Raw genomic sequence first — 72,089 nt, 5'->3', positions numbered from 1 at the left:
TGTGGTTCACCCAGTTTGGGCTACATCTACAGAGAAATAGCCAGTCCTTCTTTTATTATATTATCTAGCAAACTGAAGAGATGCAACCTATAATAGATCCACTGTAACACCCTCTTCGCTCTCAATCTCCTCTCTCTTCCTCACTTAGAATACAGATATACATAGATGCAATACAATTCCCTCATATATAGTGAGGGGTTGCCTTCTAGGGCAAAACATCCTAAATTAAACATAACTTCTACCATCAGATCATCCGCCTAATGAATGGCCCAGATTGACTAGAAATTACTAGACTTTTACAAGGTAATTTTACCTCTATTTTTAGCTTCGGGGCGCTACCCTTGAACCCCCACCGGGGGACCGCTGGCCCCTGGACCCCCCAGCCAGGGGGGATTTACCCCTATAGGGGGGAAAGTCCCCCCTGCGTGGAGGGGTGTACATTCTTCCTAGGGTATACATTCGGCTGAAACCTTTGAATACAGAAGATAATCAGGCTCCACACCCAACACTCCGCCCAAGGAAAATAATCCCCTTCCAAGGCACCTATCACATATGAAAGGGGGACTCCTAGATCTCCCACATGGAAAGAAAAGGTAGAACTACAGGACCCAAAAACAGTCCTATAGGAGGCTTAGACAGTTCTACAGGAGACACTGTCAAAACTACAGGAGACCCAAAAGCTTGAGAAAGAAATGGAAGGACAGCCATAGGTAAAGGAGGAAGAAACAGAGCTACAAGAACCTAATCCCTAGCCTAGTCTTGCCTCCTACTACAATATATTTGAGGGAGGAAGAATAATTCCACAAAAAATTGCAATTCCACTATTCTTTGAATTAGAGAAAGAGAGAATAAGAACACATAGGTGGATGCAAATAGCCAAATCCAAAGGAGTTGAGGATATTGGCCATATGGAGAATAAACTCAGAGAAATGGGTAGAGAGTTGAGTGCTATCAGACACAGGGAAGCAATTACAAGAAGCCACCTTGAAACTGAAAATGAATTGCTAAGGAGGCAGTTGCAAGAGAAAGAGACTCAGCTGGCATGCATGGCTAGCTTATCCATGGAGGCATTGCAATGTAAAACACCAGCAAAATCCTATGGCCTATATCTCAAGGACCAATGGTTGCAATTTTAGATAAAGACTTTAGCACAAAGAGGCACAATGCCTTTCCAAGATTACAGGCAGTTTATGGACCTGTGTGACCAAAGAACATCAGAGGATAAGACAAAGATGGTAGAATTCTACCTACATAACATGGCCCTCACAGACATGAATGTGTGGGACCCCAATGCCAGGCTAAGGGACCTGCAACTAATGGCCATGGCTTCATGGATGAACCATGAAGAGTTGAGGGCAGCAGAAATAAGAAGATTGATGATAAAAGAGTAGAATGAGCCATTAATGATCAAAGCTGAGCCATCAAATCCCATGGCACTCATCAGCACACATAACCTGCTTGCCAATAATCCTCAGATTGCCCCTAGATATATAAGTGATCAGGCACAAGCCATTGCACACTTTGAGGATATGCAAAGGCTACTTGGGGATGAATGTGTGCATGCATGCATGAGGAGATGGAACACCTTACCACACAGTCTACAGATCAGGGAATATCATTCCCCCATGAGGATGAAGGAGGCATTAAGAAGAGTGCCAATGTACAAGCACTCCATGTAGAGGCTAAAGGTCAACTGGATTGGCCTCAAATTGAGTCCCCCACTGCTGTTAGGCATGCTGGAAGGTAGAAGAGAAGAAGAAGAGGAGGAGCAGTGGGAAGAGATAGAAAGGAAGGCAGGATTCTATGACAAGGAAGAGGAGACCACATCAGAGGCTTGGGATGCTAGGGAGGCCACTAGGGCCATAAAAGATGAGGAGATGGACTAAGTTGTTCAGAGGATGAGAAACACTTCTAGTAGGGGGTGATGATGAGCCTCATAAATGGGTAATTATATGGGCTCATTTTACCTCCTAAACTAGTCAAATCAACCATTCTCTTAGCTTATTATATGATTTTTTGATTATATTTATGCTTATGGAGTGAGTTGAGTTAGTTATGATGCCATGTGGTCTAACATGTGTTTAATGCAGATTATTGATGAATTTTGAGGTCAAAGTTAAGGATCTAGTGGACAAATGGTAGCAATAACTCAAAGTGGACAAAGGAGAGGATTTGCAGGAGGGAATTCCCCTCATTTATTACTCCTCACTTCGAATTTGCCTTCATTTAGCTCGAAGTACAAGCAGCCAAGTCATGCACTAGAAGGCAACCGAGCAAGTGGAGGATGAATGATGATTATCTCAAGTTTTGGGAGCCAAGCCTCCCTGATTTTAAGGAAATTGTTGGTAGCTTCATTGGTATAAGTAGAGAGGCCTCGGGCCTCACTAGGGTCAAATTTTTGCTTATGTAAACTCTGCTCAACTTTGAGCTTATTATTTTTGTGACAGTTCATGTAATCTGGCTATTGTTTTGGAAATAAAGATGGAATCCTTTTTGAGTTAGCACTGAGTTATCTTAGAGGGCTGAAGCTCTTGGGTTAGGGCCCAATCCAAGCAGCCAAGCTCCTCTTTACTTTTATTTGTATGTTTTGTTGCAGTTTGTAGATTAGATTGCTAATAGATGTATTTCTTTTATGGTTAAGAATAGGTTGCTTTTGATGATTCAATAGTTTGCTTCCATTTATGCTTTCTATAAATAGGTTAAGCAATGATAAATAAAAGATTCAAAAGGATAGCAACAGTGCCTTGGCCTCTCTTCGTCCCTTTGGGACCATGATTTGCGGCAAAGACCCTCTTGTTGCCCCAAAAACACAGATTTTCCTCATTCATAGGACCTCTAGTGTTTGCAGCTTTTTAGTAGGTTAATAGTCCAGTTTTGCTTTTATTCAGATCTTCTTCATTAGGATCACTTCTTTATTTACAATAGTATTCTTTCATGCTTCCTTTCTTGTAGTAGTTATCAACATTTTTTTCCATAGATCATAGTTTAGACTATTTTGATGTAAAACTATGTTTTCCTAGATGCATTCATTTCATTACTTGTTTGATTTCCTTGGTTGACTATCAGTTTTTTATGTAGCAGGCCAGCCTATCAGCCATCCCATCCTCGATCTGATCCATGCCCTATAGGTTGTCCAATTCTCCCCTCAATTCTGCATTAGTTTCCTGCATTTTCTATAGAATTTCTTCCTCTCTCCTTGAGCAAATCCAATCATATTTCTCTCTCCTGATGATTCTTGGTAGACCCTACATGACCTAACACCTCATTCCAACCTTCATCCACCTTTTCCACCCAATCTCACACCTTCAAAATAGTGAAAACTGCTCTTGGCCTCCTCCTGTAGGCCTCTTGTAGTTCCTTGTTTTCCTCCTGTAGATTTCCTGTGTCCTCCTGTAGATTTTCCTGTAGGCTTTTCTTTGAAGGCTGAGTCTGGGAAAAGCTTCCAGAAGGCCACCTAAGACCTCCTAGGACCCATCCATACCATCCTACATCCTCTCAAGTCCCAAAACTACCCTCCAACACCACCTATTCGCTACCACATTCACACACAATAAAATTACATGCATGTCAAATTCACATAAAAATACATAAAAATCCAAAAATATGTTTTTTGCTTATTTACTTCTAGAAATAGTTTAGTTAGGTGTTGTTTACTTCCTTGAATAGGTAATGGAATTCCTTTCATGGTTTTCATAGTGCTTTCTGCAAAAGTGGGATTAGTTGGTTAAGTAGGGTTTACTAAGTTTGCTTTACATTTCAGTCTTTCTCATTTCTGCAATTAGAATAGCATCTATAGAGTAATATTTCTTTTCTTTTATCACATATAGAGCTTCCTCTCAAATCCATAGAAGTTGGCTTGAGCTCCTAGTGATCTTGTGCCGACTGCCCATGTGACAACCTGCAATAAGAACTAGTACTTGTGCATACAACATCGTCGCTTCCAAGTTTGTTACGAACTACCGGGTTGATAAGAGTAAAATAGGCAGCCCAGGAGTTGCAACATTATTGCTGCAATACTGGTGCTCACCACATGAAATGGATCGATCCCCAATTATGCATGCACCACATCTATATAAAGAAATATACGATGCCCATTCGACAACCTCAATGGAGGTTAAACCCTCACCTTAAAGATATTGTTCAATATGAACTACAAAAACTGTTAGATATAAATTTCATCTATCCTATATCTGATAGCAAATGGGTCTCTCAATTAGTAGTGGTGCCTAAAAAGAATGGAAAGTGGCGTATATGTGTTGACTATAAAGATCTTAATAAAGCAACCCAAAAAGACCATTTTCCTCTTCTGTTCATTGACCAAGTCTTGGACACATTGGCAGGAAAAAAATTCTTTTCTTTCCTAGACGGCTTCAGCGGCTACAATCAAATTCAAATTTCCCCTGAAGACCAGGATAAGACTACCTTTACCTACCCTTGGGGGACATTTTCTTACAGGGTCTTACCTTTCAGATTGTGCAACGCACCTACCACATTCCAGAGGGCTATACTCAGCATTTTTTCAAACTTGATAAATGAAGGGTTCGAGGTGTACATAGATGACTTTATAGCTTACGGAGATGACTTCGAGCTAGCATTACAAATGCTAGAGAAAATTTTGCAAAGATCCTAGGTCACTACATCTCAGCAGCTGGAATTCAGGTAGATCCAACAAAAATTTAGATAATTCTTTTAATACCTACCCCCTCCACACAAACTGAGGTACACAGTTTCTTGGGATTTTCTGGATATTATAGGAGATTTATAAATAATTTCTCTCAAATTGCTACACCATTATATGCATTAACAGGAAATATCGATTTCATGTGGACTGACAAATGTGACACTGCTTTTGAAGATTTAAAATGGCTTGTATCAACAGCCCTAGTATTACGGGGCCCAAATTGGGATTTTCCATTCTAGATTTCATTTGACACTTCAGATACAGCCATTGGAGCAGTTCTTAGCTAGGAGGAAGATAAGAAACCTTATGCGATATATTACATTAGCAAGAATATATCTCCGACTAACTTGAATTACACTATGACTGAAAAGGAATTTTTGGCTGTAATCTATGCTATTAATAAATTCAGACATTATATAACAGGATACCCTATGGTTTTGTATACTGATCACTCTGCTATTAAATATCTAGCCAATAAACCTGTTACAAATGGAAGAGCGACAAGATGGTTGAGCCTTTTGCAGGAATTCTACATAACAATCAAAGATCGACCAGGAAAAGAAAATCCAGTAGTAGACTTCCTTTTACGAATGCCAAAGACAAATGATCGGCAATAGTAGAAGACCAGTTCCCTGATGAACACTTATTCGCTGTCACTGTGAAAACACCATGGTACGCAGATGTCGCAAACTACCTAGTAGTGGGAAAATTACCCAAGCACCTGACGCCCAGTGAAAGAAAACAAATAGTACAGCGTAGCACTCGATTCTCTTGGATCGGAGGATATTTATTTCATACAGGAGCTGATATGCACATTCGAAGATGTGTCAGGGAAGACGAAGTCTTCGACATCCTGAAAGCTTGCCATGATGGGCCTTGCGGTGGACATTTTGCAGACCGCAGGACTAGTCACAAAGTCTTACAGATGGGCTATTATTGGCCCACCATTTTTAAAGATGCCAAGAAGTTTGTCTAGGCATGTGATAGTTGCCAAAGAATGGGATGCCCTGGGCAGTCTGATGAGATGCCCCTGCATCTACAGTTAGTCATTGAACCTTTTGAGTGATGGGTGTTAGATTTCATTGGTCCAATAAACCCATCATCTAATCAAAAGACATACATACTAGTCGCAACAGAATATGTGACTAAATGGGTGGAGGCAGAAGCATTACCAAGGGCAACGGAGGACTCAGTAATCCACTTTATTTTCCAACTGTTCGTGCGATATGGCTTGCCTAGAGAAATAATCATGGATGGAGGGCCACAATTTATAGGCCATAATATTGCTGCAACATTAAAAAATCATCATATCATGCACAGAATCACAACTCCATACCACCCACAGGCAAATGGCCAGGTAGAAAGTACCAATAAAGTAATCGAGGCAATACTCACAAAGACAGTTGCATCACATAGACGTGACTGGGCTACCCGATTGCCAAAAGCCTTGTAGGCATACCACACGACATGGAGAAATACCACGGGATATTCCCCATTTCAGCTAGTGCTTGGCAAAGAACCTATCTTCCCAATTGAATTTGAAATTCAAACATTGAGGATAGCTCAGGAGGTAGGTTTGGACTTAAATGAAGCATAGATTAATAGGCTACAACAAATCAATGAATTGGATGAAATCCAGCTATCAGCTCTTCAGCATACTGCACTGATCCAACAATAAAGAGCAAAATGGCATGATGCCCTCATGAAGAAGAAGATATTCCACGAAGGTAATTGGGCATTTTTGTATGATTCTAGGTTCCAGGATTTCTCGAGAAAACTCCAGACTAGATGGTTAGGCCCCTATGAGACACAAGAGGTGCATGATAATGGAACCCTCACATTAGCCACCATTGATGGGTCTGGCTACTCTTTTAAAGTGAATGGACATCGAGTACGCCTCTATCACAAACCGCTTACCAAGGAGTCCTTTTGCCAATAGTTACAGGAAGATTCCACTATACAAATTCTTGCTGAGGAGGGAAACCCATCCACAACATCGGTCTAGTGAAGAATTTATTTGTTTTTTAAATTTGTACATAAATTTTCCTTTCTGTTTGATTGAATTTGCTTGTATAATAAATTGTATATAAGTTGTTTTTTTTCCTATTTTTCCTTTGTTATTCCCTCTAAGAAACAACTGTTGTTCCCTCTAAGGAACAACAATGTTTGTGTGGATTTTCTTCTTGCTGTTCCCTCTAAGGAACAGCCGCTATTCCCACTAAGGAATGGCAATTTTCTGTGAAATTTTTCTTCTTGCTGTTCCCTCTAAGGAATAGCCATTGTTCCCTTTAAGGAACAACAATTTTGTGTGAAAATTTTCTTGATGTTCCCTCTAAGGAACAATCGATGTTCCCTCTAAAGGAACAACAATTTCGTGTGCAGTTTTTTTCTCTTTGCTGTTCCCTCTAAGGATCAGCCGTTGTTCCCTCTATGGAACAACCGTTGTTCCCTCTAAGGAACAACAAGTTCATGTGCACTATTTTACTCTTTTTTTCTTTGTGTTGTTCCCTTTAAGGAACAGTTGTTGTTCCCTCTAAGGAAAAGCCGCTGTTCCCTCTAAGGAACAACAATTTTGTGCGCAATTTTTTTTTCTTGTTGTTCCCTTTAAGGAACAGTTGTTGTTCCCTCTAAATAACAGTTGTTGTTCCCTCTAAGGAACAACTGTTGTTCCCTTTAAGGAATAGTTGTTGTTCCCTCTAAGGAACAACAATTTTGCGTCCAATTTTTTTCTTTTTTCTTGTTGTTCCCTCTAAGGAACAACAATTTTGTGTGTAGTTTTTTTCTTTTTCTTGTTATTCCCTCTAAGGAACAACTGCTATTCCATTTAAGGAACAGCCACTGTTCACTCTAAGGAATAGCCACTGTTCACTCCAAGGAACAGCAATTTCGTGTGAAATTTTTCTTGTTGTCCCCTCTAAGGAACAGCTGTTGTTCCCTCTAAGGAACAACAGTTTCGGTGTGCATTCTGTCTCGCTGTTCTCTACAAGGAACAACTGTTGTTCCCTCTAAGGAACAACAATTTTTGTGTGCATTTTCTTCATTGTTCCCTACAGGGAACAAAAAAAAATTTGGCATGTATTTCCCTTGCTGTTCCCTACAGGGAACAGCTGTTGTTCCCTCCAAGGAACATCAATTTTCGTATGTATTTTCTTTGCTATTCCCTACAAGGAACAACACCTTTTTTTGCGTGTCTTTTCTTGTTGTTCCCTATAAGGAACAACACTTTTTGTGTGAGGTTTTCTTTTGTTGTTTCCTTTAGGAAATAGCACTTTGTGAATATTTGTTTGAGAACACCCTTTCTTTCCTTTGCTCACTCTTTATGATCCTCTATAGAGCACAATTGTACAAATATATATGTCAGGATACAAATTTGAAGTTTACTGGAACAAGTAAATATATTGAATATTATCATCTTTAACAAGATTGCTTTGTATTGATCGAAAAAGAAGGGACACAACCATCTATATCACTTCACTGTCCTCATTTCCATTATAAATCGAATTGATTGATTATTTGTACCATGCTGGTTCTCCCCTACCCCTATAATTCTCTCTATTCATTATCATCAAATAAGGTTAAGGGCATACCTTTTTTTATTGATATGTTCAGACTTCTTCCACCATCCCTACTCCTAAGGAGTGTTGAGCCACTCTCTCTATATAAATAGGAAGTTTTGTTAAAAAAAAAATAAAATAGAAACATATACATATGTTTACTAACAATTCTATGATTTTTACAGATGGAGGATAGGGGGTCTCATCACGAGCCAGCCTACCATGATCATAAGGAAGCAGTGAAGTGGCATTCCCACTATGGCCACCACACCAGGGATATGATCCAATGGATGCATCAAGAAATAAAGTCCTTGGAATAGGAGGTCTCATTACGAGCCGGCCTGTCCACTTTTCGCTCCTTCCCAGTGGATGGCAATGTGTTCATCTGATTACCATGCCAATGCATTGGTCTCTACTCTGATATCATAATGCACTTCCCAATTATACATAGAGGATCATGGTTCCAAAGGGTTAGAAAGCAACTCTGTCGAGGCTATAAATGCCTGCAGGCAACAGAAGCTCTGCTGATGGTATTGAAGTCGTATTTTTAACATCAATAGTTATTATAATTTTTTTTATTTTTATTTTTATCTTTACTACAGAGAGATTATGTTCCTAATTTATTTTGAACCTTTATGCATGCGATATATTTTAAAAATCAATCATAATAGCTTTAAGTGGAATGATGATGGTAAAGTATTTCTCCTGCGTCAGTTGTCCCTTTTCCTTTTCGAATCACCTCACGGCATCTCCTCAATTATTGATAATTCTCGTTATATGCATTTATTTCAGCACTCCGATATCTTTTGGGATCCTTTCATTAATATGTGTACCTTACCACTTTCATCATCCCTGTACTTCGCCACTAGCACGTTATTCTTTCACTCATTCGGTTAAAGGCGACCTATTATTTCAAAGGGGGGCGAGGAGCAACCTCCAGTGTACTTATGCATGCGTGTCAGCTCTTTATTTGATTTTGCAGGGCAATATGACATTCCATGATCACAGAGTATGTGGTAGAGTAGCAAGTCATAGATAAAGGTATTTATGCTTGTACAGAATCATCTGATATAACCATTATAATAACTTCTTGTTCCATCACTCAACTCTGTCTATTGTTGTGTTATCTCTACCACACTAACTATTTGTAGAATTCGAGCAGTATGGGAGGAAGAATAGTGCGTAGGGAGTTGCTAATACTAGCTGTTTCTTATGCAGCCAGAGAAATTTTAGCCCAAGCTGGGTGGATAGCATACCTCATGCGATTTCAGCCACCCAACGAAGAAATTGCCATTGAATTCATACAAAATTTACAGAACAGACAATCCATGGTAAGAGGTAGGAAAATCACAGTATCAGATGATGTGATAGCTGAAGTATCCGGGTTACGAGCAGAAGGACCCATATGGGCTAATAAAGGATTGAAGTTTCAGGATGTTATTGAAATATTTAAGGAAGAAGGACAGGAGCTGATCATCAAAGACAAAGGCATTCGACCATCATCCCTTGGAGAACCGTGGGGAGAACTAGCTAGAGTAGTCCAGAATTACATCACATGTGACGGGCAAAAAGACATGGTAAGGCCACGTCAACTTAAACTCTTAGTAGTCCTAAAACAAAAGTGTTCTATGAATTTACCTACATATTTGAATTTTCTACTACATGACGACTGAAATGATAAAAAAGTCCCAACACATAGAGACCGTAGTAAGCCACCACTATTTGATTAGGCCGATAGTTAGCTACAACCTCGCCCAACAACAATCAAGTTGGGAGGAACTAATATTTGCTCTTGAAGGAGGTTTGGCTTTGCCTACACCTAACCCTATTCCAAAAAGGAAGAAGACTACCCTTACATCCAGCTCATAGAACTATCCAGTCCAGGAAGTGAGCAGTATTTGTAGTTAGAAGGACGGGATGACCCTGAATCAGACCATGAGGAAGAAATAGGGCATTCTGGAGATGAGGAAAGAAATGAATCAGGACTCCCCTCAACATCAAATACAAGTCCCCTAGGAGATTTATTACATGATATTGAATTGGCCCAGATCCTGGCCAATATGAATGATTTCATACAACCTGAAAGCCTGCTTAATTTTAATTTGGGAGCAACTCAATCTATGGAGAACTCTAGCCATGATAGAGTTCTATCAGAAAATACAAGCCATGAAGCAGAAACATGCATAGAGGCCATTCAAGAAGAGGTGAACCAACCTGGTGACATGCCTCCAAGAGAACCCAACTAGGTAGGCCTAAACACGGAGAATAAAGGCCAAAAAAAAGGAGTAGAAATAAACGAGGAAGATGACTACCAATCTGAGGACACGGTTCTTGTAGAATAGAGTCAGGATGAGCAATCGGGTTCATTAGGAGCAAAAACTATTAAAATAACAATTGCTCCTTCGAAAAATTATAGAGCCAAAATTAAAAAGCTTAAGAAGGAATAGCAGAGGCTTCAGAGAACAGTAAAAAGGCTCAAGAGAAAGATAAAAGAAATATCAGCAGGGAAGGTTCCAGACAAAACCCCGGAGATAGTAAACACGAAAGTTCAAACTGAATTATACTAAAGAAGAGCTACATGGACTCAAACGGATCCCATACTCACTCAACCTGTTAAGGAATAACATGCAATTTTTGCAGAAGTAGCTACCCAGACAGAGGCTATACCCTCTTATAACATAGCTATTCAGATGGAGATGGTACCCTCCTACAGCATGACCACCCAAACAGAGGTTTGGACCTCCCATAATAAAGAAACACAGACAATAGGCATTCCTTCTCATAGCAGAAGTACTCAAACAACCATTCAAGCCAAAGATATCATGACGAGCAATGACCCCAGTATATTGAATCTTCAAGAAGATTTAGCACAGGCTCGGCTTGCCATAGAATGGCTTGAACAAGAAACTGTCTCCCAGAAAAAATACCAAGAATTACAGAGGTAGCTTTGGGACATGAATACATCAGAGAGCGAGACCTTCGACAAATACCGAAAAGAAGAAGAGAAAATTGAGAAAATGAAGCTCATATTAGAGAAGGTCATGGGTCAAACGGACACTATCTGTTCATTATACACTGATGTCTTGGCATGTAGATCTCCTGCCAATAATTATGCCTTATTTTTGTTAGAACGATACTTGCTCTTAAAAATTAAAGCTGTGAGAGCTGGAAAACCCATCGAGTTAAAAACAATTGAGGATTTTATAAATTGTTGCAAACAGCATGGGGTAAAAGTTCAAAGGTTTCTTTGTTAATTTTACCTACATAAATTTGTATTAGAGTAAGAGGTGGAAAAGAACCCCAACCATTTTGTGTGGGATGTTCAATTCCAAGCCTTCATCTCATTTGCTGTCAATCAACTGAAATGGTTCAAGGCTCATAACGCATTCCAAAGACAAGAGCATGGACTGGATCTTTGGGTCAGAGGTGAACCCAAGCACCCTTTACAAATGTTGGCAATTCACAAGAGCCTAATGACAAGGGAAGGAGTGATCAAAATTTTGGGGCCTATTCAGAAAGAGATTGTACAGAAGGGAGTAGAATACTTCCTCTCCATTTAGGAAAGCTCCTTGGTTGTAGCCAAGCTCAAGTGGACAGTCTCCACTAGTAATGTACATAATAGAGAGCCTTTTAATTATAAAAATTTTAAGCTAGCTGCAAACCATTTTGTTACATGTAGCAATCTTATTTTGAGAGAAGGTCCTTATTGGCTAGGATGTCAGTTCCGTAGCCCTATCATTTGGTATCCTACGAAGGGTTATTGAGCTATATACGAATTACCTGAAGGACAGATAGGGCCCATCTTTGAGCTCTTGGCCAAGAACCATGGTTTTAGACCACATTACGACATTCCTTCTCTAGCTTATTCTTTAACTACTCTGCATACAAATTACTTGTTTTTCATGAGGACACGAAATATGGTAAGTAGGGAAGTATGTTGAGTCATGAAATGGGTATGTAATTACTATTAATATCATCATTATTTTCCTTTATTCTTATCTTTTCTATATCCTAATGTGTTAATATATTAAAGAATTATGGTAGGAAATAAAGGAATTATCTACAGTTACGACTTAGCTAATTATTACCTTTATTTATGTAGGAAAACAACAAAAGGGACAAATGATGTTCCCTAATGAAGGAACAACAAAAATCAACAAGCCAAGAAGAGAATGCAGTGGTTACGGTCAAGGCTAAAGACGAATCAGGAGAATCTGCACGAAAGCGGAGTAGCACGAAGCTACCGAACGGCGCGCGAAACATCCAGATCACATCTAGACATCCCAAGGGTGCGGAAACCTAGTTCCAACACCCTCCCCTGCTACCTAGAGTGAGACCTTAGTCCGCGCTCTACGGGTTGTTGTCGAAAGGGCCGGTAGTTGTGGGATTTGTTTGGCTAAATTACTCTTCTGAACCTGAGTCAAGCCCCTATAAGCCAACAAATGGTTCCATTACTGGGACTGGGATTTGCCTAAGGGGTGTCTAATGTTGGAACACTGGAACCATACAAAGAAAGAGCTTGAAGAGTGGTTGGATATAAAGCTCCACGAGTTCACGGTTCAGGAAAACAGAAGCCCACGGATGTCGGAGGAAGATTTGTTGGACCGCTATATATACACAAATATCCACGAGATCTTTTGCGCGACATTTTTGATAGAGATGTATGAGTGGATTGAGAGGTTAGCTGATAGCATGGGAAGGTGTAGATTAGATTAGCCTATTGTGTGGACTCTAGAACTAGTGCACAGGCCAGAAGCCACTGAAGATAAAATCACATTCGTAGTAGATCATTGGCTAGATTGGGTAATAGGAGGATTTATCACTGAGTTTGCGATAGATACAACTATGAGTTATAGTGAAGTAGAAAGGCGATTTCTCCAAGGACCGCGGGGTAAGTATATCAAATCATTGAATACCTAGATTAAGATGCTGTTGTGTGAAAAACATATTATGCATGTCTATTGATGTCTGGAGTAACGCGGAGCGGAAGAGGTTACTGCGGAACAGGAGGGGTAGAGAACAATCCTCTGATTTCTATCTCATGGGAAAGCGAGGTGGAGCTCACAAGGTTCTCACCGAGAAGTGCAGTCCAGTTGATCAAGGAGCGCTTCCCACTGATACCACCTCTGTCCACGCCACCACCCGCTTCACCTACATCAAATCCATCTACACTGACATCGACCCCACCTCCAACCCCACCACCACCAAAAGTTGGGATGGCGAGTGCAGTCAAGCTGCCAGTATTTAAGGGTGTAAGAAATGAGGAACTAGGGTGATTCTGTTTTGTGATAAGTTTTGTATGGGACACCCAATGCATAACAGATGAAAACATAAAAAATGCTACCCTAGTTAGTGCACTACAGGACCGTGCATTGACGTGGTACATAAAGTACTCAAGCAATCACCCGAATGATGGAATAGCAGCAATCCAGGATGCATTAAACAAAGAATTCGGCCGACCAAAATCAGAAGCGCAGTCGGTTATTGGGTTCAAGGAGATCGCAATGTTGCCTGGGGAAACCCCGTGGGATCTGGACCAGAGGTTAAAAAGCACCATTCACAAGGCTAACATGACATTGACAGATGTGCAACACTGCGCGTGGTTTGTGGTGTCATTGACACCACATCTAAGGACAACCCTATCACAACAAAAGATCTCAACCCAAGCTGAAGCATTAGAGACCGCAATGAGGTTGCATGAGACCCCAATACAGGATCCAGGGTTGGGAGTTCAGCAAATCCACGTGCAACTACAAAACCTGAGTTTGGAAATGCAAAGCTTGAAGCAAGACAGGGTGCCTCGATCAGAGGTGCGTGCAGAGGTAGGCTGTATTAAATGTAAAAGTCAAGGGCATGATAAGGACCACTACCCCATCTTCGTGAAATATCTGGCGGGGGGGGGGGGGGGGGGCGGGGGCCCAATGCCGTTAAAACTAGAGGTACAAGAAAGACCAGGTGCCACACTTGCACTCTAGTGTGCAATTTGTCAAGTGGGGGGAAAACATGCAACAGATAACTGCCACCTATTACAGAAGTATACCCAGACCCCGCAGCAGTTGTACTACAACTTTTGTCGATCAGTAGGTCACGATGAGCGAACTTGTCGAAGTTATGACTTAATGATGGAAAGAACCCTAGCCTACCGAGTGTAGACTGAAGCGTGAGGAGGATTTCAAGGACTCGGCTGAGGAAGAGGAATGGGGCCCAGGCGGGGCCGTGGAGAGCTAATCTATTATAACTGTGGAGGGCTAGGACACTACGCTTGCAACTACACTAACCCGACCAGGATCTCTTGTCCCTATTGTGAGCAGTTTGATCATGAAATGGTAGATTATCTGACGTTAATTGCCCAGATGTGTGAGAAGGGAGTGTTACAACTCACGCTAACTCAAAATGTCTAGATGATGCGATCGAAACCTCGTGAAGAGGACCCTAGTATAAACATGGCATTGAGGAGCGGCGCAACCGCAAGATGTGATACGCGGAAAGAGCTTGTAGAAGATGGGAAGAGGCACGATGCACCTACAAAGGAACCTAACTCTGAACTAGAACAAGGGATGAGGATGCTTAAGGAAGCTCAGAAGAGCTTCGCAGAAGTCTCTACTCCAGGTAGGAGGGACCAAATAGAGCCAGGATTGGACCCCTCCATGATTACTACCTTTCTCAAAACCTGCATGAAGCTACTATGGGATAACAAAGACGTTAAAGAATTACAGGAGCTGATCACTCAGTGCACCAAGTCGGGCGAATGGCGCATAGTCCAGACACTAGGAAAACATGCCCTGCACACCAGACGAGAGATGAGAATGACAACGCAAATCGACAAATACGAGATGGACCAAGTCATTCTAGATTTGGGTTCGGATGCGAACGTGCTACCTAAGCAAACATGGGAACGCATGGGTAAGCCTGCACTACAGTGGTCCCCGATTCAACTAAGGATGGCCAACCAAAAAAAGATCTTACCGATGGGCCGATTGCAAGGGGTGACAGTGGACATTGAAGGCGTAAGTACGCAGACCGACTTTGAGGTAATAGAAATTATTGATGATAGTAATCCTTACCCTGCGTTGATCGGAATCGATTGGGCCACGGATATGATTGGGGTTGTCAACTTAAAAAGACAGAAAATGACGTTTGAAAAAAAGTCACTATGGGTAATAGTTCCGTTGGACCCAACTGAAGGAGAGCGCTACACCAAACCGGTGCGCAACGAGGAGAGTGACGATGAACTGGACTGCATCTATTAGATAATAGCACAAGACCAGGATCGGGTGAATCCCACAGATAATGGAAGAATCTCATGGGAGCACGATAGCTCCTGCACATCGGATTCAGATGAGGAGACTGAGCGATGGAAAAACTGATTGCATGAAGTTATGACACTTAATTGTAATATGATGATTAGATCATTGCGACATGTGACCATAGAAGAATGACAACAGCTAGCGGATAATGGCGCAATGAAGGAAGGGTAGTTCATCAGCCTTGGTACCTTAATCGTAACACAGGAGCAGCCTGGTGCGCTGGAAGAAGCACTGCGTGCACCCAAATGGAGGGTGCATAAGCTGAGATGTAGGAGGTAGTTCCAGGTACGGATTGGAGGATGCACGCGGCAGCCTAGTTGGTGCAGGGTGGTCATCCATCAACAACGAAGGGCATGGGTGCACGTCACGCAACCACCAACCCAACCAGATCTGCCGGAGCGAGGGCTCGCGAGGTCGGGAAGGGAACTTTCTCCACGACTGAATGATCCATTACCTCTACGGTTCGTCTTGCCTATGGCAAACTGCGCGAAGGGATTTAGCAGCTACGGGAAGCTGTTCGGCGTGGTTAAATGAGACTTCGTGAGTTAGTGGAAGCGGGGGCCAGACTCCGAGAGAAAAGTGCGAGGCTGGATGAAGAAATTGATAAACTATAATTAGAAGTCACCCTCACGGGCTACGCAAAAGAGCTAGTGAAGGAATCAGACATGGCTAGCTCCCCTATACTAGTCAGAGAACCTATAACCCTGCTAGCATGGTTGCGCCTGCACCCTAGGGCACACAGAGACACAGGCTGCGATACGCCATAAGACTCAAAGGAATGTGAATGGTGATCATAGCCTGGGTTAGCAGGGAAGCGGCATGCTCACATGACTGGTGCGACCACCTAACTATCTGTAGAGGGCCCAGTCCTAGTGCTCCACGTAGTTGGAAGAGGGTGTGGGACTATAAAACAAGCTGCAGAAAAGTTGCGCATGGATGATTAACTACACAAGATGCACTCGCGCACCAAGGGCTGCGCTACCGCAGAGAGGGAATGGAAAGCGACCGTTGCGGGTACTGTGCATGACAAGATGTCTCAATTAAGACACGTTGGAGCGAGCGGCAAGCAATTAAGGTGTAAAGGTAACCGCTAAAATCTCATTAATGAGCCACGAGGAGGGCAAATGACTGATTTTAAATTTGAAATCGTATATAGCACACAAGAACAGGGACACAACACCAAGTTTGCTCGGTTGAAGATTAGAATACCCTGGGTTATAGCTAAAAAGAGCTAGATGAATGCAAAACAAATGGAGGAAAGCCCGTGGTTTCAAGCACTGCCAAAGGAGTATCGAGAGTCATTCCTTAGGACAAGAAACCCTACTAAAGAGATTCCACAGAATCCCCCACCACAGGAAGCCGAGCTCCCTAAATCACCCCGGACGCCGCGGACTAAGAAGGACTCCAGACTCTGGAACCAGTAAGAAGGTCACCACAACACCTGCACTTTAGTAAGCTCACGATGGAGGAAAAGGGTAAAAAGGTCACAATTTAAAGTGACGAGGAGGAAGCGGGCTCTCCAACATATGTTGAAGAAACAAACCCTGATGGGGATACTATCTAGCCAGTACGACGGCCCAAGTATATGCCTCCAAGCAAAGGGAAGGCTAAGGTACCTACCAATCTGGATGAAGTCAATAATATACTCGTCACCCCATCCCTTCCAAAAGGAGTTCTAGTTGAAAGCTCGGTGGTTGGCCGAATTGCGACAATGAAATTTGAAGACTGGGACCTGGCAGATACAACAAAATTTCCCCATTTGGCAACTAGCGCACTGATGGAGCAAAGTGCAGAAGGGACAGTTACAACCCTACAACCAAAGGAGTGGTTGTGAAAGGTGGACAAGGCCAGGCTGCTCTGTCTCTTGTCCATCCCCCACTTTCTCTGGCCCCCTATCACCATATTGGTCATCAGGCAGTTGCTCTATTTGGTCCATGATGGAATATTGTGGATCGGCAAACCTATCCACATCACTGCCGAACTCGTTCATAGGATCTCGCAGCTTCCCTATGAAGGGAGAGACCCTAGGGAAATTGTCGATAAGAGTGGCGATGTAGCAATGATAGAATCCCTGAAAAAGAAATATAAGCTCGAGAAGGGGAAACGCAGGTACGTGATTGATAGTATTTCAGATAAGGTTGTTCACATTGCTACCCAATTGTTGGCTGGGAAAGTGATGCAGAAATGTCGTGGCACCGAGGTTCTAGCCATAGTCATTGCGCTCGTTGAGGAATGCACAGTGGGAGAGCAGTTCAATTGGTCGCAATTCCTTTGTGAAGATTTCCTGACCAACTGTCGAGAGGTCCAGGAGGAGGTAAAAACCTTTCATTATGTGTGGCTGCTGCTGTCCATTGTGCTGGTTACCACTGAGTTACCCGAAGACAGCCAATTCCCCACCTTGGACCAAGATTGGCCAGAAGCCACCAAATACGCTTCCCTTTGGGCGACAAGGGATGCTGTATGAATCCAGGGCATCAAGATCTTTTGGATATTGATGGATGCGAATGTGCGATAGTGGATTAATGAGCAACCTCGCCTGTCCACCGAAATCTATGAAAGTGTGAAACATATTGCCGAGTTTAAAGCAGACATGCACTTTGTCTACATACAGGCGTGCAAGGACCCCGACCAGACATGGACCACACTCCCTTTCATTGCCATTGATGAAGCTATTGATGCTGTATTGGATACTTGGCCACTACCATGGCACGAACCAAATGTAATGGGGCGCAATGAGGCCGCTATCTGAAAGCAGAAGGATGCAACTAAGCATGGAGCACAACAAAAGCGAAATGAACAGCACGCTGTGGAGGTTCGGGCGGCTTGGGGGCTGGCGCAGACTTCAACAAAAAAAGCACCAGCAGGAGGGGCTGTGTCGACAAAGGACAAAAGCAGTCAAAAGGTACCCACGGAGACAGCCACAGAGATAGGGATGGAAGGAACACCATCAACCACCATAGGTGCGCCCCTAAAGCAGCCAGCGTTGACGGAATAGACGAAGCCACGGAAAAAGGCCAAGGCATCTAAATGGGATGGTGAACTGACCACCTTGACTAAGGGTGACCTAGGGGACATAGGGGACACCGTTCGCGAAGCCACTCGGGATGCAATCAACGATGCCATGTCAGAGCACCAGATTGTGTTGGGGGAGCTCCGCGCGCAGCTACAAGGACTGAGTACATGGGAAATGCACACGGGAACCACCGCTACTCATGATGTTATAGGAATGTCAGCCACTGAGCAATTACTGAAGGCCCAACTAGCTCATACTATTGCAATTCCAGCAAGAGCATTGATAACGGAAAATGAGGAGGACCGAGCTGTGGTAGGACGGCTTCGAGGGATGGGACTCAATTTGGCTACCCTCCCATGTGACAGTTTGTACCAGCTCCAGGACAGCGCCACGATGGAGCTCCACGCTAGAGAGAGGCACGGCACAAGTACTCAACGAACAAAGAATTAATATAGAACAGTTGAGCCTGCAACAGGACCAAGCCGTCGCACAAAGTCAACAAGTGGAGAAACTGGTGGGGGAAGCATGTTCATGTAGGTTTTAACCCCGTACAAAAATTACCTACATATGAATTCTAAAACACAGAAAAATAAACAATGCGAGAGCATAACACATAAAACACATATACACAAAGATTTTCCCACTGGATCCCAAAACCGGTTCTACCAGCTTGATTTTTCATTATGTTCCTTTCAGTGTTATAATACATATTTATACATGCCGAAGCATCCAATACCATGGACCGAAAACCATCGCATCCAATACCATGGACTAAAAACCATCGCGTCCAATACCATGGACTGAAAAACCATCGCGTCCAAAAAACATGTGCGAAAATAATGCACAAAAACACAGGTGGGTCCGCCAACCTAACATAGGGTCCAAAATAAAAAAAAATCGGGGCATTGCCCTGGACCCCATAAAGTGGGGTTACAGGTACCCCTCAAACCCCCTGTTAACTACGTGGAAAGAATATAACACAACCCAACATTCTCCCACTTGTTGTTTTCTTTCCACAGGGGGCCACAGGAGAGCTTAGTCATTTTTCCAGCCCTGAAACGCCCATTGTTTCTCTACACCAGGAGAACTTCTCAGAGCTCACAGATTTTGTCAATGCATCTGTAGTATTCTTCAAAGTGTCCACCTTTACTAGCAACACCTTTTTGTCTTCTATCATATCCCTCACAAAGTGATACTGAACATCAATGTGCTTTGTCTTTGAATGATAAGCAAGGTTCTTTGCCAAGAAAATTGCACTTTGGTTGTCATAGTCTATCCTTATAGCTCCCTGTACTAACCCCATACTTGAACACAGTCTCTACAACCAAACTGCTTCCTTGCTTGCATGAGTGGCTGCCATGTATTTTGACTCTATAGTTGATAGTGCCACTACAGATTGTTTCTTACTCATCCAAATGACTGCACCTCCAAATAGGTTAAACACATACCCACTTGTAGATCTTCTCTGATCCAAATCTCCAGCCTAGTCTGCATCAACAAAGCCATGGATATCCAAAACTCTGTCCAATCCTGGTCTTCCTTGGTAGCACAATCCATAATTACTAGTGCCACGCAAATACCTGAAAACCCACTTCACCACTGTCCAATACTCCTTCCCTGGTTTTGACATAAACATGCTCAATACTCCCACTGCATGTGCAATGTCTAGTCTAGTACAGACCATTGCATACATCAGGGTACTGACTGCACTTGCATATGGAACATGGGACATATCCTATTCCTCTTCTTGTATCTTGGGACACTGTTCAGTAGATAACTTTACACCTATAGGAATAGGAACCTTCATCGGTTTACTATCCTGCATATTAAACCTCTGTAGTATTGTCTCGACATACTTCCTCTGGTTTAACTAGAGCTTCCTCTTTTCCTGATCTCTTTTAATTTCCATGCCCAAAATATAGTTTGCAGCACCAAGATATTTCATGTCGAATTTGGAGGACAATTGGGTCTTCAAATCCTAGATAATTTCTTTGTCATTTCCAACTAGCAACATATCATCCACATACAAGACCAAATAAATAACATGGTCACCAATTAATTTAAAATACACACAATGATCTTCTTTGCTTCTAGTGAAGTCAATTCCCCGTATAAATGTATCAAATTTCTGATACCACATCCTTGGTGATTGTTTTAACACATACAGAGACTTCTTTAACTTGCATACCAGTTCTTTCTTACCCTTCACTGCAAAGCCTTCAGGTTTCTTCATGTAGATCTCCTCTTCTAGATCACCATGAAGAAATTTTTTCTTCACATCCATCTATTCTACCTCAAAATCATAAGCAGCAGCAACAGATAAAAGTAATCTAATAGAAGTTACCTTGGCAACACGAGAAAAAATATCACCAAAATAAATTCCTGATACCTGGGAATAACCTTTTGCTACCAACCGAGCTTTGTATTTCTCCACCTTTCCTTCTGCATTTGTCTTCTTCTTGAACACGCATTTGCTACCAATGGGTTTCCTTCCAGCCGGCAACTCCACCAGATCCCAAGCCTCATTTTTGTGCAAAGATGCCATTTCATCAACCATGGCCTCTTTCCAGAGTTTTCCATCCTCTGAATCCACTGCTTCCTTCACAATTCTGGGATCATCATCAGTAGTAGATAAAGCAAAATTTAAATAGAAAGCAGATGGACTATACCTTTCTGGTTGCCTTCTTTCTCGAACTGATCTTCTTACACCCGGAGTTTGTGGCTCTTCATCTTCTGATTCCTCCTCTGCTGTAGAGTCTGATGCTTCCTCCTTTAGCTCAAACTCTATCTTCTCAGGTTCCTTTGGTTGGAATTCATGTTTAATAACATCTTTCACCTCTCTGAACACCACATCTTGGCTGTATACAACCTTCCTTGTTACTGGGTTCCAAATCTTATAACCCTTCAAACCATCCTTATACCCAATAAAGATTCATTTTTTAGATTTACTATCCAACTTGGTTCGTTTCTCCTTTGGAACATGTACATATGCATCACATCCAAATACCCTCAGATGTGAAACAGAGGGTTTCTTACCAGTCCATACCTCTTATGGAGTTTTATCCTCCAACGCTGATGAAGGTGATCTGTTGACTAGGTAACATGCTATCTCCATCGCCTCTGCCTAGAATTCCTGTCCTAACCTAGCACCACTGAGCATGCTTCTTGCCCTTTCCATCAACGTCTTGTTCATTCTTTCTGCAACTCCATTTTGCTGAGGTGTATATGGAGTAGTCTTCTGTCGTGCTATACCACACTCCTTACATAATTCTTCAAATTCCTTACTACAAAACTCTCCACCATTATCTGTCATCGGCACCTTTATCTTCTTCCCTGTCTAGTTTTCCACCAGAGCCTTGAATTCTTTAAACCTGTCAAAGACTTCAGATTTCTTCTTAAGGAAATATATCTATGTATTCCTTGAGAAGTCATCTATAAATGATATATAGTACACAGACTTACCCAGTGATGGAACCTTCACAGGTCTAAACACGTCACTGTGCACAAGCTCTAATATCTGTTTCACCCTCTTACGTCCAAAGGGGAAACTCACCCGATTCTGCTTCCCATATACACAATTTTCATATAAATCAAAATCCAAAGAGCTATTACTCATACCTTCTACCATACCTTTACCATGAAGTATTCGAAGGCCCTTCTCTCCAATATGTCCAAGCCTTTGATGCCACAGCATGGTCGTCTCTCCAGAGACCACTAGATTTTCTGCTCCACTTTCAGGAACCACAAAACTGTTGCACCCATCAACAATAGTGCTACCTTTTAGCTTGTATAGAGTTCTATTCCAAAATCCCCACATCAATACCAGTTCTCCCTAAACCATCTTGTAGGTATCCTTCTTGAACACTATTTTTACACCTGCATCATCCATCCTGCTTACAGAAATCAGATTTCTGGCCAATGCAGGAATATGTAGAACACTTGGAAGTGTTATAATCCTCCACCTTGCAACTTCAACTTTACTTTGCCACGACCAATGATTCTATCTTTCTTGTCATCCCCCAAGAAGAAATCACCACCATCATATTTCTCATACTCACAAAACCACTCTCTATGGGGAGTGAAGTGAAAGGATGCACCTGAGTCAATCAACCATGCCTCATGAGCTACATGTGTACTTGAAGAAGCCAAGTACACATCCCCACCTTCATCTGAGGTGGTTTTCACCTCTATAAAAGGAGCATCATCAGATCCCTTTCCTTTATCAGGAGCTTTAGATTTGCAGTCCCTTTTGAAGTGCCCTTCCTTTCCACATTTCCAGCACACCACCTTTACAGGTTTTCCTGGAGATTTAAATCTCCCTCTAGATTTAGATCTCCCACTCGATGACTTATTTTTGTTTCTGTTCTAGGACCGTCCTTGTACAGACAAGGCATCACCATTCTGGCTCTCCATATTTTTCCATCTCATCTCCTCCATCAGCAAGGATGAGACTATTTCATAAAAATGCAAGGCAATTGCACTGCTACCTATTGGAATAACCAGACTATCCCACGAATCTGGTAGAGAACACAACAAACTGATGCACTTATCTTCATCTGAAATTTTAATATCAACAGATGCTAACTAACTTACCACAGTATTAAATGCATTCAGATGCTCTGTCACCGAGTCTCCATCTTTCATCCTCAAGCTATACAGCTTTTTCCACAGGAACAGTGTATTCACTAGATACTTAGATTGGTACAAAGTCCCTAACTTGTCCCATAAAGCCTTTGCCGTAGCTTCCCATGATACAGTAAACAATAATAGATCTGAGACAAACAATCGTATTGTGCTCTTTGCCTTCTGATCCAACTTCTTCCATTCTTCATCGGTCACTCCCATTGGTTTAGTACCTGGATCTACCGTGATCCACTGATCTTTATCCACCAACAGAACCTCCATCTTGAGTTTCCACAACTCAAAACTCTGACCATTAAATTTCTTGATCTCTATCTTTCCCCCGCTCGCCATCTTCTTTCACCACTAGAATCGATCTCACAGATCTCCCACTGAACTGGGTCTACCATAGGTCTGAGCAAAACCCCTCAGCAACAAAGGCGTCCCCTTGAAGCCAAAAACAACTCTGATACCAAATGTAGGTTTTAACCTCGTATAGAAATTACTTGCATACGAATTCTAAAACATAGAAAAATAAACAATGTGAGAGCATAACACATAAAACACATATACACAGAGATTTTCCCATTGGATCCCAAAACCAAGACTACCAGCTTGATTTTTCATTATGTTCCTTTCAATGTTATAATACATATTTATACATGTCGAAGCATCCAATACCGTGGACCGAAAACCATCGCGTCCAATACCATGGACTGAAAACCATCGCGTCAAATACCATAGACCGCAAACCATCACGTCCAATACCATGGACCTAAAAACCATTGCATCAAAAAAACATGTGCGAAAATCATGCATAAAACCATAGGTGGGTTCGTTAACCTAACATAGGGTCCAAAATCAAAATTTTTCCGGGGTGCTACCCCGGACCCCATAAAGTGGGGTTACAGGTACCCCTCAAACCCCCTGTTAACTACATGGAAAGAATATAACACAACCCAAAAGTTCGCAAGCCCCTAAGCTAGAGATTGCACCCGACTTGCCTGTTGGCGTATGAATCGATAAGCTGGCTAGTGGGTTCCGTGCCGCAAAGGAGGAGGCCACAAAGATTCAAGTGGAGCTCAGTTTGCAGATTTTCAAGTTGAAACTGTAGGCACAACCTTCAATGCCCCCAGAGGTCACCGAGCAGTGCAAGAGCATCATTAGCTCTGGCCGGGAAAATATCACACGATCCATGAAGGAATGCACTGACTTGTTGACGCAGTCGCTTATCATGCTCACTTCACTCCAAGAAGATCCTACCCTACAGCGACTGGAAACCGAGGCAAGAGAGCTCCAGCAAGCATATGATAATATCAGGGGGACCACACAGATGGTTGTGGTTACGCAACGCTTGGCCAAGATGAAGGAGGCCCAGGCTCTGAAAATCCAAGCTGATGCTGCCCGCCAGAAAGAAGCAGTGATCAAAGAACGTCTCCAGCCATGGATTGATGAGGCGTTCGTGGTTTCCACCACCATTGAGTGCAAGGTGGCACACATGCAGGCAGAGTATGCACCTGGTGAAGAAGCTTCGGCAGAGACTGATGTGTTGGTGGCCCACGTTGCACGAATATAGCAGATTGCGGATGAGTTTGCTGCAAGTACCAACAAAGCACAGAAATTGTTGTCTGACCTCTGTGCAAAGATTGTCACACCATCCGAGTGACTCGGGACGAGTCACGATGATTGTGTTGGGGGACTGTTGGGTAGCAGAGGGCCCGCGTAACAGTTTTGGGGTTCAAAGTCTGAAATTTTGGGAAAGATATGGTAAAGACTCCACGAAGTGCGCGGAGCATGAATTGTAAATAAGTCGAGTCAAAGGGTTGTCCGCCCAAGAAATAATATAGAATAATAGGAAGTAAGTCAGTCCGCAGACCATAGGAAGGTATAAATAGAACAAGGCTCTATGGGTAGAAAGCAACCTTTTGGTATGTAATCTTGGATCTGATATGTAATGGGCTTTTGAGAAGAAAAGTCTTGAAGCGTCTATAAGTCCGACTCGAGGGTATTGGGTAGTAGATAGAGGCTCTACGGTGGTGTGCACAGAGGCCTAGTAGAGTCCGCAGCTGTGTGCGCAGACCCTTACAGCTGAGTACGCAAGATGGATCTGGATGTATTGGTGAAGAAATTGAATAAAGATAAGTTGATTATGAAATTACTGTGTCAAAGCTGAATTGTTGTGGATCTAATTGATTTATGGTTAATATTTTTGGTGAATCTATATGCATACACTGATGTTTTGGGTTAATGTAAATTTGTATCTCTTTTGAATGCACGCACTAGTTATCTTGATTAAATGTTTGCTTAAAGACTGCCATAAGTAGATCTAATCTATAATAACTCATTAAGTAATTAGTATCAAGAAATAGCGCTGGTCCGAATCTATGCGAAAGAAGAGTAGCGCAAAGCTACCAAACGGCGTGTGAAACGTCCAGATCACATCTAGACATCCCAAGTGTGCGAAAACCTAGTTCCAGCACCCTCCCCTGCTACCTCGGGTGAGACCTCAATCCGTGCTCCGCGGGCTGTTGACGAAAGGGCTGGTAGTTGCATGATTTTTTTGGCTAAATTACTCTTCCGAACCTGGGTCAAGCCCCTATAAGCCAACAAGATCCCGAGGGATCACATTTACCATTTATTTTTTACCCTTTCTGATTATAAAAGGAGACGATTGTAAAAAGAAAGGGGGAATCTTTGTTGTTATTGAATTTGTAATTTTAATTACAGACTCTTGTTGTTAAGAGAACATAGTGATATTGTAATGCTACTTATATTCGATGATTAATACATAAGTGAAGTTGTTGTTCCCTCAAGCTATCTGAAGTAACTTAGCAGTGTTCGCTGGTGGCTAAGGGCCTGGCCTCTGGTGGATTCAACTGCTTTCTTTGTGTCATACATTTCCAATTCTCACAAGTGTGATGGTTTGATAGTATTCTTTCTTTCTGTGATTTTATCTCCTTCACTATTTATTGTTTTTCGGTGTTGACAGAATATCTTTGCTTTATGTGACTTACAGTATTGTCGTTGATTTAGTTCACTTTAATTTCGGATTGAGTCACTTAGATAAATATTCCACTTGATTTAATCAATTGTAAAGAGTATTAACTATCGCTGTTGGACTCTTAGATTGATATCATTGCTGTTTAGATTATTTACTGAAGAGTGAGTTTGATTTAGATTAAATCAGTTCAGAAGAGACGAGTTATTGCTACTATACTCTCAGCTGATGCCATTGCTAGTTGAATTGCTTGAGTAAGAATTGATTATGATTTCGGTAGAAGATTGAGTCTTGAAGTTCAGTTGTTATATTCCCTTTAATGATTGCTGTTGGAATTTATTAGATGCATCTGTTTACTCTTGTATTTAAAGATCTATACTGCAATTTAGGAAACATTACTCTCTGAATTAAATAGCAGCCACATACTGTGTACACTCTTGAAATAAGAGGACTTGCCCAGATTGATAATTAATGTGAGGATAATTAGGAGTTTTAAAAGGCACCTATTATCATCCAACACCCACCTATCCCACTTGGACCCCCACAACTGTCTCTTTCAGTTTTTCAATTTCCTTAATTGTAGCACAATTTACTATTTTTAGCAGTTTTTTGGGTCCTGAACTTTTGAAGTTGTTTTGAGGCCCTAAATGATGTTTTTTGGGAAAACTAGGAGCAACATGGGTCCATGTACGAATGTTTCTCTTCCCAAAGTTGTAGTTCTCGAATAGATCTTTCTAATGAGATATTGTGCGCGTCAAACGGAGATCATATGGCAAAGTTATGACCCAGGAAGTTGATGTACCAAGTTACCCAAATGGTGCCCACAACTTGATGTTTCATCTTCTAGGGTTAGGTTTTTGGATGTTGAGGGGTTTCCATTGTTTATCAACAATAAATAGGCCTTCGAGCGTCATTTTAACACAATTCATAGGCATGTAGCCGCCACATCTCTTCTCAAAGATAAGCTACCATCACCCTAGCTGGTTTATTTTGCATTCCCGTTTGTAAGCATATTTCAGTATTTTACATTGATGAAATGAAGTATTATTTCCACTGTATCTCTGTGTATATGGTTATCTCTGTATTTTTTGCATTCTTTTTTAAATCCGGATGAAGTTTCTTGCTGAAATTCAATCAATTTTAGATGGATTTGTTGATGTTATCATGGATAAGTTAACCAATGATTTTCCACCTCTAAGGAGCATTATTCATCATATAGATTTAATTCTAGGAGATAATCTACCTAACAAGACAATTTACAGAATGACCCCTATGGAAAATTGAGAAATAGGAAACAAGTCCTAGACTTGTTGGACAAAGGTCTGATAAGAAAGCTCGAGTCCTTGTGCCATACCAACTATCTTGGGTCCAAACAAATATGGAGATTGGAGGATGTGCGCTGATTCAAGAGATATTAATAAGATAACTATTAGGTACATATTCCCTTTACCCCACATGGACGATGTAATGGATTGTCTTAGTAGTGCCAAATTTTTTTCCAAAATATATTTAAACAGAAGATATCATTATATTCAAATAAGAGAAGGGGGCAAGTGGAAGACAACCTTCAAAACCAATGATAGCTTGTACAAATGTTTGGTTATGCCTTTTGGATTGACCAATACGCCCAATGATTTTATGAGGCTCATGAATGAAGTCATTAAGAAATTCATTGGCAAGATTGCGATTGTTTATTTGGAGTGTACAATAGGACCAAGGAGGAACATCTCATATTTTTAAACAGGTATTAAAAAAATTGCAGTAAGAAAAACTTATAGTTAATATAAAGAAGTGTTCTTTTCTTAATACAAAGTTTTTTTATTTAGGATTTGTTATTTCTTTTGAAGGGATGAAAATGGACCCTGAGAAGGTAAAAGCCATTAAATATTGGCCTTCTAAAAAAAGTATCCATGAAGTGAGAAACTTCCATGGGTTGGCTATCTTTCACATAAAATTTATTCAAAATTTTAGTCACATTTGTGCATCACTAGTGAAAACTATTAAAAAGGAACAATGACCTTTTAAATGGACAACAATACCAAAAGAAGAATTCCAATTGCTAAAGAACAAAATCATTGAGAAACTTATTTTATATTTTTTTATTTCCAAAATCCTTTCTAGGTACAATGTGATGCCAATGGAACAAGCATTGGAGTTGTCCTTAGCCAATATGATAAACTAGTTGGATATTTTAGTTAGAAAATGAATGAGACCAAACAAAACTATTATACATATGATAAATATTTCCATGTAGTAATTCAGTCCCTCAAAAAGTGGAGGCATTGCCTTATGCCTAAGGAGTTTATTTTGTTTACGGATAATGATGCATTACAATTTATTACCAAACAAGACAAGATGAACTAGAGACATCCCAAATGGGTTGAATACATAAAAAGTTTGTGTTTTATTATAAAACATATTAGTGGAAGTGCTAACAAATATTTTGATGGTGTTGGATAATTTAAGTAATAGTTAATTTATGTCATTACATTTTCAACCAAGGTTCATGTACTTGTGGAGTGCATGTGCACAATATATGCTAGGAGTTATATTTTTGATCAAATGAAATTGAAACCTAATTTGTTGTAGCAAATCATAAATATAAGTGAGACAAGGTAAATTCATATCAATCCTATGCACATGTTCTTTCCATCAAATTTGTTCTTTTGAAAGCAAACTAGTCTTAAAGGCGAAATCAAATGAAAGTTCTATGCTACTGAACTTAATTGAAAATTATTCTACTTGACAAAGATTGAAATTTATTATACTTAACTAAATCAAATAATTACTCTAATGAACAAAATTGAAACCCTATTCTATTAAAATGAATTGAAATTATATTCTAATTGATAGAATTTGAAATATCTACCCTATTCAATGGAAAGAAGGCTTTAATATAAGTTCTTCAAAATTTAATGAAATTTAAAATTGCATTAATAAATAGAACTTGAAAGTGATAATCTGAAATAAAACTCTTAGGAACTACTAGTGTTCACAATCGTGACTAGAATCAATCTAGTCTTTAACTTGTAAATCTAAGACTAAACAAAACAATTGAAATGAGCAAATTAAGAAAATAAATATTTTTGATCTTTTTTATTATATGTGAGCACTCAAATTGTGCAAACCAAACAAAGTTAAATAATGAAAAGTAGAGTATTGACATACATCATGTAATTATCTATGAATGGAAAAAGCGACTTCTCATGAAACAAATTAAATCAACAACTAAACCAACTTACAACTCTTTAGGGGGACCTCCTGTCAAGCATAAGAATGAAAGAGCTTCAATTAACGAGTTATTCACCCACGCATTTGATCACAAAAGGATTAGAGTAATTGCATTAAAAACACAAGTATTCAATAACAAAATGATTACAAACTTAAAAACATGTCCATATGTCTCACTTCAATGCTATTTATAATATCTCTTGAACAACAATCTGAAGAGTTACAAGGTCATAAACAAGTTTATAATTGGAAACTAAATGTTTAAATCAAAATGGGAACCATACTTCTCATGGTTTTCTATGAGAAGATTTAAAATTAAAACATCAAAGTCTTCAGTCCAAAGGTTTTCTCATTCAATCAAACACTTGCATGATGATGCCAGAATCTGCCTTCAAATTCTACACAAGTATGGAGTATTATAGCCATAGTTGATTTCTGGTTTGACCATCATATTTCTTGAATGTCGTGAATTTCCATATCGATGTAATAGGTGGATGTGCATAAGTTCAACATTTGTCATCCATCCATGTGCTTTATTTTCCTCAAATCATGAATCTACCTAACCATTCATTGAGCTACAAAATCTTTGGTTAGCTACAGAATTAGTTCAATTCAATAGCCATAGAAATGTTTTGAAGATTTCACAAAAAAACTAAAGATTATAAACTGTGAATGATCAATACCTTTTATTGTGTTTGAGCATAACTAGAGTGATATTATAGCTTGAAAACAAATCAAAATTATTATAGAAAGTATGGAGGTGAAGGTAAAATAGTGGCAAAAAGAGGAAAATTTGTGATCTTAACAGATGGCTTGAGTAGGAGATGTCTAGTTTTGCAGGAATTGCAAGTCAAAACTTTAGGATATGAACACCTCCAAGAATGGTATAGTGAAGATCTAGATTTCAAGGAGGTGTATGAAGCTTGTGAAAACCATGTGGCTAGAGATAAAAGTTTGTGGCTTGAATACATGATCCAGGAAGGACTTTTCTTTAAGGCAAACAAGCTACACATTCCAAGAGGGCCGATCAGGGATAATTTGTTGAAAGAGAAACACAGTGGAGGACTTACTAGCCACTTTAGTCATGACAAGACATATGCACAGTTAAGCACTTTTTATTATTAGCTGGGCATGAGGGAAGATTTCAAAAGCTTCATGGATAGATGCAAAATTTTCCAACATGCTAAAGGGAGGTAGCAAAATGCAGGGCTATACAAGCCACTTCCCATACCCAAAAGACCTTGGGTGGCCATTAGTATGGACATTGTTCTGGGTTTGCCAAGAACTCAAAGAAGAAATGACACATTTTTTGTAGAATTGGACAGGTTTTCTAAAATGGCACACTTTATACCCTGTTAGAAAACAAATGATGCTTCCCACATTTCAAATTTGTTTTTTCAGGAAGTGGTGATACTAGATGGACTACCTATGAGCATTGTCTTACACCGATACATCAATTTTGTGGGTCATTTCTAGGTAAATTTACCGAGGAAACTAGGGACAAACTTGACATATAGTTTAACATACCATCCCCAAACAAATGAGAAAAATGAAGTACTTAAGAGAAGTCTAGGAAATTTATTAAGGTGTCTAATTCATGAGTATAATAAGAAATGGGATCAAATTATCCCACACTTTGATTTTTCCTATAATGATTCTTTGAATAGGAGCACTGGAAAAGGTCCTTTGTAGATCATGTATGGCTTGCATTCAAGGGATACTTGTGAACTCCGAAATTTGGGGAAAGAAGAGAATTAAAGTGTTGATGCAGAAGAGCATTCTACAACAATGATAATGGTTCATGAACAGGTCAAAGGGAAACTACAGGAAAAAAATCTGAAATATAAGTAGCAAGTTAATCTCAAATGAAGAGGTGAATTTTGAAGTTGGGGATCTAGTTTTAGCACACTTTAGGAAGGAAAGGATCCCAAAGCATGAGCACAATAAGATGAAGTTGAAAAACATTGGTCCCTATAAAGTTTTGAGGTAGTTTTTAGTGAATGCTTATGAGATCAAATTAACTCCAACTATACTAATTTCTCCTATATTTAATGTTGTAGACCTATATCCTTATTAGGAACTAGGAGGAGAGGCACAAAATGAAAAAGAGTGGATTTAGTGGGAGACGAAGATATATATAACTTAGAAACTATAGATGGAGAGGATCCTTGACAAAAAATGCATCAAAAGAACCAGGAATAAAAACTATTATGAGCACTTGGTTAAATGAAAGGGTATTCTAGCTAAAGAAGTAGTTTAGATGAACAAAAAAGGGATTATAAAGCATGGAAGCATTGTTGTAGACTTCATTGACAAGAGACATGAAATATTTTGTTCCAAGGGAGTTTGAAGTAGGATAATCACTCCTCTTTTTTGTTACAATTCTGCTTTTGTGTCCCTTGAGGGATATTTACACCATTTTTTTTTTAAATCAGATGTGTCCCCTTTATGGAATAGTTGTTTTTTTCATTAACATAAATCTTCTACAAGAGACAATTTTTTATTTTAGAAAACATGTTGTTAGCAACAGACATGTGTTCTATTAGAGGATATTTCTTTTCGTATTCTCTCTCTCTCTCTCTCTCTCTCTCTCTATATATATATATATATATATATACATATATATACCTAAAGACCTCGTGAGCATGAAGGCTAAGGGAAAGGAATGAAATAGTCGTTTATATCATGAATCATTTTCTTGCATGATGTATTGTTGCTTGAATTCTAGATTAAGAAACAATATTACCCCCTTGAATTGTCAAAGCCTTGAATTAATGTAAATAAGCATGAAGCAATCCTAGTGAAGTGTATGTGTTTTGAACCAGTCACTGAATCATTAGGAATCTTTTATATAAATTGACTGGATTGGAATTTGAAGAATTGAAAAAGATCTATATATTCAAATATTTTGGTATGAATCCATATTACGAAGGTTGAGTACCTTGTTAACACAAAGAAAAAGAATACATGTGACAAGAAGAATTATAACTAAGGTTAAGTCCTTAACTTATCGCTTAAGAACTAAGAAGGTGGTCCATTAGTCGGTGGTTGACATCCTATGAATTCCTTCATTCCACAAAGCCGACAACATAGATTGACCCAGACCTCATGCATTGGGGCACTTATTAGTTGGTAGTCAAGACAATCGGGCATAAAGCAACGAATATGAGAGAAAATGACCCCAACCTCAAGTCAGGCCTGATTCTGACTTGTGCAAAAAGTGGCTTAGTCGAGTGGTGTTACTCCTTAGATCAAGTCCAAACCTAACCTACGAAGGAGTCCTAACTCCCCACCTATCTTAGGTTTTGTTTATGGATTGCAAAAATTGAAGGTTCCACTTAATTTTGAAAAAGTATACAAAGGAAGGTTTGACAAAGCGGTTTTCCCTTATGGAAATTGTAGAACTGAGAACACTTAGAGGTATTTCGAGTTTTTTTTGGTTATGACTTTAGAACAGTGAGAGGGAGTAATTAACCACAAGACTATTTCACCATCATGCCACTTGTCTCTTAATTTGGAGGAAGTACATCTAGTCTTTCTCTTTGAATTCATCACCATTTTTCTAATATCTTGGTTCTTTCTGAATCAACTTTCCCCTAAAAAACACTTACAACACTAATTCAATTTCCATTTTGTAATTATCCATGTAGTGGTAATAACTGAAATTAGATATTCCTTCAACGACTATTCAACAATAACAAATTCTTCCAATTTATATGGCAACTTCATGAATTATACCTTCAAGTTGTAGTATCTCATCAATTGCAGTGGATACATTGGCTCTTTCTAACAACGCAAGATGTAGGTGCTTCTACTCCTTTATGATTTATAAAAAATCGCCCTCTTTAGTTGCTCGCAACTATGGATCTACACTTCATCATCTCGTGTTCTCCTTTCTTTGCATAGACTTCTCTATTATATATTACAGATCCTTTTTGTGGATTCTTTACATGAGCAATTCCTCAATACAAAACCCATTGAGAAATCCACTAGAAATTTCCATATGAAGTGTGCTATAGAAACTAGATTATATTTGTCACTGTAGCCTTATTGCTGGCTTCAACATACACATTAGAGAATAGGTATTCCTCAATAAAATCATCCAACGGAGGATAAAGATCCATTCCAAACAGTCAAACTACCATAAAAACATTGAGCATCTTATACGCTTAATCATTCCGAACTAGGAAAGATTGAAACTAGATGTTTATATAACAATAATAATTAATCGCATAAGACATGTACCACATTCAATAATTCCTCTACAATTTGTCATGAGTAGCAATCGGATAGATTTGAGCCTAATCTATATTAAGTTGTGTGATTACTAGTGCGATCTCATAATATCACCTCTTGGTCTTCCCTCAAGGTTCTCCTAGCCTAAGGGATCTACATACAATCATATCGATCTGAAGGTCTCATGTTCAGTCCACCTTCACTACTCCAACATCGTTGATTCCTTACACGTTCAAAGGCTTTTGAGGAAATGATAATACCGTTGTCTCCTTCTCATACAACATAGTTTATAAGCAACAATGATGGTAGCCTTCTCTCTCATACATAGAATTATCCATACACTCTGATACCACTTGATGAAATCAGAGTGACAAAAGAAACACAAACCCACACATTATGAAGCAAGGGTACTCAGAGCATACTTCAACCCCCCCTTTTAGGGAAATTATATTAATTAAATCATTTTCTTGTACATTGCTTTTAGTGTACAATGTTCCCCTTTTATAACTATATGTGGCCATACAAAAGCATCAAAATTATCTAATTATTTGTAATTGTCTCCTCAACTATCTTCAATAATATCTCCCTAACTATCTCTGATGAACTCTCCACTATATGCATGGTTCTCTCCACAAATATTCACCTGTACCTTCACTCATATTTCTTCATATCTCATTCCTACATAGACTTATAGAATTGGCTTATATTATCCCATTTTTCATCATATTATTCATTAAACATTACAAAATGAAATGATTTCCCATTCATGAGTAGTATTCACTAAACTAGTCCTTTCTCCCTCTTTTCCATTATTATCCTTTCTCTTCAATTTTGGTTTTCCTCGATATTTGGTCTTCTTTCTTCTCAACCCTCTTTACTCCATATTGTACCTACAATCATAAATATAAGTTGAAGTCCATATAAAAGAATCACCATCCACCAAAATATATTGGTTTCTAGTTGTTGTATCCATAGATTCTTTAGGAAATGCCTACTCATACATGGTTCATCAACCATTCTTTTATCGCAATTTTTCATACCTGTACCTATTACTCACTATGAACCACCATCATCATTTTCATCGTCCATTATGATCCAAAATGGATATTTGGAATATCTTGAAAAATATATTTGTCATACATTATGATCCAAGATTAAGGCATGTATTTGAAGCTGCATTAGTGGATACTGAGCAAAACAATGATGGAAAACAAAATGAGAGAGAGGGATTAGAGAAAATCGAAGAATTGACATCCATGATGATGCTAAAGATGGTTATGTTCAGGCACAAGAAGACAACATTAATACAAAGTTACATGATGTTACAAAAGACAACAATATGGATGGTATAGAAAATGATGATCCAAATAAGCCAGGTAACAATATGGATGGTGTTATCACAAAGTCTGACCCTGATAGGCTGCTGATCAAGTAGACTCTGAGTAAATCTTTCAAACCAATCTTTTGGTTGAGGCTTAGCCTCCTCAACCTGAGAGGGCTCTCTCAATAGGTTTAAGATTTTTTATTAATGATTAGATGGCTAACTCTAGGAATAAAAATGGACAAAAATGTATAACTGGTTGAATCAAAGATTAGAAAATATCTATTGGGCTATGGATTCAAGATAGTCTTCAATAAAACATCATAATCAGCAAAACATGGAAGTCAAGGCACTTGGAGTTTAGGTTTATAAGTGAAATAGTAACACAGTGAATAAACACAGTTTACAAGCATGTGAAGGAAGTTAGAGCATTTTCCAATGAATTCTAAGTAACACATGCTCATACCATTGCAAATAAGTAATTGAAAAAGGCCATAGAAATATCAAACACATAAACCCCTTGTGAATCTTGAGTAGTAAAACTGATCTCTGTATCAACTTTGAAAAACACACAGTCTGCTACAATAACATGACTTCTTTTGCTAATAAAATTGCCAACCTTTGAGGAATTTGACCTCATGCTTCATATAGAGTCTTTTCAACCTTGGATTCTATGATCCATCCTTAGGAGAATTCAAATTTCTAAACTTGACACCTATCTACTCATAAAACAAACACTTAATTACAAGCTGACAACTAACTGTCTTTTAGGAGTCCTAATACAAATAGGAGTGAAACTCCTAAAACATGTTTCAACAACCTTATACAAGATTTAAATACATTCTTTGACAGCTTCTAATCCATGTATTCGACCTTTATGATGCCTCCAACATTGTTACCAACCCTGTTGATCCATGACCTAACTGTCCAGAAACTGTCTTTGAACAACATGTGTAAAACTGGAAAATTCTAATTTCTGAAAATATGGCTTCAAAGAAAGCCTTGTTTCTCTCAACTGGTAACACTTTTGAGGAAAGTGAGAGAGGTTATTGTAGCTGGATATTTTATGAATATAAATGTCTTTCATAATTCTAAAAGACTTTTTCATTTGGCCAGAAACTGATCACGAAGTGAACTACTAAAACCAGAAAACAAAGTTTTTCTCCCAATGATTTTCAGCAGTTTCGTAGCACAAGTCGAGTCATCAATTTCTCCCACCTAATAGTTAATTTAAAGAAAATGAGAGAGGTTTTTTGTAGTTAATTATGTTATTAAGAAAAACCCCTATCAATTTTCAAAAATGAATTTTCAATTGCTCAGGAACCCCCTTGGAAGTTGACTACTAAAAACAGAAAAACAGGGTTTTTGCCTCATAGTGCTCTATGAAATTAGCTTGTTTTTGTAGCACAAATCACCTTTTTTGAACTAGCTGTGCTATGAAACTGCGGATTCTTGCATGATTGCAAAAAATTAACCCTAAACTTAATGGAATGACTTCTAAATGGAAAATGTGACCTATTTGGCCATGATGTGAACCTAAAGGACTTTATTTGGAAATGAAAGATGACATTTTAAGACTTCAAAACCTATCACTTACTCTTTTATCAAGTCTAAAATGACTTTTAGACCTCCTTGAAATGATGACCAAAAGAAGAGTTGACACAATGATGTTTTGAGAATTTTTGGGTGATAACAAATGGTCTACAGTCATATTTCAATGATGATGAAGATGATGCAAGTCAAGATTAGGATGATGATAATATTAAATACTTGAAAGATCATATGGAAATTGAGAATGATATAATGGATGACATTGTTGCAGACGATGATGTTAATGACAAAGACTTCTAAATTTTCAAAATTATTTGTAATCCGTGTTTAAAAGATGATGATTATTATAGCCTAAACTTTGAAATTCTTTAGTATTATTTGTGTCAATACAAATTAGCTATTTAAATATCATTAAAGTGTTCAATACATGGTATGAATTGTTGGCAGAAAAAATTATGATTACTTGAATGCTTCTTCACTTCATTTTGTACCAACATATGTTTGGGAAGACATAAAATTTAATACAATATTTCTCACAATGATTTTAATAAGAAACTTTGTTAACTTCTTTATTTTTATATTGTTTGCATTTTAATGTTGGTCGAACCGCTCTTACATTTAATTATCAATCCCGGTAGGCTTTAATTTATACAAGACTGTGGCGCAAAGTCTATGCTAAGGAAGATGATGACTAGTATGAAATGATACCAACCAAAGTCATTGCACACACACACTCAGATATAAAAAAAAGTTGTTACACACTCCACATAGATTCAATGCAAAAAAATATTGTAGAATAAGCTACTCTGTTGTTCAACCACTCTCACAACACTCCTAAAAACCATCACTCATTCAATCTGCACACATAAAAATAAGTGCAATCCAAACTGTAACAAAAAACCAAATAATTCACTGTCATACTAAACTAAGGGATCGGTCCAGGGATTAAGATGTGACACCATCCAAATCTTACTACAATTAATTAAATTACACACAAAATTAACTATAACAACATCAGTAACAACAATCACATAAATGAAAAATATTTATGCAATATGTCATTCAACCACTCTCATAGCACTCCTGAAAATCATCACTCATTCAATATGCACACATAAAAGGAAGTGTAATCCAAACATTAACAACAAACCAAATAATTCACTGCCATACTAAACTAAGGGAATTGTCCAAGAACTTAGTTGTAACACCATCCAAAGCTTATTTCAATTAATTAAATTACATGCAAAATTAACTATAACAATAGTAGTAACAACAATCACATAATTGAGAAATATTTATGCAATATTTCAGTCAACCACTCTCACAACACTCCTGAAAAGCATCACTCATTCAATATGTACACATAAAATGAAGTGCAATCCAAACTATAACAAAAATGCTAATAATTCAATACCACACTAAATTGAGGGACCAGTCGAGGGCTTAAGCTGTCACACCTTCCAAAGCAAACTGTAATTAATTAAATTACACACAAAATTAATTGTAAAAACAACATTAACAACAATCACACATCTGATCAATATTTATCCAATATTTCATTCAACCACTCTCACATCACTCCTGAAAACCATCACTCATTCAATCTGCACACATAAAAGGAAGTGTAATCCAAATTGTAACATCAAAGCAAATAATTCACTTCCACACTAAACTGAGGGACCGGTCCAAGACTTAAGTTGTCACACCATCCAAATCTTATTGTAATTAATTAAATTACACACAAAATTAATTGTAATAGAAACAATAACAACAATAAAATAATTGATAAATATTTGTGAAATTATGTATTCCACTCTAACTAACCAATGATCCCCACTAATGAGGGCCTCTCTTCCTCAGCAGGGGTTGGTGTACTAAAAGGACACAAACTAATCAGAGGAAATTATTGAACCACAAAGTTGATATTTTAATTAATAAAAGTATCAGGATTACAAAGCTCAGGTGTTTCCCCTTTCCAGTCATATAATCTAATTCTTCGCTCTATCCCTCGCAGGATAACAATATTTTCTTTTATAGATATTAACTGTAATGAGAAGCTCATCATGAGAATATTTTTTTTTTTTTTGTAAAGTTAAGCAGATTATATTAGTTTTGTTGTATAAAAATACATAGATTCCTCGGAGTCAATGTGACCTCCCGGAGATATTGCTTCCAATGGATATATTCGCTGAAGATTGAGGTCGCTTGGCTAGTAGAACTGTCCTTGTAGCTCAATACGCTCTGGCGCGCCCAGAAAGTCCAATCAGCACAGAGCTGCGCTATCTGAATATTGTGATCGAGCATTCTGCAAAGCGGATTTTCGTTTCCAGAGACCGGTGTGACGGGATGCTGCTTGATTTTGCCCGATCCTGTTGGCTGTGTTCTCCCTTGGGCGTGACTTGCTCATAATTGATCGGGAATTGATTGAGTTTGACATGGTTTCCTGTAACGAGGATCCCTTGTGGCCTAGGCTTATGCTTGCAGATCCGATTGTTGGATATTGTGCCAGTTGGCTTTGAGTTCTCCCGCCTCTTGATCCTGCCAAAGGCTATGGTACTCTGCCAGATTGGAGTCGATCCCTTCATTTGCCAATGCATCAGCTAGCTTGTTTGCTTTCCTTCGAACGGCTTGGAAGGTGATCCCTTTCATGTTGCAGAGTTGGCCTTGGAGATCTTTTAGTATTGCTGACAGCCTCCAGCTTGGGGTTACTTTGTGCACCTGTGCGCCCATCTGGAGTTTCCTGATCAGCCTTATTATTATCTCTGAATCACCCTCCACTATCAGAGGTAGGAGTTTGTATCGACCAACCAGAGTGAGGCCTTGGAGGAGAGCGATTAGTTCTGCAGTGTTATTGGTGTTCACTCCGAGATTTCCGTGATAGATGAGGTGAATTGCTCCTGTGTGATCCCGTACTGCTCCCCCATAGCCTGCCATGCCCGGGTTTTGTCTTGAAGCCCCGTCGAAATTGAGTTTGAATGTGTTAAAGGGGGGCAGGGTCCATTTGTCCTGTGTCGTTCCTGTTGAGGTCTGGTTCCTTCCAGTAGAGTTGGTCCTTGTTTGAAGATGCAGGATCTGTATTATTCTTGCCTCGTTTGGAGAAGTGTTGCCCTCTATCTTCTTTATGCCCATGGCGTTGACTGTTTCTGTGATGAGCAGTCGAGCTTTCCTTATCAGCATGTGTACTCCTGTGGCTATGTTTTTGAATATTCTTACATTTCGCTCTTTCCATAGGATCCAAACTAATGCACCTGGAACTAGATTCCAGGCACTGTTGACCAAGGGATTGAAGGATATGGAAGATCTCCACTGGCTTAGTGAAATTTGGATGGAGTTTCTGTCTCTATCTGATTGTCTGAAGACCATGGCCATGTCATCCCACAGAGAGAAAGCCGTGGGATAGGTATTGAGTAGGTGATTAAGCGTTTCCGAACCATTCTCGCAGAGCATACATCGAGAAGGGCCTACAAAACCTCATTTCTGAAGGTTGTCCCATGTGAGAGCCCTGTTATGCAAGACTAGCCAAGAGAAAAGTGTGATTTTTGGCCAAGTTCCTCTGCTCCACAGGGTTTGCCATTTGTGGTCTGATTGCTGATCCGGGGAGGCTGCCAAGAGCTTATAAGCTTCTTTGAGATTGAACGTGCCTTTGGGGTTACTTCCCCATCTTAGGATGTCCTCTTTGTTGGATCTGAGGATTCTTCTTTTGTCCAAGTCTTGTAGAAAAAGGTCTACATTCCTTGGGCCTGCTGGGGTATGCCATTGTTCTCTGGAAATCTAGTTCTGCCATATGGTTGCTTCGCTTGCTGGTTGCTAGTAGTCTGCTACCGTAATCTTGCCTTCCTCCTGCATGGCTCTTTTAAGAGTGTTCCACTCTGGGTGTTCCAAGGTTGGAAGTCGCTGCCAGGCATCTTCCCAGAATAGGGTTGTGTTGCCTTGGTGTACTTCCCAGAAGCTATGCTGCTGAACAATATGTCTATTTTCCCAGGCTTTGTTCCAGATTGGGGATCCTTGAGTGGTGCCTATAAGCCGGATGAGGTCTTTGTCCCTGATTTGGGTTGTATACTTCGCTTTCCACAGGGAGCCGCAGAGGGAGTCAGGATTTTCAACCCATCTCCACCAGATTTTTGCTGCTACGGCCTTGCTTAATATCTTAGGGTCTCGGAGGCCCAAACCTCCCTCCATTTTTGGTTTGCAGATGTCTATCCATTTGAGGAGGGCCCATTTGGATTTCTTAGAGGGTCCATTCCAGAGAAAGGAGCGCTGAATGTTTCGGATGGTCTTGTAAGCCACCTTAGGGGCTGCAAGTGCTGAGAACATGTAGGCTGGCATGGTTTGAAGGATGGACTTTATCAATATCAGTCTGTTGGCCATGTTTAGTGCCTGGTGGGTCTAGCTGCTTAGCCTAGCTCTCATTTTGTTGAGAAGGGCTTCCCAGTTGCTCGATCTGTAGGCATGATCCGAGAGCGGTATACCAAGGTATTTGGTTGGAAGGGAGTTCTTTTGAATATTCAGAATTCTGCTGAGATTTCTCTGCACAGGAATGGATGTGTTGAAGAAAAAAAGTTTGGATTTGGTTAGATTGATTTCCATACCTGAGGCTTCCGAGAAGGTTTTTAACACCTTGCTGATGGTGCGAGCTTCCTGTACTGTGGGGGCGCCCATGAGCATGGTATCGTCAACGAATTGCTGATGCGTTACAGTGGGTCCTTCGTGTACCGGTTTGATGCTTTTGAGTTGGTTCTGCTACTTTGCCTTGGTTAAGGATCTTCCTATCCCTTCTGCCATTATGATGAAGAGAAAAGGAGACAGGGGGTCTCCTTGTCTTATACCTCTGGATGGACTGAAGGGTTGTAGGGGTCCTCCATTTAGCAGAATAGAGAAGAAGGCACCTGAAACCAGTTCTGTTATCTAGTTTGTCCATAGCTGACTGAATCCAAAAGCTTGGAGGATTACTTTCATGTATTGCCAGCTGATTCTATCAAAGGCTTTGGACAGATCAAGTTGGATTAACATGCCTGGAGATCTGTTTGATTTGAGAGAGTGCAATACTTCTTGGGTGAGGATTATGCTATCAGTGATCTGTCTTCCTTCGACGTAGTCAGTTTGCTCTTGAGAAATGATTGAGGGGAGGATGGATTTAAGTCTGTCAGCCATCAATTTGGAAAGGATTTTATAGAGGACATTGCAAAGGGCTATGGGGCGGAACTGGTCAGGTGATTCAGCCTGGTTCGATTTGGGAATTAAGGTAAGGAAAGTGGCATTGATGGCAGGTAGGACTTTCTTGGTTTTGTGAAAGTTTCTTACAAGAATAAGAATGTCAACTTTAATAATGGGCCAACACGCCTTGAAGAATTCAATTGTAAATCCGTCAGGTCTGGGGGCCTTGTTCGTGGCCATGGAGAAGACGGTTTCTTCAATCTCCTGCTTAGTAAAATCTCTTAGAAGCAGGGCGTTTTGATCCTCTGTAACTAAGCTGGGTATGGCCCCCAAAATTTCCTTTATGTCTTGAGATCGATCTTGAAGGGGTTCGCTGAGAAGAGAGGTGAAATATGAGTTGAGCTCAGATCTGATGTGATCCCTTGAGAAGACTTGATCGCCATCTGCAGTCTTGAGGGATAGGATGCGATTAAAAGCTCTATTCTGGATGGTAGACTTGTGAAAGAAGCTGGTGTTGCGCTCGCCCTGTTTTAACCATTGCACTCTCGATTTCTGTCTCCACAGTAGCTCTTCCTGTTTTAGTCTTTCTTCCCATTGCCTTTGCAGAATCGATTCTTGAGTGTTCCGCTCCTCATTGGGCCCTTCTGTGATCAAAGTTTGCTGGAGGTTCGCCATTTTTACCTCAAGTTCTCTTTTGGCTTGAATTATGTCACCAAAGGTATCTTTGTTCCATTGTTTGAGGTTGGTCTTTATGGTTTTGAGCTTCTGCTGGATTATGTACATGATGTTGTCGCTCCTTATAGTGGCTTGAGTCCACCAATTTTGTATATTTTGCATGAATGATGGGTGCTATATCCAAAAGGCCTCAAATCTGAAAGGTCTGTTCTGGGGTTTATCCAAATTGGTGAAGTGGATCTGCACTCGCCAGTGATCCGATCCTCCTATGGGTAGAATGTTGGCCTCCATGTCTATATTTTGCAACAGAATGGATTCCAACATGAGGAATCTGTCAAGCCTTGAAGCTATTTGTCGGTTTCCTCCTTGCTTATTGTTCCAGGTATGTAGGCCATTGATGGTGGGGATGTCAATGAGTTTGGAAGCAGCAATAAAAGTGTTGAATGCTTCCGAGTCCTTATCCAGTCTTCATAGGCCTCCCTTTTTCTCTGCTAGATTGGTAATCATATTATAGTCTCCTCCTAAAATCCAGTGATCTGCCCCATGGTGTTGTCTGACTTCATCCAAGTCTAGCAGCATCTCTAGCTTTTCCTGAAGTCATTGGGGTCCATATACATTTGTAACGCAGATCGATTGCCCTGAATCTGGCATGTTAAAAATCACCGATAGAGAGTGCTTGGTGGACAGAGCATTTTGTACTATGAATTTGCTTTTGTTCTAGAATGTGATCAACCCGCCTGCTTGCCCGATTGCATCTATGCTGATGCATTGATGACTATTGGAAACAAGTTTTTTGAGAGTTTCTGTGCTCTTGGAAGAGCATTTGGATTCTTGCAGTAGGACGATGTCTGGGTGCTGTGAGAATAGGTGGTTTTTCAAGATCCTTCTTTTGGAGGTGCTGTTGAGCCCCCTGATGTTCCAGGTTGTGATTTTAATTGAGCAGTCTTTGGAGCAGAAAGGACCAATGCCCTGATTTCCCCTCATTGATTAGGCGTCTTCCCAGCTCTTGTATCTGCTGTCTTGTGGATTTGCGCCCTCTTTTTCTGCCTGGTCCCTGTGGTTTATATTGATCCAGATCCATGTTGGCTTGTATACCTATTTGGCTGTTATTTCCCCATTGCTTTTTGGCTGCATTCTGGTTGATGTATTCCAGCTGCAAGTAGGCCATTTCTATCTTCTCCAAATGGTCTTGAGGAATGGCATCGACTCCTAATTTTTACCATTGCTCATTAACCTTTTGAAGATCTAGATCACTAAGGATCTCCTCCAGAGGATTGTTTGAGGGGGTTGTGGAGGGCTGATCTAATTGCATTTCTATGCGTTGCTGGGTTTGCATTGAGGTTTGGCTGGTGATATTCTGGAGGGAAGAGGAGTCCTGTTGGTGTTGCGGTGCCTGGGCATGGGTTGGGTCAGAGGTTGAGCTTAGGGCTTTGGTGGTAGGTGTGGGTTGGCTTGAATCTGTTAGATCATGATTAGTGGGGGCCTGAGGAGCTGATGGGTGCTCCGATGAGTCAAGATTGCCCAGAATTTCAAAGCTATTTTGCTGGGTGGAGGTCTTATTAGTGGGGGTAGTGTTGGTGGGTTGTTTTGGAGCCTTTTTGCTTCTCTTCCCTTTATTCTTTCTTGAAGCGGGGGTGAAGCCAGGTGCTGGAGTATCCACTTGTTCCTGTTGTGCTTTGGGCTGTGGTTGATTGACAGGGCATCCGTGGCTGAGATGTCCATGCTGGCGGCAGGTTCGGCATCTGAATGGGATATTTTCATAATCAATGGTTTGCTTCCAGTGCACTCCTCTATGGATCAGCTCCATATGGCCTGGGAGGGGTCCTGAAATATCCAGGTAAACACAGATTCTAGCATAAGCAGTGTACTTACCTTGTGATGTTAGATCTGAGGCTTTGATGAAGACTCCCAGCTGGTTTCCTATGGCCTCCAAGATTCGCTTGTTCTAGTAATCCATAGGCAGAGAGTGAAGGCGAATCCATACTGGAACGTTTTTGAAATCCTCCTGTTCTGGAGCGAAGTTTGGCCTCCAGTACGTGATGTATAGTCCGGCAGAGTTGTAGAAATATGGTCCTCCTTCGAAGATACGATCTCGGTCATCCCTGTGGGCGAAGATGACGGTGAAAAAGCTCCTTGATCCCAGCTGAAGCTCGAAATCCCCTTTGGGTTTCCATTTCTGGTTTATCCACCAGCATAGAGCCTTTTCGTTCAGTAGATCAAGGCGTGTTTGCTCATGTGGTCTCTATATTCGTCTATCCATGGATCTTCAATGATTAGTCTTGGTATTTCCTTCGAGATGGGCTTGCATGGGGACGATTCTTGCTCGCTGTGTCGATTGGGATTGTGCCCCGCTGATGCAGTTCCTTTTGGCTCCGATTCGTGGCTGATTCCCTCAGATCTGGAGCTGGTAGGGAAGTTGGGGGTTTCCATAGGGATGCTGCCGAAAATGAAAGGCGTAAAAGAAGGGGGGGTCGAACCCCCCCCGGAGTTGTGCATGGAGCGAATCAGGTGAGAGCGCCGTTGCAGATCTGTCTTGTAATGGTTGGTGTTGCAGGCTAGCTTGCCGAGCCGAGCTCAGGGTTCTGCAGGGTTTCAATCCTGTCGTCGCTCTTCAGAGGAAGTAAAATCCCCATCATGAGAATCTTTTGATTCGCATTTGATCTTAAAATAAAAATATATCTTAACAATTAGACAATTATTTCCATGGAAGGGGTAAAACTATAATAGTTTCCTTTAACTACAAATAGAGTTACAAAATATCTCAACCAGATGATATGGATGCTTATAACCACCCCTCCCATATTTACCCACTTTCACCTTTCTTCAAGGGTAAACATTAGCTAAGGGCTACTATGATATGACTCAACCTCCTATATCACATGAACAAAGTGGAATCAACAAACCAAAACTTTATTGACTTCCCTCAGGTGCTACAAGACCCCCACAAGTTGAACCACCCTTCCAGTTGCCTAAACCCTGAGTTAAACCTCTTTTTCAATGTCTTGGACTCCCAGATGTTGGTACAACAATACAAAATTTGGCTGTGATCCTCTAGACACATGCATAAGCCTGCAAGGGAGCAAGTGTAATATTTTCACCCAATTCTATCCCTACGACCGTGAGATCTATGGGACTTTTTCAGGGCTATTCTCCATACCAGTGTCTAGAACTTAATGAAACTTTCCAGAATAATGAATAACACTATGACAAAGGCATCAATACAAAAATTACAAAATAACTTGACCTAGAAAGGCCTAACCATGACAAAAATTATTTCAAACACATGAAGAACATGAAATCTACAGGTCATGAATGCATATTTGAACATACGGATCTGATACTTATATGGGAATCATCAAAAAGGTCTAATGCCCTCTCATAATAACTGCAATAACATCTCTTAGGTCATGCATTCGATAACCATTCATTTACCAATAAAAACATGTTAAGATCCATAACTAGAATCTGCCATGAAACCATTCTTATAATGAACATATAACCATAATAATAATAGTGATAAACTAATAAAAAATCCTCATAATAACAAGTATAAATACTCATGAAATACAAGAGGAAAGAGCTCTTATTAACATATGAAAATCCAACCAAGCCACAAACTTCCATGTACCACCCAACCATAGATTGGGATGAACCAAATCTTTCTTTCAGCCAATCACCCTCGTGCCATATTCCAAGCATGAATGTGGTACTCATAACACAACAACCAGCGCTTCCTCGAGATTTACCACATATCTTGCCATTACTAGTCAAGATATTTCTAGGCCTAAAACCCTCACCTATGTAACCAGGCTTTAGTGCAATCTTGTCATTACCGATCAAGGGATTCATAGTCCAAACAATAAACATACCACCAAGATTTACTGCAATCCTTCCAAAACCGATCAAGGGATCACTAGGCCCTAAACAAGCACGAATGCCTCCAAATTTCTTCACCAATACCTTGAGGAATTTTCCCATCTCCACCCTCAGGCTTTATCATGTATCCCATCATTACCGATCAAGGGATTCCTAGTTCCTTGGGAACTTTCTTGAGACCACCTCACCTGGCTCGAAAACCATCAGGTAATCCAGCTCAACGAAATGAAGGAACCCCAACACACCATGGCTATTCAGAAATGGAAATGCAAGGCTAAAAACCATTGTCACGCTTGGAAAAAACCATACCATTGGTAGCAAGAGAACTAAATACATACATGTGTATACCATACATTACAAAAATAGCAAGGAAATCATACATGCAACTTGATACCTAAAATTAATCTCGTTGTAGTCGCTTGATCCAACTCTTCCTTGCTTGATCTTTTGCTTTCCTCTACTTTCCTGTACTTCCTTTGCCTTCCTTTCTCCAATGCTAGAGTACTCCAAGAATACTCTAAGTGTGCAAGAGTATGAGAGAGAGAGAGAATAGAGAGAGAGAGCTCCAAAACTGCACTCACAAAAGCTAGCACTGACAAAAGGTTAGATTCACAAAAGTCTGTGAACTGATCCTCATCAACCTTTTATCATTGAGGCCTCTATTTTTTTCAATTTCCATTACTTTCCTTCAATTTCCTCTTGAAATGCAACCTGTGACCTTTCAACTTCCTTTTCTCTTATTTTCCATTATTTTCATAAATAAAATTCCAATTAATGCCTCTTTTCCTTTTCAAAACCTTTTCCATTTCCTTTTCCAATTTCCCCTTAGCCATAATAACCAAATGAACACCCCACTAGGATGTTTTCCCCAATATTTAGCTTGGAATATGTGTCCATTGACCTTGGTCTTATATTTTTTTTACATGGAAATTCAATGAGAGGTTGTTACAGAACCCTCCCCCTTGGGGGAACACCATCCTTGGTGTTCAATGACACCTGTAAACTAGAAAGTTGTTGAAAACAAAACATACTTCCCATGGAGCTTTATAACACAACTCATTACAATATTTACAATGACATCCTGTTGAAAACATGACAACCATACAGTTTACTTTAGCTTTGTAACATAACTCATTACAATATTTACAATAACAACCACATATATACTCATGAACATTTGCTTCAACCAAAAAATGACCATACTATCTATGCAGCTTTATCACACGGCTTGATATAGTATTTACAATAATATACACATATACACATGCACATTTTCTTTGACCATCAAATAAAATGATACGATGCCCGTATCTGCAATAAGGGAATCTAGAGGCACACAACTCTACCCTCAAAAGTAGTACCAAGATTCACCTCCTTCCTAGGAAATCCAAAATCCACTACCAAATTCAAACCTTCATCCAATGTCCAATGCTACAATCTCGCACCACTTATCCTCTCAGTGAATAGTTACCAACTGATTGTTTCATGACACACTCCCAATGTGCTTATGATTCCATCTAGCAATGCTAATGACCAAAACAAATGCATCCACGACCTTCCCTTCTCTACTACATAGGGAAATATGGCCAACCCCTTATTTGTAGTCAGTCACCTTCTAAGTTCCCTGACATCCCCTTTCTGAGGTGATCCATCCCTTGCTAAGGCTTCTTCATATCGAAAGGTTTAAAAGCCAAGGCATATCCCTTCCTCAAAACCAACATACTAGTCACAACATTCTCATGGGAATCAATGAACACTATTGGGTATTAGTGTCCCACAATGGCCCTACTCCTGAAGTGCTTTACCAACATATTGTTGCCTATTCCAATTCCTTTTTCCACTGCTGTTAAATCTTGTAGTAATTTTCAATTCACCCCAACTAGAAATTTTTCATGCTTTCCTGTATAGGGCACATAATTGTCATTAGATTCAAAACAAACTGAAATAAACTCAAATCATACCTCATTGGTAGCTCATCAACAAGGTACACTTGCAATTATTTTAACTTCCTGTCCCAACAAGGCAAACTAGTTGTTTGATCAAATCATCATGAATAAATATATCACATCTTGTTAGCTCAAAACTCAACCATCATAAATCAGAATCATAAATCACATGTAACCATCATAAATCAGATTCATAGATCATATTCATAATAAAATTGAGATAAAATATTGATACTTATCCTTCAATCAATCCATTTCTTCGACCTTTCTCCTTTCCATACCATCACTGTATCAATTTCCACACCCTGCAAGCACTCAGTTCCTTTTCTCTTCAATCACATACACATGTGCACAGTGTACATCATAACACATACACCCACACATGACCTACAACACCACACAATACATACACCTACACCTAGTGTGCAACACAATGCATACACTTACACCCTGCATACAACGCAACACATAACCCTATACCCGATGTACCACTCAAAAAATACACCTACACCAAGTGTACAACACAACGCATACACCTACATCTAGTGTACACCACAACACAATACATACACCCACACCTGGTGTACAACATAACACATAAACTTACACCCTGCATACAACACAACACATAATCCTACACCTAGCGTACCACAAAACACATACACTTACACCCGATGTACAACATAACACATACACCTACACCCTCTGTACACCACAATGTCTGATATGTCCAGTAATGGTGGGAAGTATGGTTGAAGGAGGTTCACATTGAACACTGGGTGCAAGCCAAGGAATGGGGGGAATGTTGAGCTCAAAATCATTGTCTCCCACCATCTCAATAATGGTGTGAGGACCATATTGTAATGGTCTGAGCTTCTGATGGGCTCCAGTAAGGCATTATTTCTGCAAATGCAACCAAACTTTGTCACCCACCTGAAACTTGTGTGGCACCTGATGTTGATCATGTTTTTGCTTGTACTTTGAATTTGACATCTTCAAGATGTCATGAATCTGCTAGCGGATGTGTTGGATGCGCTCAATAAATCTGGACGCTTTATAATCCCCAGACAATAGATGTGTGGATTTTCTTTTTGCATTCACACGAGGCATGGTAACATCAATCAGACACAATGCTTGAAATTGTAAACCCCCTTGAAAGGGACTGCAACTAATCGAGCTATGGAGAGATCTGTTATAACTGTGTTGCACATAGGAAAGACCGTCATCGCAGGTGCGTAGATGCTTAGAGTTGTACATGCGGAGTACGTACACTATCATCCTATTGACAACCTCCATCTGGACATTGGTCTGGGGATGGAAGGCACTCAACTTGGTGAGCTTGGTGTCCAATAGTGTCCAGAGGCTTGACCAAAATGTGCTTAGGAACTTCTATCCCGATCTGATATAATGATCTGCACGATCCCAAAATGTACCCATACTCGTTCAAAGAAGAGTTTGGTAGTTTCCTCTGCTATGATTCTCTTCTTGCAGGCCGCTAATATAACCATCTTAGAAAATCTATCGTTGACCATAAATACACAGTCATTACCATGCTTGGTAGAAGGGAGTCCAAACATATAGTCCACGGAGATGGATTTCTACAGCTCGCTGGGAGTAGGAAAAGGAGTGTACATGCCTTTCTTCTTGATGGTTGGTGTGACGATGGCATAGGAAGTGTAGGATCTGATATATTTCCCAACATCCAGTCGGAGTTTGGGCCAATAAAAGAAATTTTGTAGAATAGCCACAGTTTTTTCCACACCAAAGTGTCATGCGACTTGACTATAGTGCGCCTCCACAATCAGCTTGGCATGCTCACTAGAAGGAACACAAACATGGCCTAGGTAGCATAATAATTCATCCTGGAGGTGGAAATTAGGAGCTTTCTTTCCATCTACTAGCATTTGGTATGTGGAGGCAAACTATGGATCAATTTTGTATAGTTGTGGCCATATAGAGGTCTCATGGCCACAAGAGTTGAGAACAGTAGTCAGTGTTGCAACTGGGGGTCGGTTGAGGCAGTCCGCAACATTATTGGTGCTACCCTTTTTGTATTTAATTTTCAAGTGGAATAGTTGCAGATATGTAGACGACTTCTGATGGCAAGAATTCTGCAACTTCCGTTGTGTCTATATAAACTGAAGATGTAGGTTATCAGTGTGGATGAGTGTCTCCTTCCCTAGAATGTAATGCTTCTATTGCCATCAAGCCTGTACGATGGAATACATATCCTTATCATAGGTGGGGTACTTCCGAATTATATCAGAAAGTGTCTCACTATGGTAGGCCACTGGATACCCATTCTGGGTGAGGATTGCACCAATAGCATATTCTGAGGCGCTTGTCTTGATTTCAAATGGTTGTTGCAAGTTTGGTAGTGTGAGTTCTGGTGCAGAGAAAAGTTGGTGCTTCAACACAATGAATGCCTTATGTTGGGACTCGGACCAAGAAAACTTTGCTTTTGCCCTACCCTTAGTAATATGACTTAGAGGGTACTTGATATGGGAGAATCCCAACACAAACATCCGATAAAAATTGGAAAGCCCAAAAAGTTGCGAAGGTCCGTTAGAGTGGTCAGGGATGGGCAATCTCGAATGAATTAGATCTTAGTCGGATCGACATGCATGCAACGCTCATCGATTATGTAACCCAAATATTGGACCTGGCTCATGCCAAAGGTGAATTTCTCCAAGTTGGCACACAATTTGTGTTACTGAAGGGTTTGAAAGACCTGCAGAATGTGTTGCAAGTTTTCTTCCCAACTCTTGCTAAAGATGAGGATGTCATCCAGATAAGCAACCACGAATGGATTGGTGAAGGGTCGCTAGATGTCATCCATTAGCCTCATAAAAGTAGCAGGGGAATTTGTCAACTCGAAGGGCATAACCAACCATTCAAAAATTCCTTCCTTGGATTTGAAGGTTGTCTTCCATACATTTGTAGGCTCTATTGGAACCTGGTTATAGCCAGATTTTAGTTCGATCTTGCTGAAATACTTGGCCCCCTTGAGTTGGTCCAGAAGATCATCAATCCATGGGATTGGATACGTGTTCTTGACAATGATTTTTTTTAGTGACTGATAATCAATGCACAGCCTCTAGGTCCCATCCTTCTTCTTTACAAGTACAATTGGGCTCCCACAAGTCGAGGAACTTGGTCGGATGTGCACTTTTGGTAGAAACTCTTGTATTTTCTGTTTGATCTCTTTATTTTCCATAATGGGGCAGCGATATATCAGTATGTTGGGTAGAGGTGCTCCAGGAGTAAGATCAATCGAATGTTTGACCTGACAGTGTAAGGGTACCCCTGTGGTTGAGGAGAATGAGTCCATGTATTCTTCCACGACCATATCCACCTACTTCTGTTGCATGGAGGAACCCTTCTCAGGGTCCATGGATGTGGTTACAATCTTCCCCTTACTTGATGAGTGAATTAGAAAGAAAATGAATTTCCTAGTCTAGAAGATGATCTTACTGCATGTTGGCTTTGTGGGCCCTGACCTAGGTTCAACGTTAGTTAGTCAAACAAATCCCTACACTACTGGCCTTTTTGGCATCAGCCCATGGAGCGGAGACCGAAGTCTCACCCAAAGTAGTATGGGGGGATGTTGGAACCAAGATTCTACACCCTGCGATGTTCGTGATGTCGATTTATACTCCCTGATCTACCTTCGCGCAAGTTGATAAGCCTTTAGGGCTTATCGATGTACCTTCTATCCCGTCCTTTAGTACCTCCACAAAGGTATATGACTGACTTTCACGCAACCCTAACCAATGGTTCAGGCACTTATGTGCCTCTGTACCTATGTACTGTATAAGTTCCCAAGTTATCTTAAGTGTTACCTATTCTACCATGCAATTACAGTTATCTTTGCATAAACCGATATTTTAATTGTGTTCTATTGACAGATATAATCACATACATTCGTGCATCAAATAAGCATTATAATATAAACCCAAATCGTAACATAATGTAATCAAATGCATTAAACAGAGACAAAATACATAGTAATTACAGAATACTTCTCTTTATTGATATCTCCAGTTCAGTACAGACTCTATCTGCCCTGTGCACACAGCTGCAGGGGTCCGTGCACTCAGCTGCTGACTTCTACCCTAGGCCTTTACACACTCACCTGCAGAGCCTCTACCTACGCTAAGACCCAAGAACACTTAGCGCTTCTTACCCTAAAATCTTCCAATACTTCTACTAAAACTAGGTGACTACTTACAGCTTACTTAGCTCCTTTTAATACAATCCCATGGTCCATGGACCATGGGTAGATCTTTACAACCGACATGAAAATTTACAAAATAAGGGTAGACAACCCTTTATGACTCTTGACATCTTTGCAATCCATGACCACAAAATGTGGAGACTTTACAACTTTATTACAAAATTTGTCTTTCTGCCCCAAAACATGGGCTTTTAGCCCTAAAACTGTCTCTTGGGGGAACCTGTTCCCAAAAGGCCCCCAACACAAACATGGTGACTCACCTTTGAGTCACTTGTGGGCACAAAGATCTTAGCGTGAAGACCTCCTAGCTCGACCTGTACGAGTGCTACCTCGGTGGTGCACTACACAGTCGCTTGCTTCATTTCTTCGACCAACTATTTAATTGCTAGCCATGCACTGTCAACCTGAAGCTTCTACTAAGTCTCCTGTAGACTAGCAAGCTTGCCTTCAATGGAGGCCATGATCAAGGAGGCCTTATCCAACCAAGGCTTCAAGCATGCCTTCAACACTGCCTCTTTGTGCTGAGCTGCATCTACCTGCTCCTTCAATGCTTTGGCCTCCTGCAGCTTCGCAAGTCTCTGTGTGATGGCGACAGTGCGCGTTGTCTCTTTTACCTTCTTGTTGCGCTACTGTAGTTCTTGCACCTCTGTCTCTAGCCTCTGCATGGTGGGATTTTCTTATAGGTTGCTTAGTACTTCGAACAACTATTCGCACAGCTTCTTGGAGTCTGCTACTACACTGTCTACCATGGTTATTGCCTCTATGACAAAAGTCGTGCCTTGCTCTTTTACTTCCAGTGGAGTCGAATGCTAGGCCTTCTATTGCAACTCTGGAATCTAGAGGTTCAGCTCTAGTTGAACCTTGGTGAACTCTGTGCGGGCGTTGTGCACCCCTATAGCAATTTTTTGAACGCGTACCTCTACTGGCTCACCCTCAGGAATGGCCAACTCTAGAATCATTTAGCATGCTTCCTCTACGACCTAGACTATGTGCTTGTTTCTGTCAGTTATGTCATTCACGATGGCGATGGCAAAGTCTCATTGTAGGGCCATCTGTGCATTGTTGATCTTTTGCTCATTGATCACCTACAAAGCATGCTGTTTACGGGCCCTCAGTTCTGCGATCGCCCCATCCTGTAGCAGGTGAAGCGCCTCACTAGGAAGCACTGCCAAATTCATCCCTACTCCCTTCAGGGTGCTGACAGTGGGTCTGTCAGATTCATTCTTGGTGGTCAGTGCTCCATCCGGTAGCACTATGGCTCAGGAGTCATTCACGCACAGCATCTTGGTGGCTTCTGATGTACCGATAGCCAAGCTGGTGGACATTGCACTGGTCTATGATACACAGATCTGTAGCTCCCACAGGCCTATCTAGATGACCCCCAATGCTTGTTGTTGTTGCTGCTCAAACTGTTGTAGCACTTCCGCGGTGGAATCTCGCACTGTATCTCCAATGTCATTCAAACCTCCCTCTGTTAGGGTGATTGGGTCCATTAACGTCTTACTCACCTTGGATTTCTTCCGCGGCCCTACAATTTCATGTCCCCTTGGACGCTTGAGACGGAACGACGCCATTTGCCGGTCTGCTCCGCCCTACTCTATCTGATCATCCGCTTCTTCCTCTGTCTCTAGTGAGGGTGACTTCAGACCTCTGTTAGAGCTGTTCTCTTCTCCTCTTGTCTATTCACCCCATGCTTCACAGCATCATGCTTTGCCTGGGCCTTGTCATCGGCCTCCTTTCTCCTCTTCTCAGCTAGCTACGCCATCTTGAGCTTGGCCTCCTCTTTTTTGTGCCACGCGGTAGACTTTCTCGATCCTGCGCCAAGTCTGAGGTAATGTAACACTCTGCTGGTGAGCGACCAAGAACTGCACTGTGTTGAAAAATGGCAACAAGAAATTGCTAAAAATAGAAGTCCTAAAAATCGCACTGCTATAAATAACAGTTAGGGTACCAGTGCTGGATTTGGCAACAGGGAATGAAAAATGGAAGTGCTAAAAATAGAATTTCTATTTTTAGGAGTTCAAGATGGATTCTTATTTTAGTCCATCCCTGGACTAAAAATAGGAAGTAAAATTCGAATTTGAACTTAACAGCTGTTTGAAAATAAATTAATTAATTCAGTTTGAGTTAATTAGTTAAGGAATTATGAAATTGAAGTCTATGTGAGGACATGCACCAGTTTCTCCTTTGATTGAGGGATTTAATCATCAATTAAAGGATGAGGATGAGTTGTAATTAGTTGGCTCAGTTAACTGAGTCAAGTCCAGTTAGATTAATTTAACAAGTTGTTAAATTAATGAGATTCAGTTTGTTAATGCTTGCATGCATGTAACAACTAGTATTTTCAGATAACTGAATATTCACTCATGGATAACTCATGCATGTTAGTTTAGACGGCGACCCAGTTGAGATCAGATGGAGGGATAGTGTACTATTAGTTTCTAGGATATTCCTTTGTGAATATTCCTTGCATGCAAAAGGAATATTATTCCTTATGGATTGCGTAGTTGGACCTGAGGTTACAACAAGTATGATGTGGCCAATTCACACATGTTATGACATTGGACCCAAATCAAAACTATGCAAGGAAATAGGAGCTTGGAGGACTTGTGTAGCCTATATATTCAGGCCTAGGTAGTCCATGAGCTTCATCATCAGAGTACAGAGAGAGCAGGATAGCTTTTGAGCTGATTCTTTTTTTATGTTGTTGAGGATTTCCACTTGATTGATAATACATAGATGGGGTTTTAGGCTGGTGCCTTCCCCATGTTATATCTTCTGTGTTATGGTTGATTAATTCTCATTCTCAGTTATATATATTCATGATTGATGTTTCTCATGTTCAATTAAGCTTCCACAAAGTTTATGGTAGATGTAGATCTAGTATTATGCTTTAGTACATTGCATATATCAGTTTGATCTGCAGGTGAAATTTCTACATGATATCAGTGAGCTAGTTGATTTGTAGAGAAAATTCTACATGGTATCGAAGCACAGGTGATCAAGGAAGAACAATATACAAGAAGGGAGAAGTTGAAGTTTGTGGTTTTTGAATATTGAATTGAGTTCTTATCACATCTATTTCACCGATGGTGTTCTATGGTTTGAAACTTGAATATGCCCTTAATGGCAGTTCGAATTATATAGCCTAGAAGGATCGCATGGAGGCAGTATTAGAAGATAATGGCCTTAAGGACTTCATTGATCAAGAAGTCCTGAAGCTAATTAATGCTACTTAATTGGTGGAATGGAGGAAGTGTGTGGCTAGAGCTAGGAGAATCATCTAGGAGGGATTTCAAGATCACATAGTCTAGAGCCTCCATGGGAAGGAGACTTCGTTTTCGATGTGGAAAACATTGAAATATATTTATCAAAATAGCAATGATCAGAGGAAGCTGACACTGAAGGACAAACTTTGAAAGATCAAGTGTGAAAAGGATGACACGATCTCTATGTATCTGAACAAGCTCACCTCATGTAGGGATGAGCTTGGAAGTGTAGGGATCATGACAGTTGATGATGACATGGTGAGTCTTGCACTCCTCGGTCTTCCTAAGAGCTGGCATAGCTACTAGGACTCGGTTAATGGAAGAGAGAAACTGCCAGATTGGGAACGACTTTGGTCGGATTTGATGCAGGAGGAGATAAGAAGAAGCACTAGAGATGGTTCTTCATCCATGGACAATGAAGAAAATTGTGCCTTAGCGAGTAAGGAAAAGAAGGGGAAGGAGAAGGTTTCTCTTTCCGAGTCCAGTTCTTCCCATGGTGGGAAGACGTTTGACAAATCAAAAGTGCGATGCTTTTGTTGTCATGAGGTGGGCCATTTTGTTACAAGTTGTCCACTAAGGAAATCCAAGAAGGGATATGGGGAAAGATCTGAAGGTGAGGCACTTGCTTCATAGTTCGAATTGGATTTCACACTCTTCGCATGCATGGTTTCATCCGTGGTGGGAAGTGGTTGGTTTCTTGATAGTGGAGCTTCTTTCCACATGATCGACGACAAGAGTTTGTTCAATACTTTGGAGGAGAAAGATCTCCAGATACTCATAGAGATGGGTAATGATGAAAATTACAGTGTCTCAGGTGTAGGCACAGTTATTTTTCAGAGGAAGCATGGAGCTCGCCTTACCTTGACTGATGTCAAGTATGTACCAGGACTGAAGAGAAACTTGGTGTTGATCGTGATGCTGGAAGACAAAGGCTATGACGTAGTCTTCAGTAAGGGGAAGGTTTTCCTTAGACACATCATCACTAGACAGGTGAAGCAGATCGGTTCACGGGTTAAGAACCTATATGCTTTTGAGGTTCAAGATGAATGCAAAGCCTTGAGCAGCAAGGAAACTGATGGAAACTTGGTGGTTGAGAGGGAGAGTATATTACCTCTCAACATGCAGAATTAGAAGAAATCTCAGATGATTGTGGAGGAGCCACGATTGGTGCAACAGCTTCAGGAGGTTGTGGAGCAGCCACAACAGGGGAAGCTGAGAGGAGATCGAGTAGAGACATCTACTCATGCAGAGACCTCTAGTAGGAGGAAAATTCAAGCTAGGTGGTTAGAGGGATCACATGCAGCCATACCTCCGAGTAGGAGGTGGGGTGATGTGGAGTCAGTGTCCCAAGGAGGAGGGGCAGGATCTTTGAGGTACCCAACCTCTTTGATTCAACTTTGTTATTAGAACCCCAATGAGGAGTAGCAAAACTGACTGATTGGGTAGAGATAGATGCAGATGGAGTGGCAGAGAGAGCTATAGTGCAAGGAATCCCAGGACAGCACAGAGCTAGCAGGCTGCAGCAGTGCGAGAGGCACAAGTGTGTTGCACTAGTGCAGGGTAGTAGAGAGAGGTGTGAAATGATGTGAGATGTATGGAGATGTTGCAGTAGCATAGAGGTCAGAGAGGGAGCACTTGTTAGCAACAGGTAGAGCTTCAACATCAGAGTATGTTTCTAGCCCAACAGAGAGGTTAGTTGGGAGTTTTTTTTTGTTCCGAGAGTTGCTGGAGCAACCACACATGGTAGAAGTGTTGCATGCAGAACATTCCAAAGGTACAGGATTGGGTTTGAGAGGAAGCCTTTCTTGTTGAGAGGGAGTGTTGAAAAATGGAAACAAGAAATTGCTAAAAATAGAAGTGCTAAAAATAACACTACCATAAATAGCAGTTTTCGTACCAGTGCTGGATTGGGCAACATGGAATGAAAAATGGAAGTGCCAAAAAAAGAATAGTTATTTTTAGAAGTTCAGGATGGATTCCTATTTTAGTCAGTCCTTGGACTAAAAATAGGAAGTAAAATTCGAATTTGAACTTAACAGTTGTTTGAAAATAAATTAATTAATTCAGTTTGATTTAATTAGTTAAGGAATTATGAACTTGAATTCTATGTGAGGACATTCAACAATTTCTCCTTTGATTGAGGGATTTAATCATCAGTTAAAGGATGAGGATGAGTTGTAATTAGGAGTTGTAATTAGTTGGCTCAATTAACTAATTCAAGTTCAGTTAGATTAATTTAACAAGTTGTTAAATTAATGAGATTCAGTTTGTTAATGCTTGCATGCATGTAAGAACTGGTATTTTCAGATCACTAAAGATTCACTCATGGATAACTCATGCATGTCAGTTCAGACAGATACCTAGTTGAGATCAGATGGAGGGACTGTGTACTATCAGTTGCTAGGATATTCCTTGCATGCAGAAGGAATATTATTCCTTATGGATTGCGTAGTTGGACCTGAGGTTACAGCAGGTATGATGTGGCCAATTCACACATGTTATGACATTGGACCCCAATCAAAACTATGCAAGGAAATAGGAGCTTAGAGGACTTGTGTAGCCTATATATTTAGGCCTAGGTAGTCCATGAGCTTCATCATCAGAGTACAGAGAGAGCAGGATAGATTTTGAGCTGATTCTTTTTGTAAGTTGTTGAGGAATTCCACTTGATTGATAATACAGAGATGGGGTTTTAGGCTAGTGCTTTCCCCAGGTTATATCTTCTGTGTTATGGTTGATTACTTATCATTCTCAGTTATATCTATTCATGCTTGATGTTGCTCATGTTCAATTAAGCTTTCGCAAAGTTTATGGTAGATGTAGATCTAGTATTATGCTTTAGTACATTGCATATATCAGTTTGATCTGCAGGTGAAATTTCTACATGATATTAGTGAGCTAGCTGATTTGTAGAGAAAATTCTACACACCGATCAAGTCATCGGTGGCCAAGTAAGGCAAGTCATGCCACTTCTGGTGAGGGTCCTTCTGCACCCTAATCGACACATGGTGGAAATCAGCTTTGAACTCCACATACTCTTGTAGTTTTTCAAAGATAGTAGGTGACAACCATGGCTTTCAGTTGATGGCCATGTGCACATTCATTTCCATCAAGATCCAAAAGATATTGTTATTCTTAATCCACTAAGCATCCTTAGTCACCCACAATGAAGTGTACTTTTCCACCCCAGTAGGTCCGGCGCGACCGAGGTAAATTGACTGTCTTCAGGTAGCTCCCACGCTACCAACAAAATGGACATGAAGAGCCATGTGTAGTGGAAGGTCTTGCTGAGATCCTGTGCCTCGTGGTAGTTCATGAGGGACTCACTACAGAGGTAGTGCACCCAATTAAAATAAACTCCTTCCGTGCATTGGGCCACTAGAGCTATGACGAGTGCTGACACTTCATCTTTTCGACACTTCCACATAACTTTTCTTGTCAAAATCTACGTGGATACTTTGACCGTGGGGTCACAGATACCCTAGATGGCATAACCTCCTGGCTTCTTCACGAGCTTGAATTTCTCCTTCATGGCCTCCATGAGGGCATGATCGCCACCCTTTTTGCCAAACATTATGGTCGGATTCTCCCTTGTATATGGTAGCTGCGTGATCCTATGGATCAACATATCTATGATGGGTATCGACTCCTCCAACCATAGACACCCATCATGTACCAAGCACAACAGCTGCTTAATTACCACCAAGGTAATGGGTGTGCGATTGTAGTGCGGCACCCATAGCAGGTTGAGCAGACCTGCTTTGTCTACACCTTTGAGCCACTTCTACAGTTCCAACGTGGTCATCCCAGTGGTATTATGAACAATGCGGTGCATTAGTTGATCTGTCACCAAGTGAGAGAATCACTCGGTGTTAGCTAAGTCCCAGTCCTCCCATTTCAACAGTGGAATCCACCCCAAGCATGGTCCTTCAAAAGCAATCTGGTCCGATAATAGAGATGTGTGCAAGGTGACCTTGCTCTCGTCAATGTCCTTTAGCACTTTGGTCTTCCCCCTATGTGGAGGGATGTATTCTAGCAATTTAGTAATAGGGCCAGACTCCTCAACTTCAACGTCCTCCATTTCCACTCCAACATCTTCATCATCCATCAGGATGTCCTCCATTTCTTCCTCCTCTAGTTCCAAGTTAATAGTTTTTCCCTTTTCTTGTGTGGTGGGCTTGTCCTTCTGTGGGTTTCTCCTAGGCGACACACGCACCAGTGTTGCAACCTACTTTCCTTTATTTCCCTTCGCACTCTCCTTAGTCGGGGTAGGTCTTGGTCTAGGAGACCGTGGTGACTTGGGGATTTCGTCTAGTATATCTGCAACCTCTGAAGTAGCTCCCTCTATCTCAATAGCAACTTCTGGCACAACCCCCTTAGCTGTCACTACTTCCCCAAGATCTATGGTTTTTGTCGGTGTCAACATGACGCTATTCAATAGCTCTTGTGTCTCCTTTGGCAATTGTTCAAATGCTGAACTTGCTATCAGAGCTTCAAAGAACTCACAGTTCATACACGCCTAAGAGCTCAACAACTTAATGCTCAAAATGCCAAGTGTTTTTCGTTGGGCAGCCACATGTAATTTATAGGCCATTTTGAATTCAAATCCTACCATTACCCCCAAAATCGATTCATTAATGCTAAATTGGCAGTAGGTTTTCAAGGATCTTGTGCATAAATTTCATCTTAAATTTTGCCCCCAACTCCATTTGGCCATTTTTCGTCATCAAATCAAGAACAGTGACTTTAACGGTCACTTTCCTGCTGACCTACATGGTTTTTCTCTTGGTAGCACAGCTCTCTACTTGTTGTTGTGAACTCTCTGACATCTCCTCGTTCCACGTAGTTCCCTTATCAAGCAGTTCCCCAACCCGGGCAGTGTAGTTTATAGTCCCGTGCCTCCTTTTAGATGTCGGAGCACTAAGATTGTGCTACCTTCAAATAGTCACCTGGTTGGATCACCAGTGTATGGCTTCAATTGGATTCCATTCACCTTTACTGGGAAGGGATCTCCATTCAACTTAACCAACTTAACTGCTACACCGTCGGTAATCTCCTTGGTGTCATAGAATCTTAATTTTCCTTGGAAATTTGTCAATCTTGCTGTCATATAACAAAACTAGGTCATTCACCTTAAAGGTGTGCAGTTTAATGTGGTGATCATGCCATGCCTTTTCGCGCTCCTTTTGCACCTGTTGGTGAAATCCAACAAGAAACCTTTCTTCCTCAAGCTCGGTGAGCTACACAAGCCTCTCTTCCAAGGCTTTGCGATCTGTCATACTCGTGAATTCCACTATGCACAGACTAGGCACAATATATTCCATTGGCATCGCTACTTCAACACCATATACAAGCGTAAAAGCTGTTTGTCCAGTCATATTTTTGTACGTCGTTTGATAAGCCCATAACACTACAAATACGTGAAAATCTCAATCGTTTCACTCAACATTGTACACCTTCATTAGCGCGATCTCTGGTATCTTATTGAATGCTTCCACTGTCCCATTAGCCTGTGGGTGATAAGGCATACTTTTTTGGTGATATACCTGAAATTCCTCCATCAACGCGTTGATCGTTTCGTTCAGAAAGTGCGTACCATAATTATTCATCAAAATCTTTGGACACCCAAATCACATCAATACATATTCAAACAGAAACTTCGCGACTATCGTGCCAATGCAGTCCTTCACAGGCTGTGCCACCACCCATCAATTCAAATACTCGATGGCAATGATAATGTATCGTGCACCCATATTCTTTCCTTGAGGTTGAATTGGTCCCCCAAAATATATTGCCCATTTCCCGAAAGGTTGTAACGTCATCTGTGGGTTCAGAGGCAGCTCATCTCTCAGTGATGGCCTACTATTCCTTTGACATACATCACATGCCCTGCAGTAGGCTTTTGAATACTTATGGAGGGTTTGCCACCACAACCTTGCACGTAGAATCTTCTGCGCGGTTTCCCTTCTTGTGTAATGCCCTCTTACAGCACCCCCATGAGAATCTGCGAGTATATTGCTTCTTTCAAACTTTGATACATAACGTTGCAATACTTCATCAGACCTGATTTTATACAGATGTCCTGCAATGATAGAAAAGTCTGCCGCATGCACCACTAACTCCTTCTTCTGCTGGCTTGTATAGCCCTCGGGGCCAGTTCCTATCGTTAGGAAGTGTATGATGTCTTCAAAGTGACCATCCGCGACATGTACTATAAAGAGATGTGTGTTAGGTAATCCTTCCTCCAAATTAGTGGGCTCCTCTTCTATTTTGATGCGTGACAGATGATCTGGTCCCGTGTTCAATCATCCAGGCTTCACAATAACTTCAAAATCATATTCATGAAACAACAACAACCATCTACAGATCTTACCCCCTAACACAGGCTTATTGACCAGGTATTTCAACGTAGATTGATCCGTATACATATTAAAATGTCCACCCAACAAATAGTGTCTAAACTTCTGGAGCGCATATACCATAGCTAGTCCTTCGCACTAAGTGGTGAAATAGTTCTTCTCAACCTTGGATAACTTCTTTCTCGCGCATGCTATAGGATGGTCCAATTCTCTTTCACCAGCCTGTGTTAGTACTGCTCCCAACGCAATACATGACACATCTACATGTACATGAAACTCTTTCTTCCAATCCGGGAAGACTAAAACCGGCGTGGTGACCATTTTCTCTTTCAGCACATCCAAGCTTTTCTGACATTCCTCGTTCCAACAGAATGTAAAATCCTTTTTCAACAATTTCCCCATAGGTGCGGTGATCTCAGCATAGCTCTTGATAAACTTCCTATAGTACCCAATATGTCCCAATGTTGCACGCAACTATTTCACACTCCTTGGTGCCTCCAGGTTAATTATCACTGTGATCTTCGTGGGGTATACCATCAATCCCTGTCTGGATACAACATGATGCATCAAAATCCCAAAAGGGATGCAAAACAAACATTTCTTCAGATTGAGCATGATCTGGTACCTCTAATAGGTATCTAGCATCAAGTGCAAACTTGCCACATTACACTTTACTAACCCAAACATAGTCCAGTCATCAAAGTACACCTCCAAAAACTTAAGAATGAAGTCTTTGAATGTAGCAATGACTACGCGTGAAAAAATTGCAGGTGCATTATTTAATTTGAAAGGAATTACGGTGTACTGAAAACATCCCCATTTAGTCACGAAGGTTGTCTTGCTTTTATCTTCAAGCACGATTTTGATCTGATGGTACCCAGAGAACCCATTAGTGAAGGAGTATGCTTCCTGGCCACCTACATTATCCAATACCTCATCAGTGAATGGAGTCGGGAAAGGATCATTTACACAAGTGTCATTCATCTTCCTGAGATCCACGCATATCCTTATTTCATTATTTTGTTTCTTTTCCTGTACTACCATTGGGCTTACTCAATCAGATTCCTCTACGGGCTCAATAATGCCTGTTGTGAACATCTTATTTAACTCTAATCGAACCTTCTTCTTATACTTCGGATTGAGATGGTAAGGTATTTGCTTCACCGACTTCATGTTGGGTTTTAACATGATCTTCATAACGACCAGGTCTCATATTATCCCTTTTAACTTCATAAATGTGCTAGGGAACAAATCCTAGTATTCACAGAGCAATTAGGGGACATTATCTACCGTCGCGTCATCCCAGTAATCTCTAATATTCACAAATTTTGGTTCCATGTTTGTGCCAATGTTTATCTGTTTAGTTGTTAGCAGCGCGGTTATATCAGTATTCTCGATTTGCAGTCCCTCAACTTCACAGTGACCCTTGGTTTCAGGAATATTAATCTTTTGGGGATCCTCATATTCTTCTTCAATAGTCACGTTATAGCATTCCAATGCGTGGCTCAGCTGCATAGTCCAATTGGGTTGAATCATATCTAAAGGATCCTGCAGTATTTTAAAGATCGTTACTTTAACTTCTTGTAGCACCTCGTCAATACAGTCAAACCCATCTTCGAATTTTAACCTCATCAGGATGACATCCAGGGTGTGACAAAACAAGTGCAGCCATTCAAGTTGGGGCTCCACTCCATAAACCTTAGTCCATTTGGCTAGGTGATCATGCGGATCATCCTTCCCATCATACTTGTCTATCATCCATACCTTCAGCTTCCCAAAGCGTATTCTCATCATCCTCCTATAATTGCACCAATCATGAAAACTAGCCTTCTGCGTACCCCACCATCTTACAGGCGTAGCGCGTAACGGCCAATCCAAAGCCTAGAAGCATTGCTTCTCTGGTACTACCCTCTCAAATGCATCCAAAAGCACATCCACATCATTCAAGCCATCATAAGTGAGCATATTTCTTACCTCTAATGACACACAGTGTAACGACCGTGTGATCATGTTACATCTCAACATAGTTACTTCATGTAGCTGATTCTGCTAGCGCTCTAATTCTTCATCCGAGTTTGAGGTGCAGGAACTCTCGCGATCCCATGTAATTTTTCCATCCTCTATCAGATTCACCCAATCTTGGTCTCATGCTATTATCTTATATATACAGTCCAAATCTTCATCACTTTCGTAATCGCGGACTGGTTTAGTATAGCACGATCCTTCTGTAGGATCTAGGAGTACTACTACGCGAAGTGATTTCTTTTCAAATATCATTTTTCACTTCTTTAGGTTGATTATCCCATTCATGTCAGTAGCCCAATCAACCCCAAGGAGCATAGGGTAGGGGTTGTTGTCATCCAAAATTTCTATTACCTCAAAATCAGCCAATGTACTCGCACCTTCAATATCTACAATCAATCCCTGCAACCATCCCATGGGGATGACCTTCTGCTGATTTGCCATCCTTAACTAAATCGGAGACCACTGCAATGTAGGTCTCCCCATCCGCTCCCAAGTCTGCTTTGGAAAAACGTTCGTATCTGATCCTAGATCCAGAATAACTTGATCCATTTCATATTCTCCTATCTGCATGGTGAGTCTCATCTAACATCCTGTCCTTGCCTTATGCTTACCAATCTTTTGAACTACGTGCGGTTCACCAGGAGCGGTTCTAGTACATCTATTTATAAGCTCTTGGAACCCCTTTACAACCTTGCTATCACGTAGCAACTTCATGCAGGTCTCTAGAAAGGTAGTAAGCATATAAGGATCCATCCCTTCAGTAGGTTTGTCACGGTTTTCTAAGGTAGAGGCGTCAGTGAAGCTCTTCTTTGCTTCCATGAACGTTTCGTGTGCATGCTCCAAATCAATTTCAGCCTCCTTCTCTGGAGCTTTGCAAACCCATGCGCTGTCTTCAGGTTGTTTCCCCTTATTGTCACCCATTTCAATTCCACTTCGTAGCACTATATTCACATTTGGATCTTCTTCGTGAGGCTCAACCCTCATCATCTACAGATTCTAAGTCAGTTGCGGAGGCAGTGCCCCCTTCTCACTTATTCTCACTATCAGTGTAGGAAAATCTTCAGTTTCATGATCAAACTGAGTACAATATTTGAGCTACAGACATGTCAGGTTAGTACACTCACGAGCATAGTGTCCTGGTCCTCCAAAATTGTAATAGATCACCTGTCCTTGACCTCTACCAGGTCCTCCTCCACCTTGGCCTCGTCTGCGCCCTTGAAATCCTGTTGACGCTTGTTGGGCATGGAATCCCCCCAAGACATGTTTCAGGGCTTAAAGCCTAAGTTTTGACCAAGTCTTTTGTAAAACCTTCGCAAATTGCGGGCACGGAGCGCGAAAGTATAATAGAGTCACAAGGTTGTCTGCCCTAGTTGTTGTAATTTAATGTCGGCCGAATAGACCTACCCATGGTTCGTGGACCATGGGATTGTATAAATAGAGCGAGGCTCTAAGTTGTAAAAGAGATCAATAATGACATGAAATCTGAAGAGAAAACATTGAGTCTAAGAGTGTAGAGTGTGTCTTTGGGTCGTATGGTAGAAGAAGGCTCTGCAGTTGAGTGTGCAGAGGCCTAGTAGTTTGCAGCTGAGTGCGCAGACCCCTACATCTGAGTGTGCAAGGCGAGTCAAGTCTGTAACCATCTGAAGTATTAATAAAGAGAAGTTTTACTACATCTCTATGTATCTTTTCCAAGTTTAATACATGATTGGATAATAATTGCAAATATATTGTTTATATGATGTGCGAGCTTATTTCAATGTTTTCTATAGCTAATTGTAACATAAGGTTTCCAAATACATGAAGGTAATTAATTGGTATAAGAGAATAAATAAGGTCACAGGTGATAGCCCTGAGTAGCGCGGAAGATTCACAGTCCCTGGTTAGGGCTACGTGAAGATTGTGTATCAGGGTGTAAGGGCCGAAAGGTGTGAGAAGTAACCTGTGCGCAGGAACAAATAGTGGACCAGTTTAACTTCTCAGACATCTCAAGGGTGTGGAAACTTGGTTCTAGCACCCTCCCATACTACTTCGGGTGAGACCTCAGTCCGTGCTCCGTAGACTGTCATCGAAAGGGCCAGGTAGTACCGAGATTTGTTTGGCTAATTAACTCCGAACCTGGGTCAGGCCCTAACAAGCCAACAAATGGTTCCGTTGTCAAGACCGGGATCTACATAAGAGATGTCTGATGTCGTATCACTGGAATCTGACAAAGAAAGAAATTGAAGATTGGTTGGACAAAAATATTCACGAGTTCACGGTGCAGGAAAATAGGAATCTGCAGTTATCGAAAGAAAAGTGGTTAGACTGCTACTTATATACAAAAATCCACAAAATTTTCTTTGTGTCCTTCCCCACTGAGTTGTATGAGTGGATCGCGAAGCTAGCAGATAGTCAAGGAAGGTATAAACTCGAAAAACCGATTGTGTGGACTCCAGAATTGGTGCACCGACTAGAAGCATCAAAGGATAAGATTGTGCATGCTATTGATCATTAGTGTTGATCAAATCATAGGAGGGTTCAACACCAACTTCGTGGTATATACTTCAGTCAGTTATAGTGACGCAGAACAACACTTCCTTAAGGGACTGCGAGGTAAGTACGTTAAATATTTAAACACTTGGATTAAAATGCTACTATGTGAAAAGAGGGTTATGTGAATACATTGATGTTTGGAGCTACGTGAAGTGGGAAAATATATAGAAACATGGGTAGTGCAGAACCAAGAACTATCCCTTTAATTTCACCTCCACGAGGGGGTGAAGAAGAGCTCACAAAAGTCTCACCAAGAAGTGTGATCAATCTGATAAGACAGAGAATTCCGTACATACCAACTCCACCTACGCCACCTCTAGTTTCACCATCTTCACCCCCACCTTCACCCATATCAACCCTACCACCACCGCGAAGTAGTATGGCAAGCATAATAAAGCTACCAGTGTTCAAGGAAGTAGGGAATGAAAATCCAGACCAATTTTGGTTTGTGATAAAAGTTGTATGGGAAGCACAGGGAGTAATGGATGACAATATAAAGAAGGCAACGTTGGTTAGCACTCTGTAGGATTGTGTGCTGACCTGGTACATTAAGCATTCCAATGACAATTCGAATGCACAGATCATAGATATCCAAGTGGTGAAAGAATTTAGCAGGCCAAAATCAGAGGCACAATCAATCATTGGGTTCAAGGAAATCGCAATGCTACCAGGCAAAACCCTGCGGGATTTAGATCAAAGACAAAAGTGCAAAATTTGTGAAGCAAACATGACATTAACAAATGGGCAACACCGCAAATGGTTTGTAGCATTGTTAACGCTGCATCTACGGAACGCGCTATCGCAACAAAGGCTAAACACTCAGGGTGAGGCCTTGGAGGTCGCAATGAGATTGCACAAGACCCTGATACAAGATCCTAACCTCGGAGTTCAAAAGATTCACGTGTAGTTGCAAAAGTTGTGCCTAGAGATGCAATGTTTGAAACAAGATAGGACAACCCACCGAAAGGTGTGCGACGAGGTATGGTGCATAAAATGCAAGGGTCAGGGGCACGAAAAAGACCACTTCCCAGTGTTTGCGAATTACCTTACAAGAGGAGGACCAATGCCATTAAGATTGGAGGCAAAATTGGGACCATGTGAGGTGCTTGCATTATGGTGTGCAATTTCTAGATAGGAGGGAAGCATGATACAGATAATTGCCATCTATTACAGAAGTACACTCAAGATTCACAACAGTTGTTCTGTAATTTTTGTAGATCCATAGGACATGATGAGCGCACTTGTAGAATTTATGAGCTAATGATGGATTGAACTCCTACCTACATAGTTCAGGCTGAAACACGGCCCCTTGACTAGAATGCAGGGTTAGCGCGAACCGGATTTCAGGGGTGCGGATGAGGTCGAGGTGGAGGGGGACCAGGAAGAGATCATGGACAGCTGATCTATTACAATTGTGGAGGGCTAGAGAATTATGCTCGCGATTGTATAGACCCAACATGACCATCATGTTTGTATTGCAAAATGTTTGATCATGAGATGGAAAACTGTCCCACACTAATATAAAGGTTGTGCGACAAGGGAACACTCCAACCTCCCCCAACCCAGCACCTGCAAATGATGAGGTTTGAGCTACACGAGGAAGACCCTAACGTAAATATCGTGCTCCGGAGTGGAATTAGGACAGGGGATGACAAAGGCAAGCAACCTAAAGAAAGTACCTAAGTTCTCAAGGCTCCAATGAAGGAACAAGAATTTTATTTGGAGCGCGCTAAGGAGACTTTCATGGAAGCTAAGAAGAGCTTCGCGGAAGCCTCCACTTCAGGAACTAAAGATAGATTGGAGCTTGAACTGGATCCCTCAATGCTTACTACATTCTTGGAGACATGCATGAAGCTACTGCACGATAGCAAGGCTGTAAAGGGACTACAAGAACTCATAACTAGATGCACTAGGACCGCACCAGGGGAACCGCGCGTAGTCCGGAAGCTCGGGAAACACACGACACGAACAGGGAGAGAGATGAGATTGACCGCGCAGATTGGGGAATATGAGATGGACCAAGTGATTCTGGATCTAGGATCGGACGTGAACGTCCTGCCAAAATAGACATGGGAGTGCATGGGCAGGCCTGCGTTGCAATGGTCTCCTATCCAGCTACAAATGGAGAATCAGCAAAAGATCCTACCTATGGGGAGATTGCAGGGAATCACAATAGATGTTGAAGGAGTAAGTGTGCTAGTAGATTTCGAAGTAATAGAGATTGTTGATGAAAACAATCCCTACCCCATGCTATTAGGAATAGATTGGGCCACTGATATGAATGGAGTGATAAATCTGAAGAAGCAAAAAATGATCTTTGAGATAAAGTCACTACGCGTAGTTGTACCTTCAGACCCTGCAGAAGGATCGCGCTACACGGAGCCAGTGTGAAACTACGACAGCAATGACGATCTGGATTGCATCTACAAGATAACCACATCAGATCAGGACTAAGTGTATCCATCCTTGGATGGATGAATCTCCTGGGAGCACGAGAGCTCCTACACATCAGATTCTAACGAGGAGATAGAACGATGGCAGAACCGGTTACACGAAGTAACTATGCTCAACTATAACATGATGATGAGATTATTGTGCTGAATATCAACAGAGGTAAGGGATCTACCTATGTATGATGGGTTGAGTGAGGTGGATGAATTCCTGAATAGATTTGAAAAAAAGTGTTTGAACCGCAACAGTTTGAATCGTTAAAATGGGTACTGCACGCTATGCCCGCAAGATGGTGGGGTATGCACCAAAGAAGTTTTGAGGACTGACACAACTACAGAAGGATGATGCACATGCAATTTGGGAGGCCTCAGATGTGATTAATAGACAAGATTGCTGAACGAAATGGTCCGCAGACCCACCTATCTAGATGGTTGCAGGCATATGGTGCGAAACCTGTGTGGATGCACACAATCTTTAGGTTAGGAGACACGATTAGTAAGCAGGTGTGAGTAAGGCAATGGCGCAAACAACCCCTCCAGTTAGAACCATGAAGTATGGAAAGACCATGTACACCAAAAGACAACCACACAGAAGCCTTTAGCAAAGTATGTGGATCACCGAACAAGGTCGACACTGCAAAGCGAACTGACTGGGACCTGTGCATACTAGCGGTTCTATGGGATTATAGGACTGCGTGCAAGAACCTGACAGCACAGGAAACTCTGAGGCTAGAATATGAGGCAACCATAATAATCCCCATGGAGCAGGAATTCCCTAGTCCACGCATGACAGCACTAGTAGATATGATGGCTTGCAGCGCCTTAAAAGAAGGGATTGCACTGCTGAAAGAAGCAGAACGCTTGGGACTTGAGGAAGAAGTCCAACAGGGAAATTTTAGGCTCCAAGACCTTGAGAAGGAAATGGTGCGATTAAGGAAGAAGAGTGCTCTAGTAGAAGCGGAAGTCAAGAAGTTGAAGGACGAGATAAAGGAAGATTTTCTTGATAAGAAGACTAGGGTGACAAAACAGGGTGTGCATGGTCACGCTGACAAGTTTGAGGCCTATCACCGTGAATTGATCAGTTTGATGCCTTGGCTTGGACTGTACATTACTAAGAGAATCAACCAAGGTAGTGCGTTGCAAGTGGTAAAGTGTGCAGTGCCACCTAAACACTGAAATGTGATTATTTCCCAGGAAAAGTGATGGATGGCAGGATGAAACTTTACACAGGTGGTGCGACCACCTAACTAACTGAGGGAAGTACAGTCTTAGTGCTCTAAGTAGTTGAAAGGAATTGCAGGACTATAAACTACTCTACCCGGGAGATGCGCGACATTGGAGCTGTGCGCAAGAGTAGAGACTCACAAGGTCTACGACTGTGCACGGGGGGTTGCGCTGCTGTGTGAGTTGGCTAGAAAATGACCTTTGAAGTCACTATTCATGATGGGATGCTCGACTTGAGGCCAAATGGAGTGGGCGGTAGGCATTTAAGATGCGAATTATGGGCAAGATTTGGGAGAATCTGTAGCCAAGGGAGCATTTATGAACTGGATTTGGGGGGAACGGTCGAATTCAAATTAAAAAAGCACTATAAATTACAAAGAGCTACCTAGCAAAAAACCCTTGGTCATTTGTGAATCAAGCTATTAAGTAGTGCCTTGTTTTTTTTGTCCCGAGTGTTGATTGAGCCCTTGAGGTTGCAAGTGCTATATTTCTAGATGAACACGATGGAAGCATCTGAGGAATCTATGAAAACCCAAGCAATAACTATCGAAGAAGCCGCGCAAGTCCTGACTTGGGGGATGCACCAGAAGGTGCCGGGACTGTGGCAGAAATCTTGAGATCACCGCACATGCCAAGACCTAAGAAGGACAAACAAGCAATGGTTCCCGTATGTGTGTCCCCACAAAACCCACTGCCCACCAAGCTGACGATGGAGGACAAGGGGAAAGTCATCACCATAGAAACCTATGAAGAAGAGGAAGACCTAGCGGACTTGATTATTGAAGAGGACGAGGATGAAGGCATGGGGGAGGAAGTCAAGCCTGTGCACCTTCTGATAAAACTCCCTGCTTATATCCCCCCATGGAAAGGAAAGGCTAAAGTTCCCAAGGACCTGGACAAAACCAAAAGCTTGCTCCAGGCCTCGCTCCTCCCAGACAACATTATTTTTTAGGGCATGCACCTAGGCTGGGTGCCAAGCTTAAAATTTTAAGAATGGGACCTCGCTGACCACGAGAAGTTCCCTCATCTTACAATTGCGAACCTCATGAGGTCCAAGTAGAACACTGCGGTGGGGCTTATAGAGTTAGAGTTGCGAAAGTAATTACACAGAGTGGAAAAGGCTAGACTTCTAAACCTGCTCTGGGTGCCGCATGTCCATCACACCCCAATAACCATTTTCATCATCAGGTAGCTACTCTGCCTAGTGCATGATGGGTGTTTGTGGCTAGAGGAGCCCATCCCCATCACGACAGACTTGGTTCACCGAATTTCTAGGCTTCCATGCAAAGGATAAGACCCTGCGATCATATCGGAAGGGAAGAGTAGTGACTTGGCCATCGCGGAGGCCATGAAGAAAAGGTACAAGCTGGAAAAGAAGAAGAGGGGCTACGCCATCTCCATCATCAAGGAAAAAGTAGTACACATGGTGACCCAAATCCTGGTAGGAAAGGTTATTCACAAGTGTCACGCAGACGAGGTACCCACGCCGATGGTAGCATTTGCTAAACAGTGCGCAAAGGGGGTCCAATTCAACTGGTCTGAGTTCCTCTGCAAGGAATTCGTGGAGAATTGTTGAGAAGATCAGGAATAGGGCAAGACGTTAAACTATGCCTGGCTTCTGTTGTCCATAGTGCTCATGTCAGGAGAATTTCCCGAAGACAGTCAATTTACCATAATTGATAGGAATCTACCAGAGGCCGCAAAGTTTGCTTTACTCTAGGCCACAAAGGATGCCAAGAGGATCCGCGATAGTAAACTATTCTAGGTGTTCATGGAAATGAACCTTAGAATGGGTATGAACCGCAAGCCGTGATTGTTACCAACTGTCTA

The 72,089-nt window shown here is 41.1% G+C and overlaps 1 protein-coding gene across 1 annotated transcript; it reads right to left on the bottom strand.

The window, feature by feature from the left end:
* Window positions 1–38,984: 38,984 nt before the first annotated feature.
* Window positions 38,985–39,446, bottom strand: LOC149177142 (uncharacterized). Its single transcript, XM_089421675.1, has one exon. The coding sequence runs from the start codon at window positions 39,444–39,446 to the stop codon at window positions 38,985–38,987; it is 462 nt and encodes a 153-aa protein (XP_089277801.1).
* Between the last annotated feature and the right edge of the window lie 32,643 nt (window positions 39,447–72,089).

Source organism: Pinus tabuliformis, chromosome 4_1 (assembly GCF_031772625.1).
Source record: "Pinus tabuliformis cultivar Carrire ecotype Pingquan chromosome 4_1, CPIR1, whole genome shotgun sequence".
Lineage (NCBI taxonomy): Eukaryota > Viridiplantae > Streptophyta > Pinopsida > Pinales > Pinaceae > Pinus > Pinus tabuliformis.
Note: the sequence above shows the minus strand (reverse complement) of the source record. Positions and strands in the feature narration are given on the sequence as shown.

Excerpts from the sequence above, each read along its gene's own strand:
- LOC149177142 (XM_089421675.1), bottom strand. The coding sequence starts at position 39,446 with ATGGCAGGCTATGGGGGAGCAGTACGGGATCACACAGGAGCAATTCAC.